This window comes from Metarhizium robertsii (assembly GCF_000187425.2).
Source record: "Metarhizium robertsii ARSEF 23 chromosome Unknown MAA_Scf_12, whole genome shotgun sequence".
Classification (NCBI taxonomy): Eukaryota; Fungi; Ascomycota; class Sordariomycetes; order Hypocreales; family Clavicipitaceae; genus Metarhizium; species Metarhizium robertsii.
The window spans coordinates 352,754-421,407 of NW_011942152.1; the positions used below are offsets into that span (position 1 = coordinate 352,754).

A 68,654-nucleotide genomic window follows, 5' to 3' on the forward strand; every position below is an offset into this window, starting at 1 on the left:
CTTCACGGGGGGTTTTTCTCGCCTTCTTGGCAATCGCCTGCCTGCCCTTGCGTGGTGAGACGGGGCACTTTGGATCGTGAGCGGACAACGAGTCGCTTATCCGGGCCCCCGTCACGACGACATCCTACTGCCCAGGTAGTTCGTTGGTCGCAAACTTTGATAAAAGGGGGAACCGGGGGCGGAAAGGACCCGGGGTTTATACCTACACAGGGAAATCGCATCGAAGACAGCCCACCAGACGTTTTACTGGAACTGCTTGGCAAGCAAGGGAGGACGGGCCGGCGCGAGAAAAGACGGCAGGAAACCATGCGCAACTGGCCTCGCGTGGTGATGCTTGCTGCGGCCGCGTGGACCGGCGCGGCCGCGGCCAGGGAGTTCCGGGCTCTGGTGTATCGCGGACCGGCCGTGTGCCAGAACTGTCCTGGGGCCCTGGCGCAGCTTTTGGAATCATCGCCGCAAAAGGTGGCCGTCACGTATGCTGGTCCCGGTGAGAAGGTCAAGGTGACGGCCGAGAGCTTGCGCAACGTGGATGTGTTTGCGTACGGAGGCGGGCCAGGTACGTTGTCTTGTTCTTTTTTTTCCCGAGTCGACGTCTTTCCAAGCACCAATTTTCTTTTTGCTTTTGTTTGTGTTCGTTTGGCCATGGTCATGCCCCTTTGAATGCCCATGACATTGCCAAAACAACAACAACAAGGGCTCCTATCCCACGAAGCACCACCACCACCCTTTGCTTTCTCACAGGACGAACCGTCCTTGTAAACGCCATGTACTTACAAGCACCTCGTCGCCCGTTCCGCATACAGACCTAGACGGCGCCTGGGCGGAAATCCAAGACGCGGCCCCCGCGATCCGCGACTTCGTCTCCCGGGGCGGCCGCTACATGGGCGTCTGCCTCGGGGCCTTCCTCGCCGGCTTCTCGCCGGGCCTCGGGATCCTCCCTGCCGGCACCGACGTCGACCGCGAGATCGACCAGCGCCGCACGCAGGTGGCCAACGACTCCGACACCCTCATCCAGGTCGACTGGACCTTCCAGTCCGACGCGGCCGGCCACGCCAGGGGCCAGACCGTCAGGGACCGCTGGGCCTACTTCCAGGACGGCGTCGCCATCAAGGGCCTCCCCGGGGCGCGACGACGCGCCAGGGACAGGGCCGGCGGCGACGCCGTGCTCGCGCGGTATTCCCAGTCCGGCGACGTCGCTGCCTCGCGGACCCCCCACGGCGACGGATGGGTCGTCCTCGTTGGCATCCATCCGGAAGCAACCTCCCTGTGGTGTAAGTCTGGGGCCTCGCGTCCTCTGTTTCCTGTCCTGTCCTGTCCTGTCCTGCCCCCGCCCTCTAGGTCCGGTTTTGGCCTTCAAATCTTGATTCCTGACAAGAGGCTGGAAATTGCTGTGTTTGGACTAGTAATTGCGGCCGTGGCGTCTGGGTTAACCCCCACCCCTCTCCGCGACTACTACGAGTAGTTTGAACGTTATTCCCTTTCAGCAAAATATGACAAACACCAAGTGCTAACCGGGGGGATGCCGGCAGACAATCGGTACAACTTGACCAACCCTGATGGTATCCAGTTCGATATCGGATACGACTTTGTCAGTGCCGCTTTGGGGTCTGCCGACGGAACGCCCGGGAACCAGACCCAGGAGAGCGGGGCGAGCAGAGGGGGACGCGGCGCGCCGCATAACCCTTTGGGTTTGGTAGCTCAGATGGTTAAGAAACTCTTTTGGGGGCGGTGAGGAGTGAGGAGTGAGGAGTGAGCGGGCGGTTGGGTTGACAATATCTTCGAAAGAAGAGGGGGGGGGGGGGGAGAGTTATGGCGAGACGGCACCATCAACTATTATGTAGGCGTAAAAAATAAGCACATAGATACCCGGGGGATAGTCTACTTGATTAAAACTATTCGTCACACCAAATGGCACCAGTCGCCCAAAAGCACGCGTCAAAGAGTACGAGCCAAGGTGCGAACCAACATCACCAGAGCAGTTTCATGGCAGCAATAGCATCACAAAAAGAGGAGCAAAAGACATGGCAATTCGTATCAATTCCTATACCCAGATAATCCCCATCAACGCAACCGCAGAGAGCAGGTCGGTCAGATACACACCCATGCCTAAAAGCTATGTACGTCCCTAAAAAGCCGCCCATTGCACCAAACCCTATCGTATGGTGCTTCCAGTCAACGAAGCCGGTTGATTGGAACATTTTTTGTGTGTATATGTGTATGTGCGTGTGTCTCATGTCGGTGATTGCATGGCATAACATCCCCTTGATAGAACCATTCATAACAAAGAAACAAGTCTTTCCAAGATCAATAAACGCCAGAATATGAACAAGCCCCACGCTACTCCAACCAGCCAAGACAAGGATGACATGACACACGCATCTCAGAGGTTCGCGAGGATGAGGTGGGGTACTTGAGATAGAAAACCTGAAGACCAACTTGGTCTCTTGCCAGATGAAGATGAAGAAAACGTCATGAGGTGCTTAAAAGCGTGTACAAGCCACCTGTATATTGTATTCCCAAAGCCCCAGTGTGATCGCCGTGATACTAGATCAACAGATAGCGCCGATATAAAAACCGAAAAAGAAAAATTGTAAGCCGCCCCGAACCTGGATATCAACAACGCCGGATCAAATGATGGCACACACGAGGTGCCCAGTACCAAAATGTACAAAATACGACTCCATCGCCGCGTTGGGTTTGGCAAGGGAGGCGAATGCTGCTCGCGAGCATTGTGCCCTCCGGTACAGAAGGTAGAAAAAATACAGTCCGTAATCGAATTTTAGTTTTCAAACGAGTGTGCAGCATCTACCGCGCAGACTCGTCGTCACACGCGGGATTAAGCATTAACAAGTATTTGAGCCCAATTGACAGGGAATGTCATGGACGTAAAGTTCCCTCAACATTGAGAGCTCAATGCCTTAATTTCTCCAAGGCACCGATATTATTGTCTCCTGCTGCCCTCCTGGCAAGCAACTGCCATGGCCAGGGCGTCGAGGCCGCTGCTCGGTGACCTGGCGATTGCAGGACGGTTCAACAGGGGAAGATTGTGGGTGCGGAGTTCCCATGAGCTAGTGCTTGGTGAGGCCATAGGCTGTGCAGAAGAGGCATAAGCATCCGACTCCCACTGCATAGCCTCACGGCTGCCCACACTGCTAGTTGTGGTCGTTGAGGTCGAGGAGCGGCTACGACCGGCGGATGAATTGCGGCGTGCTTCAGCAAGGGCGGCCTTTTGCGCACGCTGACTGGCTGATGATCGGCTCTTGTCCTTGTAGTGGGTTTCCAAGTGCTGTTTCATGTTGTCGGCGCGGGTAAACTTCTTTTGGCAGCCGGGATATGTACACTGAACGGCCTTCTCGGCAGTGTGAATCTTTGAGTGCCGCGATGCGTGGCCAGACGTAGTGAAGGTCTTCTTGCAACCATGAGAATCTCTATATCGGCAAGGATATCGCTTGCCAGGACGGTCTGCGGGCGGCGGTGCAGAAGGAGCGGGAGTGTCATCTTCATACGAGGTTGACCGGCTGCTATCGACGTAGGCGGGCCGCTTGGAAGGGAGCTCGGCGGCATACAGGGATGCTCTTGGATACGCATAGTCGGCCGAAGGCGTTAAAGGCGAAATGGGATCATTGCTCATCTGAGAGTCGTAAGAATCCGAACGAAGCAGCTCCGGGGTGTTGGGTGATGACGAGTTGCTGCGTGGGCTGGGATATGGACGGCATGGTTGGAAGCCAATATGGTGGTGGTGTTGTTGCTGTTGTTGGTGGTGGGGGTGAAGCTGAGTCTTTTCGTAGCGAATACTCTCGTCGTTGAGCAGTGACACGCGGCGACCCGCGGCGTTTCTAGCCTCCATTCTGAGCGGCGAGAGAAGATGTCTGCAAGTGTTTCGGTTGTGTTGGCTGGTGGATTGGGAAGTAGCTGTGCAACCAATGTGAAGGGTGTATTCGGAACAACTGACGAACAGATGGCCTGTCTGCGAAGGTCGAACGGCACAAGACGAGATTGGTACGAATGGATGTCAAAGAATTGCTCAATTGCAAGAGACTCGCCCAGCTCGCAAGGACCTATATCGATAGCTGTTCGGTTGTTGGTTTTGGCGCGTTGTGCACCGTGAGCGGCAAGGCGGAATATGCCTGGTTGGAGTAGTAAGAGTCGTGCAAGAAGGAAGCACAACTGACGAGGCTGTCGGAATTGGATTGTCTTGATCAACTATCACATACAAGTGCGGCAGCTGTGAAGGGGGAAAGGGGAAAGGATAACCCAGGTCTTTTTTTGCTCTTCCAAGTGTTGCCGCTGTTGGAGCTCAGGACCAGCCGTTGCAAAACGAAGAAAGCTTGGGTGGGCTCAGCAAGTGAGGTGGAGGTGAGGTGAGGTGAGGTGAGAGATGCAAAGGTTAAAAAAGAGACGAGGCGTGCTCAAGGCGTGTTCCGAAGCGTGGTCCAAAGCGTGGCCCAAGGGCGAAGAGGGTGTGCCGTGGAGACTGGAGCTGCAGGTGGCAGAGAGCAGCACTTGAGAGCCAGAGAGGTGACGGGGGTGCTAGTGACGTTTTCGTGACGACAAGGTCCTAGCGCAGAGAGGCGTGCGGCAGGTGAAGCATGTGAAGCAGGTGAAGGCAGGGCCAGAGTGGCAGGGAGGTAGGTATTGCAGGTATTGAAGAGGCCAGGGCCGGGCTGCTGGGTCATCAATGGGTTTGCAGCAGGCCGTGCCGACGATGTTGAGCGTGTTGGAGGTCGATGCGTGGTCTTGGGTGAGAATGGCAGAAGACCTGATGGCGATGGAAGGCGGGAGGCTATGGTTAAAAGAGTTAAAAGAGGAGCAACTCCGAAAAAAAAGCACAACAGGCAAGGTCAGGGCCAATCGAGGAAGCAGGCAGGACGAGCGGGATGGATCGAGTTTTCAGCAATCCGGGCGTGTTTCGCATGAAACCCCATCCTCGCAGAGCACCACTTTTGCACCTTGGATCGGGGGTGGGATCGAAGAAGGGCTTCCGAATGACGGCGAAGAAAGATTGGCCCCTCCATGTCGTGTCTCAATCAATGCCTGCCTGGTAGCCAGAGAGCGACCCGTCGATTGGCGCAAATGCAGAACTGCACAACGGCGCATGTGCACCAATGTACCACTGCACTGCCGCACCACTGCAGTAATACTTGGAGCTAGCTGCATGCGAAGAACCCTGCCCAGCTTTGCATCGAATGAGGCATGGGGCATGGGGCGGGCATGGGGCCAGCATGGGGGGCATCGGGGCTTGGGGGGCCTGGGGCCTGGGGCGCAGAGCACGCAGCGCCAGTGTGCAGCCTGCCTGCAAGAGAACCAAGACTGGCCAAGACGACCGACTGGCCTTGCCTCACGCCACGCCACGCCACGCCACAGCCACACCCCCTCTCGGCTACCTAGGTACTGTACGTATGCAGTACTACTCCGTACTACCTAGACACATCCTCCAACATCCTGCCAAAAGCCATGCCTTCGAAACTCAATCTTGAAATCAGCACCAGACCCTTCTCCCCCGTGCTTCGCCAATTGCAGGCCAAGAGACATGCCGTCAACATCATACCGCTATCCGTTTTTACCAACTAGCCTGGCGGAATAAATCAATTGGGCGCTAGCACCGGCGTTTTTCTTGTCACCTCAATATCGGCACAGACGGCCCTGGAATGTCACTTGAGAACCCAGCTCTTGCTGAGACGCAGCATAAACGTCCAACAACCCGGGAACCACGTAATACTCAAACCTAGCTTCGGCTATGACCTCTTCATCTATAATCATGGAAACACGGAGACAAGCAGCAACCGCAACGTTTGAATATTGATCGTACTCTTGTACACCACTCGACACCCTGTGTTATTTCAGCATCGACGAGTGGCCACAGGGAGCAAAAAACCCTTCAACACGAGCGTCCAACCACCCGAGCCCAAGACTACACACGCCCCTTTCCTAATGCCTGTTCGCTCAATGGAGCGGGTGGAGACCAGGCACAGCACGACAGGGACCCGTGGGGAATTAGGGGGAGTGCGCCTGTGTCCGCTCCATTGACAAGTGCATGGTAGCTTTTGCTGGATTTGGAGACCAGAGAGAGATCCCTCTGGAGTTACGGAGGACTGATGACCAAGCAGACTGGTGCGCGGCTGGAAGCGGCAGCTGCAGTTGCAGGCACACATACATGTCAACTGGTAATACGGGGTACATGCGCATCAATGTGTGCGAGCAAGAAAGACTACAAGCTTTTTTCTTCCCCAACTGTCCGTCTGCGGTGCCGCTCCAGGGGGTCGAAGGTCACCTTCTTATACCGCGCAGCTTTGCCTGTCACTCTGTGGCTTGACTCGTATCCAGAGGTCCCTGGCTTGGAATTGGCCATCAGCATCAGTCTGTTGCAGAATTCAGAGTGTTATCTTTGTGCACGCTAACATGGTCTCCAGAGCTATAACGTCCTTTATTGTCCATACTGAATTTGCTCTCTGGCAATCTAGGGGCTTTGTCGGGGCTCGGGGCTCGGGGCCGTTACTGATAGCCATCTACGCTTATCACTTCATTTCCCGTCCGCCAAGACATAATAATGAAGGACAAGTTGCTCTTAAAACGAGCCTGGGGCCAAAGCGTGCGGCGTCAAAACAATGCTACTATTTCGGTTGCGCGGGTAAGGCGTCGTCATTAGCCTCCCCATCTTGTCACTGCCACAGGGGTTCATGATAGGGTGAAAAGGCTTGTGCTGATGGCCAATTTGATATGCCAATCCCGCCTTGCCACACGGACATCTTATCAATGGTCATCATTCACCCTTATATCTCAATCATTTATCTCGAGTCAAGTCCTTGTCCGCAAGATACTCCAAGCAACATTGGGAGACCTCCTCACACACTCTGTCCAGCCGTTTTCGACCTGTTAGTCATCATCACCGCAGCTTCACTTTTAGCAAATTCTCTCCATACTTGTGTCTCGGCTCTTTGGGTTCTTTATGAGGGCAATTCCTGTGCTTTGCCGACTCGCTCTGCTGGTGCGTTTAGCTCCAGTTACTGTACATACTACTTCCAAGCTTTCTTCACCAACGTACCAAGCATTTCGCTTGACAGCAAACTGGGACGCTTAGGCTCTTTGACACAAGGACCTTGTTGCTTGAGACTTGGGGCCGTGCTGTTGCGACGGATCCTCGACGGGTCAAGCTAGGGCCAAGAGTTCTCTCTCTTCCCACCCCACCCCCAGTTACCAAAGGGGTTCTTCATTCCGAGCTTACCCAAAAACAAAAAAAAAGAAACAAGAAAAAAAACTACAAAGAAACCCTTTGATCTCACCACCGAAATCTCGATCTCAGTTCAATCTAAGGACTCGCGTGCCCGGGAATGGCCCCGACGGTGGTAGTGAAAATGGATGACTGGTGACGTCAAAACCTTCAGGCCATTCGCTGGCACGGAGGCGCCTCCTAGATACAAAGCTCCAACCACCACTGCAGAAGTCGACATCGACCTTGAGATGCAACATCCCCCTACTGATACAACTATCCGATCCTGACTGATCGCCAAAGCTTATCAGGGTGCCTGCTATGCTGTTCGCGCATATCGCCATTTATGATGGGGTTTTGTAACCAGTCGGTTGCAGAACGAATTCTCTCTGTTCCTCCCCTCATGTACATGTTTGATCTTGTCGCGGCTGTGCATCGTAGCTCATCTGCGCATGCTAGTCAGAGCATCAGACGGCTGTTAGTCGGGAAGCCCTCCCTGCTCGCAAGCTCAATACGCAGCCCAATTGGCGTTCGATTGGGGGGGAGAAAATTCCTGTCGGCCCCAGCAGAAGGAAAGCGGCACTACAGGGAAGGGCACGTTTCTTCGGGTCTTGGAAGCTCAAGGCGGAAAATCCAGGGTCGCATCAGGGTCCAGGGTCACCCCCACAGCATCGTCCAATGATCGGAGGGATCGATAAAAAGGTCCCAGGCTGAAGGGATGAGGACTGAGGGGTTCTTTGGGATACCTGGGTGCCTTGGCAGGTACTTTGGCTTCCGGTCTGTCGTATACGGAGTAGGGAGTACAGAGTACGAAGTACAAAGTCTGGTACTTCACCACGACCTCGGCGACCCGAGCATGCAATTTCGAACAAGACCATGTTGTCATGTATGCGTTTTCTTCCCCGCTTTCTGAGCAAACTGAAGAATGGGCATTTTGGGCAACACACACCAGACTGCATCGTCCAGCCAGCGTCCTTGAGCATTGGTGCGGCCACTTTACTCCGGGAGCCACTTGCGTACTGTTGACGATTGACATTTGACGTTGCACGTAACGATGGTCAAGGCGTCTTTGTTGACCTCGCCAACTCGCTTCCCTACAAGACAGATAAAGCGGATGTACTCCATACTGACTGGGTCAATAATACTGTCAGCGCGGGTCTCTGGATACCTGCCCTACCTAGTAGGTAACGGTTTTGGGTCACTGCCAGGTCGATGTGGCCAGCTTGGGTGCCAGTGTGCCCGGGGAGAGTTCTCTGACAAGCTCACACGCACTGCTCCATAGTGATGGGCACACTCCTAGTGTATTGGCAACAGGCAGGGTCCGGAACCCTCGAGTCGAGTCAGATACAACATGTCCAATGCCCGCGAGCCACTTCATCTAGGCCAGAAATGCCCACGTTGACGTCATTACTCGTCTGCTAGTCACTTACGCGAATCTAAAGCCTAGCTGCTTGCGGTAATTGGGAGGCCCTGATACGGGGGAAGTATGGGAACCAGAAAAGAAAATATGCGTCTCTTCAGATGGGTAATGCATGAGAATCTGAAGAGGGCGAGGGCTCTTACATCTAAAGGCGGAAGGGGTGCGCGAACTAAGGCTCCGGGAACAGCTCGCAGGGCAAACCTTTACGGAAGAGCCAGAGACCGAGTTGGTATAGCTATTTCCGAAAACATTGAAAGCTCAATCCGGCGACATCCCAAGAGAGAAAGCAGTAACTTACTCGGTTGGCATTTTGGTGATTGGCCTGTAAATGCAAAGAATACGTGACATCGTGGCCGCAGAACCAGGGAGCAGGAGCTACGAGCCGCATTTTTCTTCCAAACCTTTCCAGAAAGGTCAACGTGGAAAGTGACAGACAGGTTCGACCATGTTCAACGCGATGACTTGTCCCCCACATGACATATCGCTACCAGGTGAGTACCCCAGAGCTTGGTACCTCGTCCTATAGCGTCAATACCTAATGTCGAGATATTTGGCTTCAATAGTTGATGGCACGTTGGCACGCAACGGCCGGGTTGCTCCTGGCCTTTCAGGTCCGAAATGCCAGCTCACTTTACGGAGTACCATGAGGGCAAACTACCTAGGTACATACTTGGATGTATGTATGTGATGTCAAGGAGGAGATGCTCCGTCGGTGGACAATTACGGCAATCCTGGCGTCGGTTGGGTGGATAGCGTGAGCATTTGCGATGAGCCCGTCACCGCCTGTACCCGCCGGTTGCAATTGGATCCAGGGCACAAAGTCCCTGTTCTTGTCCTGCAATCCCGTCCTGGCGAGGCCAGTGATGATCACGGCGCCAACGCGTCGTATAATGGCAACCTGCTCCCTGTTCCGGGCTCTACGCCGCATTTGGGCTTGCTAGCAAACCCTCGCAAATGGACGCAAGAGGGGATGGGGAATTGAATAAGCTTGCTGATCGTGCTCTGGCTGTGCGATCGACGATCGACGACCCTGACACCCTGAAAAAAAAAGACTGGAAACGCAAAGCTCCGAAGGGTCTGCTTTGCGTCCCCACAACAACAGAGTCCCGCCTGCCATCAAATGCCATCCGCGCCGACGACTCTGCGAGGCTCTCCATGGCTTGGATGGAATAAGGTTGGAAAGTCGACGTGTGGCCGACATACTCCGTAGTAGTATGCAAGAAACTTGAACCCACCAACCGGTAACCATTAGGCGCGGCTCCATGCACACACCCTTTACTCCGCAGTTACCCTGCGTGTCATGGAAACAGCTGGGTGTTGGTTTAGGACAAAGGCATGCGCGAGAAACCGTCAACGCACCACGGACAAGCTCTCTAGCTGTATTGACGAAGAGGTGCTATAAAATGTTTGTACGAAACTGTCCAGCCAGGAATTAGTTCATGTCGAGCGGCTCGGGATGCGGCACATTTGGTTATGCTGGCAAGGTTAGTGGTATCTGCGAGCATTCGATTGACAGGAAACTAAGACCTCTGGCTTTGAGGATATGTCCCCTGATCCACGAACAATGCTGGACAGGATCGCAGACATGGCTATGCATTGTCAAAGATTCGTCCATGGCCACGCTCCCGTCAACTCAAACCTGGGGTAGATAGATTCATGATGTATCTGACACCTTCACCCTGTTGAACGGCACCTGGGGAAATATCTACTTCCTCCAACTTTTCGTGGGCTTCAACCAAAACAGCAACGGCCACATTTTTGAGGGCCCAACGTCTTATTGCCGTTTGAAGTTGCGCGGTCTGCCATGGACATTGGCCGGGATCCAAAGGACAAGGGAGTCCATGACGGCCGGCGGTAAACAAAACAGCAACGCGCTAAGGCAAAATTCTGAAGTCTTTCTGCAGAAAAACATGATTCCTGGCTTCAACTACGTCATGACTCTTTAAAGAAGTGATGCGAGGGAGAGCGCCGGTCATACAGATGCATGGGACGACGCTGACGGACCCTGCGGTTTTTGCTGTCCCCTTCCCGGTCCCTGCAAGGGCTGCAAATGCATTAGTACTACCCATCACTGCCACCTCCATGAGGGCTGAAGGGGTAGACGGGGTAGACGGGGTAGACAGGAGGGGGTGTTGAGTGCTGAGATGCTTGGACACCCCGGCACAGGAAGAGCGTCGAGTGTCAGAGAGAAGGGTCGGCAACCCCAGCGGCAGTTGTGAGTGGTTGTTGCTAGCCATGGCACTTTTCATATTGTCCTGATTACTTTCAACAACAGGAAGAAAGGCTCCGGGTATCAAATTTCGTCTCATTGTTAGACCCTTAATATCACGCAGGATATGTAAGCGGACGCAAGCGTACTGCGTGATGACGACGGCAGCTGACCATTCGGGCAGATGCTGGATCTCTCCTCAGGTCCCAAAAGCACACGGGGCTGGGGATGCAAGTTGGACGCCACGTCGTTGATACAATGGCGATCTCTGGGTTTCCCTTGCGGCGTTGCGCAGCCGCGAAATTTCACCTCGACTGCGTCCAATATCGCTCGAGTTGCTTCAGGAGTACTCCGTATGGCGGCGTGTTTGAAAGCATGCATCCTCATGACATCACACAGAGCTCAACCATGTCTCTCGCCCTGTCTGCCGAGCGGGTTCAGTTGTTCACGAGTCCTGGAAGCATTCCACTGTTCCTGAACGTCTACGGGCTTCAGGCCAACTAGGTGCTTCGAAGTAGTAATCAAGAGGACAGCGGGGCAGACTAGAGGCAGTCAAGCAGATCGTTCACCTCATGCCTCATCATGTCAGATCTCGATGCCGCGAAACAAAATGCGTCCTGTTCAAATCTGAAAAGGCAAAGCACCATGCGCTATGGTGAGCGAGGGAGGGAGTTTCCGAGCTTCAAAGGCGGTACGTGGCGGTGACGCCAAAGCCACACCCAAAACTACTCTGCCCGCATGTCGTTTCGCTGTTGAGGGATAGATTCTGTATTATCGATTCCAAACGTCTAATCAATGCCCTTCTCAGCCCTGGCGCCAGAGCCACGCACTTGGCTGCTGGCGGCGCATTCTTGGGACGGAGTGGTGCGCCTGCTGGCATGGGTCGAGATTGTTATCGCTGATCCTCCAGAGCCGAGGAATGTGATTCAGGACGGGAGATGGGCTATGGGATTTACACACCCCAAACTGACTGCTGTAAACGTTGCGACGGGGTTTCTGGTGCCTGGCAAAGAAGGGACCGCAGCTTTGGTTTTTCTTCCAAGACGCGCCATTCCGTGTAGCCCTTTCTGTGCTTGTTGATGCCAACTCGGCGATGCGCTACGACTCTATCAAACGTTGGACCAGGCCCAGATGTTGGAGTTTTGCGCCAGCTCTGGTGCACGAGACGTGACAGAATGTTCTCGACCATGGCTACTATACCAGATTGGACAGGGACGGACGGAAACTCTATTTAGAAACAAACTTTTTGTTCTGTTTGTTTCGTACATACATGTCGGATCAGGATAAAGTTATCCCGCTAACCCAGTTGCATCTAAAAGTACGCAAATGATGTCTCCCTCCAGGGGTGCCGGCCGTCCTAACCTACAATCCCCGAAAGCCTCGCAAAATACTCCGAGAGCGCTAGAAAGAAGAAGAACATGGCGTCTGGTGTCCTAGGAGGAAGAAGTGCTCTGTCAAGTCCTCAAGGTCGGGGCTGAAGCAACGGCGGCTCCCAAGCTCAACTGCTAGCCACATCATGGGCAAGGATGCTGAGGCTCAAGTATACTGACGCTGGACAGCTAAACAAGAGTTAATTCATCACAATATACTGCGCACTTGAAGGTATTCAAGTGCTATAGACAGTGATGATGGCTCAGTTGCATCTCCGTAGCTACTGTGCCAACAAGACTAGATACAAATTGAAGCATATATATGATGAATTAGGGAACGGCGCCAGAGAGACCGGCGAATGAAAAAAATGAGACTTGGTTAAGCTGAGTCTCATGCGAACCGGTGGGAGTACAGCATGCCCTGCATCTCACAACCAAACTACTACGTACTATCCCTCATCATCTGCTCGTGTCTTAGATACGAGGGTCCTCATGTTCTGTGAACTACTAGTCTCGGGTCGTCTGTTTACCTGGTCTCAGGGAGAGTCGCAATCCTAACACAAAACGACGTAATCGGCCCAAAATAGGAATCATGCTGACAGACGATTGAAATGGCAAGGGCATAGCCAAAGGCGGAAAAAAAAAGTTCAACATGAAAAAGGGAAGTTTATTAAAAAAAAAAAGGGCGGCTAAAGAGACACAAGCACGCTTGGCTGTGTTTTTACCCCCAAGCTTATTAGCCTGCTTGTTTGTAGGTGTGATGGTGATGCTCGTGGCTCGTGAGGTTTTCTCCCCTTGCTTCCGCGCTGGGCTCTACGGACCTTGAGGCTGACTACGTGCTTGATTGGGTTTCACCGTGCCAGTTGAGCCGGGTGACTATTCGTACAATGCATATAAAATCACGGCGTCAACATGATGGAGTTGTTATTTTGTGAGATTCGGTATTTGTAGCCACCGCCCCTATGCTACTTACTGGCTCTGGGTTTGGGATTCCAGCGTACGTCTGATGGCCGACTTGCACGGACGTTTATCGGCGGAACGCCAGACCCCGGGGCGCAGCTACTTGCATCGACTCTCGTCGAACGGAGGATGCTGGGAACGTACAGTCCCCAGGGAGATGTGGTGGCCTATACCGCGGTGTTGTTCGCGGCATCCTGTAGTAAATAGTACGGGATACAGTCCATGGCAGACTCTTTGGCCTATTAGCAAGCATGTATGTATTAATATACTAGAGCATTTCGTGGTATAGCTCACGGTAGCCAGGTAAATATTGTGCTGGTCGACGTCTTGCCTCCCACCGTACGTATGTATCACTGGTAAACAGTCATTGATTCCTGTCTAACCGTTCACACTTAATTCATACGAGATCATGCAGTCTCTCGCAAGATATATCAACTCAAAGACCCCAGCGTCTAATGACATGCAGCGCAATAAACTTGCATCCCTGTCAGGTCAGCCTCCTTTTTGTCTGCCATGCGCTTTCATTATTGACTATTCTTACAGCCTGCAGTACAAGCAGCCCACCGACGCGCTGTTAAACCATCGCATAGATCCAGTACCGTCCGATAAGGGGAAAAGATTAAAGTACAACGCCAATTCGCCGTCTTACATGCTGCTGCCCTATTCATCCTATTTCCGCGGCGGAGGAGGTCCCATCTTTGTAGCTCCAGTGTCAACCCTCTTAGCAGCCGGCAGGTCAGGCACCTTGAAGCCACCGTTGGTTGATGACGCTCCCCCAACCTGTGTGAATGTGCCGCCCTTGAACCACCTATCTTCCTCCGCCTTGCGCTTCTTGCTGAGCTCAGCTTGGACCTTTGGATCAACTAATTCCAATCCCTGGACCGGCGTAAATGCCAAAGATGAAGCAGTGCCTGTCGCAGAACCAATTGTGCTTCCAACACCAGATGCTCGAAGGCCCTTCGCACGCAGATCAATACTGCCTGGCGTTTGGCCAAAGCCACCGATAGATGAGGCAGCGCCGCCGACAGTGCTGGCAACGCCCCATCCCTTGTTCTTCGCACTGAGTTTCGCTCTGGTCCGCTGGTCGATTTGCACATTTCGGATCCTGCCGTCGTTCTGCTGTCCAATCATGCCCATGCCAACCGTGCCTGAGCCCGTGCCGTAGCCGACCTCCTGTTCTTCCTTTCCAAATGCCATTCTGTTCTGTGCCTTGCGCAAATCCGTCATGGCAACGGCCTCCTTGGCTTTCCTCGCTCGTCGACCTCCCCGTTTCCGAGATGGTTTGTCGCCGGGAACGGGCAGCGCTCGCTGCCCCTTTTTTGCCGGTGGCTCGGTAAGTTTCTCGAGGCGTTCTAAGCATTGCGACTTTAGCTGATCCCCAGTTGAACCATCTGGTGTCGAATGTATTCTATCAACCCGTGCAGCTAAGGCGAGCTTCGCTGCCACAATTCTCATTGCTTGCTTCCTCAGATCGTTGGGGATGCCGCGAATCATATCCGAGTTGTAGAGATATCCCTGCTGACGAACTCCAATATTGGTGGCCAGGCCTGCTTGGCGCTTCTTGGATCCCCACGAGGGTATATTACAGGCCGGGGTTTTGGAGAGGCCTGTCAAACCGCCGGCTGCATTCAGAAGCTGCGCGGCAGTAAGAGATCCGATAAGGGCTGTCAAGTTTGGCGCAAAGATATTCATGCGAGACTGAACGTACTCGGTCAAGGTTTGCTTGGCCTTGTGCAGAGACACCATCATAGCGCACGCCTGGCGTACTCGGTTCAGTTCCTCGGGATTCAGCTCGTGGCCCTTGGACGTCGTGGCTTCGACTGTGACAACCATGAGCGACGGTCCGTCAAGAACTGCCTTGAGTCCCATCTTCATTGGGTTGTCTGTAGAGGTCTGCAGTGCCTTGATACTCTCCGAGCTCATCGGCCCATTGCCAATAATTGACACAACCTTGGCATATTCTAGCGGCGTCGTTACCAGTCGCTCGAGTTCGGGAAACCGCGTCGAATAGTGATCGCGGATAAACTTGTGCACAAGAACCACTTCGCCATCAATCATGGTTGATAGGCTATTTGATTGCGTCAACAGATGATACTCTGGGTGGTCCTCGATGTTGCCAGCATTGGTAGTCTGCGTGGATGTTTGTGATCGGTATTGCTCGATTTTCTACAGCGCTCGGTCCAAAATGTCAGGGCTGTGTCTCAAGAAACTGGATGTAAACGAGCCGTCTTTCAAAAGAATGCAATCGACGTCGTCTTGGATTGGGGGGGAATACTAACTTCGAGAACTGGCTCCAGCGTTTGCATCAAGCTGGCAACGCTGCGCACATCTTTGACTGCGCCGAGCTGCATCTTCTCTACTTTCGCCTTGGTTGCCTCTGCATCCCCCATTTCCTTCATGTCGTTTCCTTCGTTATCGTCTGATCCTTCTTGGTCACCATCGACATCCATGACATCGTGGTCGCCATTTTCCTGGGGTTCGTCGTTCACCAGGCCATCATTGTCATTCTCCTCCGCTTCGTCCCCCGAACTTCCAAAATCGTTCAAAAGCTCGTCAGCAACGGTAGACATTGCAGCGATTGTGGCAGCGCGGATGTGGCGGAATGAAGGGGTTCCTCTGGCAAGAAAGGTGCAAAATAAGTCCAGATGCTTATTTTTTGTTCAGGTTTCGACTGCGAAATGATGTCGTGGAACATTGAAAGCAGCATGTGGCCCGTGCGTCGGCCAAACAAGCAAAACCTTATCGCTGATAAGCGCAACCAGGATTTAGCCTCACCTCATAGACAAGCACGTCGTAGCACGACGCTACACAACACGACACAACAACCACGCACCCAAACCCGCGGGTGACCGGCTCGCATACAACTCTCATCACTGAATTTGCACCGGGAGGCGGTCGTTTCAATTCACGATGGAGTCCTCAAGGGGTCCCCCAAGGGTCAAGAACAAGGCCGCCGCGCCAGTTCAGATCAGCGCAGAACAGCTCCTCCGCGAAGCCGTCGATCGCCAAGAAGTCGGCATTCAAGCCCCGACACAGAAGTTTTCCGACTTGGAGGAGCTGCACGAGTATCAAGGGAGAAAGCGCAAGGATTTTGAAGACTATGTGCGCCGGAACCGCATCAACCTGAAGAACTGGACGCAGTATGCGCAGTGGGAGCTGGAACAAAAGGAGTTTGCCCGCGCGAGGTCCGTCTTCGAGCGAGCCCTCGATGTCCTCCCTCACAATGTCGTACTTTGGATCAGATATATCGAGGCGGAGATGAAGTCGAGAAATATCAACCATGCACGAAACCTGCTGGACCGTGCTGTCACCATTTTGCCCCGAGTCGACAAGCTGTGGTACAAGTACGTGTACATGGAGGAGATGCTGGGCAACATTCCCGGCACCAGACAAGTATTTGACCGATGGATGCAATGGCAGCCCGACGAAGCGGCTTGGAGTGCCTACATCAAGCTGGAGAAGCGGTACGGTGAGTTTGAGCGAGCGCGCGCCATCTTTGAGAACTTTACCACGGTTCACCCAGAACCGCGCAATTGGATCAAGTGGGCCAAGTTTGAGGAAGAGTATGGGACGAGCGAGCTAGTTCGAGAGGTTTTCGGAAATGCTGTCGAGACATTGGGCGACGACTTTGTAGACGAGAGACTGTTTATCGCATACGCGCGATTCGAATCAAAGCTGAAGGAGTACGAACGTGCCCGTGCCATTTACAAATATGCCCTGGACAGGCTGCCGCGGTCAAAATCGAGGCTACTGCACAAAGCATATACCACGTTTGAGAAGCAATTCGGCGACAAGGACGGCGTCGAAGACGTGGTGCTATCAAAGCGAAGAGTCTACTACGAGGAGCAAGTCAAGGAGAACTCCAAAAATTACGACGCATGGTTCGACTATGCCGGGTTGGAAGAATCGTCCCGAGATGCTGATCGAATCCGCGACGTCTACGAAAGGGCAGTGGCCCAAGTACCCCCAACGAAGGAGAAGCGGCACTGGCGACGATACATATACCTCTGGATATTCTATGCCGTTTGGGAGGAGCTCGAAGGCCAAGACATGGAGCGAGCGCGCCAGATATACAGCACATGCCTAAGCCTGATACCTCACAAAAAGTTTACATTTGCCAAGGTGTGGCTTCTGGCAGCGCAGTTCGAGGTGCGCCAGGGCCAACTCACGGCCGCGCGAAAGTTGCTCGGCCGCGCCATCGGCATGTGCCCCAAGGACAAAATCTTCAATGGTTACATCGACATCGAGCGCAAGCTATTCGAGTTTGTCCGCTGCCGCACACTGTACGAGAAGCACATTGAGTTCAATCCGGCCAACTGCCAGACGTGGATCAAATTCGCCGAGCTGGAGCGCGGCCTAGACGACCTGGACCGCACACGGGCCATCTTCGAGCTCGCCATTGGCCAGCAGCAGCTCGACATGCCCGAGCTTCTCTGGAAGGCATACATTGATTTTGAAGAGGAGGAAGGCGAGTACGAGCGGACGCGCGAGCTCTACGAACGGCTGCTGGAAAAGACGGACCACGTCAAGGTCTGGATCAGCTACGCCCACTTCGAGATCAACATCCCCGAGGACGAGGAGGGCGCCGAGGAGCAGCCGCTCAGCGAGGAGGCCAAGGCCCGCGCGCGCAACGTCTTTGAGCGCGCGCACAAGAGCATGCGCGACAAGGACCTCAAGGAGGAGCGCGTGTCGCTGCTCAATGCGTGGCTGTCGTTTGAGCGGGAGCACGGGTCCGACGAGGACGTGGACAAGGTGCAGAGGCAGATGCCGCGGAGGACCAAGAAGAGGAGGCTGTTGGAGGACGATACCTACGAGGAGTACTTTGATTACGTGTTCCCTGCGGATGACCAGCAGGCCAAGAATCTGTCCAACATCATGGCCATGGCGCAGAAGTGGAAGCAGACGGGGGGTGACTTGTCGGGCGTCTAAGGGAATAAATAGCCTGTGTATCATCATATTCTTGAAACGGTTGCCGGTCGCGTGCTCGTAAATTTGGCGTGAAGGTTGTGTTGTCAAGTATAAGTAGAAATAAAATGCCACTGGTCCTGGCGGCGCGCCATCGTGTACGGACACGGACAGATTAAACAGCTAATAACCATGTCGTATCTCATACTGGGAAAGTTCCTTGAAGTTTTATTCCCAGCCTACCAAGAACCACCCACCTATCTGTCGTATTGAGGCCCATACTCACAAGAGGTTCTCATGGGAAGCAATAAAATTTACCTAACCCCTGCCGTTTCAACATGATCCACTCGTATCAACGGCCGTGTAGCTCAATGGCAGAGCGTCTGACTACGATTAACAACAGTTAATTCTCTGTAATCAGAAGGTCGCAGGTTCGACCCCTGTCTCGGTCAATTTTTTGGTTCTCTTTTGCCTCCCCCCCCCCTGCTGGGCAACCCCCAAGTTTATTTATCACTTTTTTTTTTAAAAAGCTGCACCTCGATACGCGCGCGCACCGCTTCCTGGGCTGTTCGGGCCAGCACCCGTGTCGGGATGGTATAGCGGGCACATGCGATGGAGCTGAATCGTCTTGATGGAGGTTGGTAATTTCATGGACAGGTTCGTCTGATAGGTGAGTGCACACAACCAACTTACGAGCCACCTGATAGCCGGTAAGAATCCTACACGAGAAACACGGCACAGGAAAGGAAAACCCCCAGTCAAGTATTAAAAAATACTAAAAAGTAGTTAAACTTTTTCTCATCTCCTCGGTTTTTTTTTTTTTTTTTTAAAAGCCGACACAATTATAGGTTTCAGCTAGCCATTATTCGCTTCATCCTAGGAAAGTGAGGGTATAGGGTGTTTCGGCGGTGCGCGACCGACCAAGCACCTACTTTAGTTAGTGGGACACGACACAAGCTCCAAAGACACAATACCTCACTAGACAAGTACACTCTTATGCGACGTGAAAGGTTGCATCATTTCATCATTCATTCATACGTGTTATCCGCCCATCTACCAGTTCAATCAGAGTACACAAAAGCAAAACATTGAAATCGACCTGAAAAGCAGGCAGGCAGGCAGGCAGCAATGCAAGCAAGCCAGTCAGCCCACCCGCAAAGAAAGTCAATACGCAAAACACGAGACAGCCTCCAAATGCCCAGCTATTTCCCACCCCGTTCTACCTCTCTTGCTCACACATAGTCATTTTTTTTTTCGTCTTCTCCTTGTACCTTGCTTCAAATCAACCCCTACCTAGTCGCAAAAAAAGCCGACTTTCCCGAGCGTCATGCAGCGACATGCGGCGCGACCCTCGGGCTCCCACCGCTAAAATCAAGGAACAACCCCTTCAACCTTTGCGATCGATGACGTCTGCCTCCACCCCTCACGCAATCACTTTGCACCTCCATTCGTGCGTCCATTTGCTGACACGGGCTGTGGAATCCCGGCACCAAAACTCTCTCGCCCGACATGCATTATTGCCTGCCGCGCAAGATGCGTGCCTCGGCTCCTTGCCTCTCTTCGTCCTCGTAGCAACCAGTATCTCTCGTCCGTGTTGGGTTAAAAAGTTGAGGCACTAGTAACGGCGATCTGTCACAAGAAATTGGTCATTAGCTATTCGTTAAATGCAGGACAAAAAGAAAAACAGCGTGCTAGTGGACAAATGGTAAGAAAATGAGAATTCGAGCGAGTGTAACCATCGCAGGCAAAAAAAAGAGGGCTGCATGCCGAGCGATCCGTGATGTCGACAGCTCTGTTCAAGGAACCACCGCAGAACCGTCGCTCAAAATGCAGTTACCCGCGCCACGCAGCACATGAGAAAAGTAGTTGGGCCATCATTTTTCTTGTTATTGCATCCATTCATTATCATGCGCTGCCGTTTTCTGGAGTGTCGCAATGAGGAGAAAAGGAAGGAAACGCCAAGCTCAAGTCATAAAATAATTCAGCACGACAAGAAATCCGTGTACATGTCGCTGAGATTGCTGAAGCCCTCGATAAGAGCACGGACGTCTTCTCATAAAATGTCATTCAGTCATGTTGAAGAGCACACCACTTGGCCATAACCCCCCACTTTGTTGACCAGCCATGTTTAGTATACTCTGCAGTAAGAAAAAGCGTAGAGCGGATGAGCACATGTCTCTCATCGACCAGAACCCATGGGGGGCGCAGGGAGTCTGCTTGAGCCATACGGATTATCGTCGTAATACCGTGGTCCATAGTCATCTCTGTAAAGGTCGTCCTCGTCACGATAACGAGACGGTGCCCAGCTCTCGGCTCGCCGGGGTCTGTCCCCCGGCTGCGTGGCTCTTTTGCGCCGCTCTTCTCTTCTCTGGTGACGGAGGGCCTTTTCCTGCTTGAAGACTTTGCACTCATGCGTCATCTCCTTGGCCTCCTTCATCTCTTCGATGGCGCCTTTGATTCCCATGGCGGCAATGCCAACAGACGCTGCGTCCTTCATGATGGCTTTGGTCTTGAGCTTTTTGGCTTCGGCAGTGCTGAGACGGCCTTCCTTGACAGCCCTTTGACGTGCATTCCTCTTCTCCATGCTTTGATAAACCTCATGTGCTGCGTGGATCGTTGCAACAGTCGCAAGACCAGTAGTAATGACCTGCTTACCTCTCATCTTTCTGGCCCTCCTCTCGTCCTCATCCGAGTCACCCAGGTCAGACTCGGATCCGTACCGGCTCCCGCCTCGCCTACGGGACGAATCTCGCCGGCCGCCGCCGCGGTGCGATCGTTCATAGTCGTAGTCGTCCCCTCCACGGCCGCGGCCGCCTCCATATCGGCCGTCGTCGCTATATTCATCGGAGTATCTTCGAGACCGTCGTGAAGATGCTCGGTCATCAAAGTCGTCTTGGTCGCGGCGTCGATGGTCATCAGCGGTAGCCACGGTTCCACCACCAATTCCCAGCTTGGCCAAGCTGTTGCGAGCTTTGTCGACTACGCTGCGACTACGACTGCGACTGCGGTGCCTCCTGTCGGGTGACCCATCCCTAGAATCGTAGCTTCGGTCCCGGCTACCAGCACGGCTTCGCGATCGGGATCGGTGATCCAGTGCTGCCTTTGCACCCAGGGCACCCAAGCCGGCGGTAGCCAAGGCGGCAAGACCGGTACCGCCGCCTCCGCCTCCGCCTCCGCTCTGTGAGCGAGCCCGAGATCGGGATCGGCTTCGCCCCGTTGCTTTGTCTTCCTCAATGTCCTTCTTGGAACCATTTATGAGACGGTTGCCGACCAGGCCGCCGATGACCGACTCGGCGAGACCCAATTTGCCATGCTTTTCTCCCTGGGCAGCGTCGACAGTAGCGGCGCCAGCAGCAGCGGTGAGAATACGCTTCGTCTTCTCGCCTTTCCAGCCGCCGGGCTCCTTTGCCACACGGAAAGCTTCGGTGGCGCCGGCCAGTAGGGACGCCATGGCAGCCTTTTGCATCTTGTTGGCTCCAGCGCCGCTGGAACGGGAGCGGGGCGAGCCGGCGCGGGACCGCGACGGGCTACCACCACGGCTTCGATTGTCAGAGTGTTTATCATCGTCCTTGCCTCCACCGGTTAGGGTCTTGACAGCAGCCCCGAGGCCCGTGGCGGCGAGAGCACTCTCGAGAAAGTTCTTGTGGCCCTTTTTGTGCCTGTCGTCGTCATCTTCAGAGTAGTACTCGCTGATTTGCCCGTCACGGCCGCGGTGGAGGATGTAGTTGGTCTTTTGGTCCTTCTTGGCCTGCTGCTTGCTGTAGAACTCGGCACCCTGATAACCAGCCAGGGCCCCAAACCCGGCGAGGGCGACGGATGAGAGGGGGTTGCGGTGCACTTCAAGTCCCTCCTGCTTCGCTTCGTAGCGGTCGTAGATTTCCTTGCCGCCGGCAAGCAGGGCAGCACCGGCGACGGCAGCAATGATCTTGTCCTGCTTGGACATGCTCTTGTGCTTGGACCTGCGTTCCTCCTCCTCGTAGTAGAAGCCCCCGTGGCGCGAGTGGCGGTCATGCTCGCGAGATCTGTCATGACGAGGGTCGTGGCGATAGTCGTAGTCATCTTCGTAGTAATAGTGACGGTCATGGTCTGCAGAGCGGGCTCTGCGAATGTCTCGTCCAGTGGGCGGGGGAAAGTCTCGGCGGATTTCCTCCACCGACAATTCACTGTCCTCTCTGGCCCGAGGAACTAGCTCTCTCGACGGCACGGGCCTTGCATAATCGCGAGAGTCGACGAAGCGTGCATCTCTGTCGTCGCGTCGGTCCTCTCGTACGTATCCGCGGCGGGGATTATCCCGCTCGTAGGCGTCGTAGCTGGCCATCTCCAGCGGCGGGGTGAATTTTTGGCAAAGGCGGCGGGCTGAGGGGTCATGTAGTGCCGCCTGCTTGGCTGTTCAGTGCGACTTTGCGACTCGACACGAGCTTAAGGGAAACGAATGCGCTTGCCCAGAAACAAAAACGAATCGGCCTCGTAAACAAGACGCAGTTGTAGTTGTGGGAGTGCCGGTCCGGTGTCAACGGAGTTTGGACCAGTTCCCTAGTTGAAGAAGGTGGTGGGAGGCGACATCTGTGACCACCAGAGAAGAGGGGCACACAGCCTACACATGGGTGCCTGGGGGCCGCCCGCCGCCGTCACAGCATGGTCTACTCCGTAGTAGCTTCGCCTTTCCTGATGGCAAGGCGGGAGAAGCTTGGAACAAAGGAAAAGGTGGAGGCCATTTCAATGGGGCTCCAAAGTGTCTGCGTCAAGTCAAGCAAGGGTCGGGTGGCTGGGCAAATGAGAGGATGAACTGGACATGAGAAAAGCGCGCCAACACCAAGAAGTGGACTTTCGAGAGCTGCCTGATCCTTGCCATGAGCGGCGGGCCTGAGCCCAATGGTCTCGTTGTGAATGCATTCACATCGATCAAAGCCCAAGTATGGAGTACATGAATAAAGTACGGAGTTGAGAATCAATCTCTGCATGGGGCGTGCAAGGCATGGCAGCCATTGCTTGTGGGACATCTGGACATATGGACAATTCAGACAGCAGTTGGCAGGTCATGCATCCGGTAATTCATTCTTTGCGGCCCTTCGCAGCCCCAGCCACAAGCACTGCCTCCAAAAATGCAAGTTGATGCATGGCATCGTGACTCCAACTGCCGCCCCGCCCACCACCGCCTTCTGGCCACACAAGTTGACGAGGTCGCAAATGTGATGTCACCGTCTGACGAGCCCTGGTGTCAGCACGAAAATCGCTGAATAATCACTCCCCAGGATGCGAAGCACGTCTGGTGGACTGGACGCATGTTTCCTGAACTCACAGCTACAACCCGTTGCCGCCAAGCCACTCCGTCCCAAGTAGAGGCAGCAACCGCTCCTCGCACCCCAACGAACCAACCTCGTAAACCCATCCAACATGATATACAAAAAGACTAGTCCATGGCACCCCATCAACTCGGTGAACTGCTGCCCCCCAAAACGCCAAGAGCACACAACCGCTGTCTCTCCTCAATGCAAAAAGCCCCAAGCCCACGCTCATCATAGCCCATCCGGGCAGGTCGCAGATGAAGCCTCCCCTCCAAAACACGAGCACCCAGCAACCTCTATCCGATTTCATTTGCTTGCCCCCCCCGCAAATCCCTGAAATAGCCAGCTTCTTTTCTCGGCGACTCACGACATGCGGCGTGCGTAATCCGGCCCTCTGCCCCGGGCAGCCATCCATGCGCGAGGGCAGCTCGTATCAAGCAGTGCCAATCGGTACCTTTTCTGTCCATCTCTTCTTTGTCCCCGTCGCAAGGCCCTCGATCATCCCGTGTGTTTTGTTTGTTTCGGGTCTGACAACCCGGCTGCCTAAATGGTACACGACTCCCGTGTCACCTCGATGTTCGCCGCCCACACCGAGCAGGCGGTTGGTTATATAAGACTGCTGCGACGCTGGAACCCGGCTTCCTCGACTGACCTTTCCTGGCAAATTTTCCCTTCTCCCCAAAGACAGCCGATATTCAACGTACAACACCTATTTGAAAAGAAAGAATCCAAGTCGACATGAAGTACTCCGTCGCAGCAGTCACTTTGCTCGCTGGCCTAGGCTGCACACACGGCGTCCGTCGGCAAGAGTATGTTTCCCTCATAACCCCCCCCAACACACAAAACATACCGAGGCGTCGAAAACACCATCACTGTCTGTGATGGATTCAAACGTCCGTCCAGGGTCATTGGGCTTCTTCCGCCCATCGCCCGCCATAGAGTCGAGCTACTGACAGGCCACACAGCACCCGCCTCTTTTCCGTCCCGTCCCAGCCAACGCCCAATGAGTCCACTCCCACCGCCGTCTTCACCATCCTCCCCATCTCTATGAGCTCGGCCTCGGGGCCAGACTCCTCGGGAGCCTCCCAGTCCTCCGGAACGGTTGCCCCTACTACCATCGGCCATATCACGCCCGATCCAACGACTAGGTATGTTTCCTCCCTGGCACGCCAGCATCGTCTTTGTACTGATTGAATAGCGGTGTCACCCCAACCATCACTTCCTCAGTACAGGTCACCACTCCAGGATCCCCCGCCCCGGGATCCTCTTCTTCCCCGGGATCTTCTGCCCCGGGATCTTCTGCTCCAGGATCCTCTGCCCCAGGATCCTCTGCTCCTGGAAGTGCCTCGCAGTCCGGTACGAGAACCGGTTCCAGCACCGGCACACCTAGCACCACATCAAATCCGGCTGCCGCTCCTACCGCCTTTGGAAGCAATCTCGTCGCCGGTGTCATTGCTCTCGCTGGGTTGGCTGTAGCTATTTAATTCTTCGTCGTACCTGAAAGTGGTCGCAACCATGACCACATAATAATATGGGAAACATGCGCACATCGATAGCAGATATATATACCAATGAAATTGTACACGCCTTTAATCTCGCCATACTACTGCTGTGTACAAAACTCAATGCTCGGTTTTCCATTATCTTGATCCTATCATACAATACAACTAGTGCCGCAGCAACATCATACCCACGCTGTCCAGCATCAAATGTGTTTTGTGCAAGAAAAAAAAAAAGATGCCGATTTGAAAAACTTGAAAAGAAGAGCAGAAAAAGTTGCTCTCAGGGGAAAAGGGCTGTATAGAGGTCAACCTCTCTTTCTCTCTCGTCTCCAAGAAACTCAAGAGATGCAACCAAGGAGGCCCTTCTCCCCAAAACAACACTGGTTTCCAATCCACTCTTCGTGACAAACACAACAAGAGCGGAATGTAGGCCAGTAAAAAATAAATATGCATCGAATAAGCAAGCAATGGATTTGATTTTGTTGTGAAAGAATTCGTCCACTTTCGTGCGCGCAAACATGAGAAGAAAATGAATTCCATGTGCCTTTTTGTATGCCCCCTTATGGTGTTTTGTGCTATTCCACTTGCTCTTTTCTGTATACACTTTTGTAATGCGTTTTTTCTTGTCCGCGGAAACGCCCACTGGCCCTGTGAAAATCTGGTCTGACTGAGACAAAAAAGCCTCTCTTCTCACGCCCCAGACCCCATCCTAGATGGACCCTGTGAATCCTGCCCTCTAGCCCAGGTGCTGGACGGTAGCTTGAATCAAGGAACGATGTGCGGGCGCGATACTTTGGAGATAGAACTGTAATGCATCTCTACTGAAACCAACCGACGTAAAGTATTATCAGACATCTGTGGTCCCCAGCCAAAAATGAAATCCCAAACCAAAATCTTCATCGGCGTAAGAAGTCGACTTGATTTCATTTGATAAAGGAGGATCTCTCGATCAACCCCCATAACCCAAGGTGCTCGTAGTTCCGGACCAAGTCCTCGTAAATAAAATTGAAAACTGAAAGAGCCTCATGCGACTCTCGATCAATATGGGCCACCGAAAGCAAAAAAGTGGCCACGTAGTCTTCCTATCGCCTATGTTCCCATGCAAAAAGCCGTAAAGAAGAAGAGAAAGGAACGGAGATTTAAAAGCTCGACACTTGCGCCGAATCGACGCCATACCCTCCCAGAAACCACCGAAATGACAGAGTCGCCAGACTCATGTCGGCTCTTTGTTCATGCTGGGCTCTAGCTTCCATTATACCAAGGCGCGCCGAGACGCCTAGTACTGCCAACCCTAGCTGGGGATGCCGTGAGTCAGATAAACCCTCCATGTATCAACAAACCAAAAACAAACAAATAAGGAAAAGAAAAGTCTCAGATCCGATGGATGCTCAAGGCCGGAAGACAAAAACCAACACTGGTACCGAAATATATACTAGAAGTGTGTTGATGAATCCGGTCTGCTATCGGTCACTCAGCTTGTGCTGGGGAGACTCTCAATGAGATCCCGTTAAGCCTCTCGCACGGACTTGTCAAAAACAACAATTTGGGCCTGTTTTCGGGGTGCAACTCCGCTGCACACCCGCTTCATATAGCCCTTGGCCCGTTTCCCAGAACCCCGCCTCTTCAACTCGTCTTTCGACTTGATTGCATTACTCGGCGTGGATTCCATTGGTCAGCCCGTTGGTTGCTTCAGAGGCATGGTTCAGAGCATCAGAGGCTCGCCCTGCCAAACCGGAAGGAGAAAAGTCCGGGACATCAGCGGATAGCTGGGTGCTGCTGGCATGGGCGTGGCAGTTTCCATTTACCAGTCCATTTACGGCCTGGCCGGAAGGTACGCTTTCTGCTAATTGCTGGAATGTAGCATCACCTTGCAGGGCGAAACCCATCGTGGGAGCTATTCCATAAGGCACAGGCATAGCACTGTTATATTGGGGGACATAGTTGTAAGGACGGTTCTTGAAGGTTACCTGTACCGGGCCGGGGTTGCGAGCGAACTCATCTCGGTCTTCCATCGGCAAGATAAAGCTCTGCCAGCCGTTACGGCGGCGTAAGCGCTCGATATCATCATCACCAACAATAAAGTCGAGCTCCGAAGATATTTCGCACGCGGCTCGAACCACAGCCACATCCGGGGTAAGTTCCCGAATACGCTTGAAGGCGGCAATGAAATGAAGATTGACAAAGCCTTGTGAGTCCATTCGCTGTCGCAGATACATGTCTTTGCACAGGTTTTCAATGGAAAAGTAGTACTCGATCTGACTCCTAAGTACAGCCATGAAGGCGGCGTCCCACACGGCAGCTTGTTGAAATGACATGGCCGACAAAGGAGCCATGGGGTACTCGTAAGAGCCAAACTGGGTCTGAATGGGGGGAATGCGGGTAGTACCGTTGGGAAGAGACATGCGGTGGAAGTTGTTACCAGCGCCATTGCGGCCTCTTCCACCTCGCTGGGGAGGGGCCATGTAACCCTGGCCATGAGGGCCCTGTCGTGGTGGAGGGCTGTAAGGACCCTGGGGTCTTCCGGGCACTGATCCGTTGTTGGAAAAGTTACCGGCGGCGCTGTGCTGGTGTTGCGAGTGAGTATTGACAGCGTGATGAGCGCCTCGGCCGCGATAGCCGCCACGTCCTCGTTCAGCTCTGCCCTCGGAGCGAGCATTAGTGTTCTGCTGGTCAAAGGTCAGTGTGATTATTCTTCTGGCGTGGCGGTCTCGGACGTGGTGTGAGACTATGTCCGGGATTAAACAAAGCAAGTCTTACCGATTGTGCAGTTGCGACATCTTTCGCCTTGTCGTTACCCGACTGGGCAGTCGTTTTCTTTTGCTCCTTCGCAGTAGTGTTGACGTCCACCGAAACCCGTTTAGAGGCCGGAGGAAGCGATGCATTTTTGTTGGCACCAGCAGTATTATCCTTAGCCCGGTCCTTAGACTCGACAGGCTTGCTAGGAGCAGCATAGGCGGAAGTCTTGTCGCCAGACTGAGCACCGTTAGGAGCAGTTCGGCCACTGTTGGCGCTGCGGGCACCACCGCGAGGCTTGGAGTTGCGCATCTGCGGCAGCTGGGTCTCAAAGTTGACTGACGGTACATAGTCATAGGTAACCCACTTCTCCTTGGTTCGCTTGTTGTGAGATGCATCATCTTGGGGCTCTTTTTCTTGAGCCGGGGCAGACTTGGTAGCAGCAGGCTTCTTCTGCTCCTCCTTGATGGCGATTTCAGGTGTAGGCCAGGAAGCAGCATCTTCCACTGGCGGAGGTAGCTCAGTCTTGGTATCCTTTTCGGCTAGCCGGGAGCCCCGGCTACCGTTTCGGTCGGAACGAGCAGAGTCGCCATTCTTACGATTTGACTTGACGCCGTTGGTGGGCGCGTTTTCTTTTGTTGAATTTGCAGAGACAGAGTCCTTGGCGGGCTTCTTTGCCTCGCCATCATGGCTGGTAGTACCATTGGGTATGCCCTCGGAAGGAGACGCTTTGGCCTTGGATTGTTGCTCCTTGCGCTGGTGCCAAATGTTGATTGAGGGAATGGGTGCCTCGGACAACTCGACCTTGCCAGCTTGCTGTGCAGTCTCTTTGTCCTTATCGGCTGCTGGTGCCTGATCATTGGACTGTTTGTCTGATGATGCCTTGGACTTCTTGCCCTTGCGAGGTTTCCTTGACTCCTGCTCGTCAACAGACCCTGTAGCTGTGCTTGAGGATCTCGTGCCCTTGTCTGTCCTCCTCCAAGGCCGGTCTAGTCTTCCGGAATCGTCATCTCGTCTCAATTCGGAGCGTCTGTCGTTAGTCGTCTCGGAGCGCAGATCGCTCTCGGAACCAATATTGCTGTCAACATCCTGCTTCTCAACTGCCACAACGGTGCGGGATTCGGTGGGGCGTGAAGCGTCCAAGGATTCGGCGGGAGTATCGGGCGTCACGGGAGACGCGGCACCTTGAGGCTGCGATACAACATTCGGTAAAGCGGTAGATGGAGACGCGCTCTGTCCCTTAGCCGCTTGCGCGTAAGAAAATGTCGAAGAAGCCGCCATATCGTTAGACTTAAATTCGGCTGCAGAAATCATGCCAATACCGACTTAAGAAAGCCTGGTCACAACACGAAGAAAGAAATCTCGTATTGTCTCTGGCGAAGTGCCGTGCCCACACTCCCCAGCCGGGGTGAAGCAAAAATGTCTGCTGCAAAAGTGTGAAGAGAAGTCGTCAGCACGACTCCAGGGGACTCTGTACAGTGATGGAAGCGGCAGCCGTCCCGCAGACTGTGCAATCTATTTCCTTGTTTTCTCAAAGGGCTATGCGGTCGCAAATGGCAGGTTGCCGATTGTCCGTCTCCTGAACAACGAATTCGAAGGTTTTGGTCCAAAGTGACCTCTTTTTATCGGCTTTTTTTCTTAATTTTATTTCTGAGAGAAATGACTCCTTTGACCTGAGGTCGGACGACGGCACAACCGTGCAATACGATCAAGCGAAAGGCAATAAAATTCGATCGGAGCGTCGGGATGTCGGCCGCGAAGGGTAGACAATTCTGCTTCGACGGGAGTCGACTGATGGAGGAAGGTGGCAGAGGAGGCACAAAAAAAAGATGACCCAGTAAACCAAACCGGAAAATCGCTGTGATCCGATCGGGGGTGATGGCAGTGCTCGCGGTACAAGGCCGTCAGCGCCGCAGTAGGGGAACGACAGGAAAAGAGTCAAGTGGTAACCCAAAGGGAGGACGCGGAGACTGCAGCACCGGAGGCTCGGCTTCGGGAAAGCAGGTCGAGTTGGGGGCGAGAGGCCAAGGGGAAAATCAAACAGCGACTGAGAAAAAGGGCTCCTTTGTCAGTAACACTATTTAACCAGGTGTTAGGGCGTAGCGTGTGCGAGCAGAAACAAACAGCTTAAACCCGTGCGGTTGCTCGACGCAGTCGAAGCGCCAGCCGTCGTAGCCCGTGAGCAGTAATGGGAGAAGGAAAAAAAAATGACGACGAAACAACGACCAGGCTAGGCAGGAGCAGTGCGAGAGGAAAAGTGGCAGGAAGAGGTCATGCTCTCACGTTCAAGGGCGGCCAACTTGAGAAGGGGAAAAGACAAAAAAAAAACCAAACGAACCTTCTCGACTGAGATCCAGACTCAGGACTCAGGAAGCAACCACAGTCAGCCAGCTACAACGTCAATCCGGATGGAATTGGCCCTGCGAGGTGAATGTTGTGGTATGGAATGGGATGGGAAACACACACTCAAGTTTCTGGCTCGCACACACGCACACTAGATGAACGAGAAAGAGACTGGACCGGGGCAGCGGGCAGGGCAAATGGGAGCCGGAGGTTATTTTTTGCGTGTGCCCAAGGCCAAGTGCTCAAGTGTGCGCAAACAAATCGACCCGTCGACAATAAATTTTTTTTGGCCGTCGGCCTAGGCCAGTTGAAGAGGTCCACCAAGCCCAAGTCCCAAGTGGTTCCAAGCCGAACGACCGACGACTTGCTGTCCAGGGCCGCCGACCATGGCAAAAGTGGCACGAAGCAACCACGGAGCAGGAGTACTCCGTACACACATAGAGTGCACACATGCAAATTACGGGACGTCTGGCGTCTGGTACTTTCAATGCTGTCTGGGGCCTGGCCAGTGCCCGGAGGGGGGGGGCATTTGGGCACAAAGGACTTGAGCGTCCGGGCAGTCAAACGTCTAGTGGGATGAACATTGGACGCCCTTGTCCGGCAGAAAAAACCAACGTTGAACTCAGCCACTTGCATATGGCCGCCGCCCTGGCTCTTGCAATGTTGCCTGTTTGCTTGCTCTCCACGGGAGTGAGTACTAGCACCGCAAACGAAGCCCTTGAAGTAAAAGCCCCTCCTCTCGCAACTTGCCGTGCCACCTTTTGTGCAACCGATGGGCTGCAGTTGCCGAGGGATCAGATACGTACCTGGCTGGGTGCCTCCAAAACATGGAGGGGCGGCTGCCGGGGCCAATGGGATGGCTCCGAGGTGGCTGCACATTAAATTGTTCTGGCAGAAACCGACCAGTTGACGACTTTGGAATATTGAGACCTGAAGATTCTACATTTGGCCATTTGCAGACCTGTCAGCGACAGGATGCACCAGGATGCACCACACCCACTTGCTGGCCTCGCAGGGTGAAGCAAGTACGCCGAGTAATGCTCAAGGACGGAGCATCGTACTCGGTAATATGTATTGTACATACGGAGTACATACATGCACATGAGTGATGCGGTTCTCTACAGTCAAGACCGACGTCGCGCCGTCTTCCAGTACAGTCATGTTTTGAAGCAATTGTGCACATGTCTCTTTCTACCGTCATTCTCAACAGCGCCTCTGTGCGGTCCTGCTTGGAACTCTTCGAAGGCACAGCCAAACAGTCTCAGGTGAGCCAGCGGCTAGTCGAGGCCAGGTGACCCTGATTTCTAAAGTTTGATATCGGTCCTTGCTGCCACCTGGAACCACTGGGAACAGGGTTTGATTGACGCTTTACTACGAATAATCAAGAGCCCGAGAGTTGGGCACGGCCGGTTGACGGGTTGAAGGTGATAGTAATGCTGTGCACAACTGGACGAAGCGGATCGACATGCAACAGTTTAATCGGGGCAGGGCAGCTCGGCTCTGAGAAGAATTTGAATTTTTCAATTCTTCACAATGGCTCGCGGCCGAACAAGCCATGTCAAGAGACTTCACAACTTCCAAGGTTAGAACGTAGTAGTAGTAGTACGTATTATTTTGCGCGTGGGGTGGAGACAGCCGTCCATGTCCACAAGGAGCAAATCCCAAGGGCCATGGATGTAATACCTGAGTACTCCCTAGGAGCTTGGACATAGGCTCTAGACCATGATGCATCATCCCAGGCTCCATTTGCGTCTGCCTGCCCGTTTGCCTCTGTCGTACGGGCTCGAGATGCCATAACGGCCAAGGGCAAGTGTTTATGCTCGGCTGCCACCGAGTAGGCATCCAACATGGCATGATGTACGGAGTACAGAGCACATAATTGTACACATGATTGTGGATGATGGCCTGCTGGCACAAACATGCTTTTTCGGCGTGTACGCCGTGGCTGGCCTCGAGAATAACTGACATAATCATTATTATAAATGGAATTACCTCTACCTTCCATTTGCATGCTCGTCTCCGCACATGCCGCCGCTGCAGCTCTGGAACCCGCGTGGTGAAAATATCTCTCGCCCATCCAGATGTCTCACGCTGCTGCGGCTGATGCTGCATGCCTGCGTCAACTAAGTAGACTGTCAAGCAAGCTCAATGTCATCCAGAAGACGGGCCTTTGTACCTCCTTGCATGCATGCATGCACGCATTATTTTCCTGCGCACGCCAGCACAACGTATAAGTTATACGTAGTATTATTTTTAAAGTTCCATAGCCCATGTGCGGGGGGGAACGGACGAGGACCAGCCGGAGACGACTTGAATAGAGAGGTCTGGCTCTTTTTGGTGTCTGCGGGCCCCACTTGGCAACTCCAAGGGGGCATAGGAGTCAACTGGTCCATGTCTGGTGCACACATGTGGGGGGAACCACTCAGTGCGTCTCTGACTCAACTTTTTTTTATCCCCTACCGCGGCTGCATAGACTGATGAATGAATTGAATTATTTTGCCTTTCTTCTCATACGTAGTTATTGCATGTTCGAGGTGGGGAACTCCTCTCTATCGCTACATCGTCATGTATTCCTAGCTGCTCAATACTCGGTAGTGTCAGGAGGAACGCCAATATGTATTTGTCATGGTTCCTTTCGCAGGTGAGCCTCTTTCGCAGCGCCTCACCTAAGAAAAATAAAATAAAAAATAAATACAATCAGGTCTGGCCAAAACCAACTGGGCTCAAGTGGTGCATGGCCGGGCCCCCTATCTCCGCGAGCATCCGTGAGCGTGAGGCAGGACAGCCAAGCAGCCCATGTGTCAAATTTGATATTTGATGCCTGCCAAGCTCCTCCCAGGCAACGCAGGCATTGACGAACAGACTCGTGCCGACAGCGTTCCGTGAATAGGATCGTGCGGGACCTGTTTGATTTCAGGGTCCGGTGATCACGCCTCCGCTGCTGGCAGTATGAATATATGCCTCAACAAGAGTGCATTTGACAGTGGCAGACGAGTCAACATGGTGGCTGCACAGATTGTAGGGGCCTGGCCGACCAAGAAGCGTCTTGGTCGAGCTCAATGCCACGGGCAGCGCGACTCCCTCTCCCATGGCCGCATTAAGCGCCTGGATACTCTGAACGACAACACTCGGCGCAGCCAAGCACGGGTCGTCTGTGACAGCAGCTCGTCCAAGACAGCACTGCACGCGCACCCGAGACTGCATCACTGAATCGCTGCAGATGCGATGCGGCAGAGAGCGCGCGGAGCAGTGCTCCCTGCTCGTGAAATAATATCGAGGACCTAGATCCCGGTCCTGTCATGGCCATCGCCAGTCGGCAAGAGCTGCCTCGCTGTCCTCTTTCCCCCTCCCCAGTCGGTGACTCACTGCAACCAACCGTCTGGTGAGTTTGATCTCTGCAGCAATGCCTCGACACGTGTTTGCCATGGCTCCCGAGTTCCGACCCAATATCCGTTCGCTGACCTGTCAACGGTGTCCTTTATTACGGCTGACAGGCCTGCCGATGTATCGTGTGTAGCAAGTACGGCGGGCTGTTACCATCCTGTCAAACCATTCATCTGTGACGTTAACGTCTTGGTCTTGGCCCCGAGGAGAGACGGCCATCACGTTTCACGTTTACAATTACAAGGCACAATACGTACTCCGTACTCTGAGGCGCAGTGCTGCGTTTTGACCTTGACCTAGTCGTGAATGATGCAGAAATGGCTGTTTCGTACTCCGTACATGTACTCTCACAGCACCGTCTGCTCATCTGAGCCTCCGAGGCTATGTGCATGTATTTTTGGCTCCGCGGCTAGCATCTGATCTTATCCCATCGGTGCATGCTGCTTCCCACTTCCGGTTCCCGATTATGCGGCATGGGGTAGTTTCGTTTTGTACTGAGGCCTTGCTGAGCTTCCCGCCGTTCTAGCTGCCGCGTTTGATTGGCGTCCTCTCATCTCCTCGTCGCCGTCGCCGTCGCCGTCGTCGCTTCCGCGTCCCCGGATCGTGTGTTTGACGTCGGATACCAAGCCGTGTTCTCTAGGCAACTGTCCCGGACAGCCCGGGGATTGGTGGGCGACGGCTGGGGAAACAAGGGCATTTGGATATCGAGATGTCTGGTGGTCCACGTTTCTACGGAGTACAGACAGGACCAAATCGCCGCAGCCAGTCCCGGCACCACGTCCACGTCCACGTCCCTTTCTCGCATGCCCATTTCCATCTCGGGGTGTCGTACTCTGTACAGTCCGCCCAGCCCGCCCAAATCAACAGGTTCAACTATGACGCCCTTCTCCGAGCGTCTTCCCCATCGACCCGACATGGCGGGAATGTACATAGCCCTTCGAGACTACCAAGAGCAAATGGGTCTCGGCGCCGCCACCGTCAAACATCCTCCAAGGCAGGCAAATCCACCAAAGGCGACAAAAAAATACAAAAATAAAAAAAAAGATAGTAATCATCCCCCTTGGCCCAGCTGTGCAAAAAAATTAACCACCCAACGAACGAACAAGCAATCAAACATCTACGGGGGATGGGGGCGGGAGCCAGCAAACCAATCCCCTCTTCGTCCGGTCTATCGGGACATTCATTGAAGCAAAGCCATGTCTGGACGTCTCGAGGCCCGTCTCGGCACCCGGCCGAACTGCGCATCAGCTCGGCTGATCCCTCGCGCTGATACCGCATGTACTGCCCGTAACGTACTGTACATCCTCCAGGAAAACACACGCACATGCGTCAAAATGTATGTATTGTCTGCACTCGGCCGAAACTCCAGTGCGGAGAGTCCCGGCACACAAACGTCTCAACCCCCATCCTCATTTTGTAAAAGGTGAACCACGGACGGGGTCTTCTCGCGGGAGAAGCAGCAGCCAAAGAGACATGGGAGAGATAAGCGCAAAGCCAGCCGCCCTTCGAGACGCCCGTCCCTCAGGACTTTTCCAGGACAACACAGTAGTGCGCTCCAGTCCGGCAGTCTAGTCGCTGATAATACGACGCTGGGGGCTTCCTCGTACCGACCCCCCCCCCCCCCCCCCCCCCCCGCCCCCCCTCCCCACCCTAAAACAAAATCCTTTTTTTTTTTACCTTGGGTCCGTAACATGTACATTCCTTGCTCGGCTGGGGAGGGCAGCCCGTATTAGTCGTGGTGTCTGGTTTCTGCCGGTGTGAACGGCGTAGCGCCAACCACGCCAACCACATTCTGCCACCTCGGGACCCCGTCGTCTGTCACGCCGTCTTTCCAAAATAGGTCAGATGACAGCGTGCTAGTTCTGCCCGAGACTAGGTGACGGCCTTGTTTACCTCCGGGTGTGAGAAATGATGCCTGCGTCACACGGGTGTGGCTTGGAAGCCCTACTGCTCGTACACATTTTGCGTCAAGATAGGTACAATTCGCTTTATACATACAGTCGCTTCGCAGATTGTCGTCACAACCAAAAAAAAAATGACGTCGTCCCATACACCCTTTTCTTCCTCTCTGTCTGCGGCCTCCATGTCCTCGCTCTAATACCCATACACACACGCTCTCTCTCACTCTCTCGCCCTTGCTCTGTCTCTATCCTGACATCCATGATGTTGCTTGCCTTGTGCCAAACGATGCCGCCAGACGGAGACCAGTTGAGCCCATGGGAAAGTAGCTTACGAGATACCACACCAGACACGCCAGTTGAACAAGTGCTGAGAAGAGAGTCAAGATCGTGCTATGCAGCTTGAAGCATGTCAGTCATATTGGGTTGTTTGTGTTTGCAAACCGTGATAGATAAGACCGTCGGATTCTTACCTTGAGTGAAAACACAAGTGTCATAGCAATGGAACCAAAATAGGCTGCAGTAAATGGTAGTCTGGGCGCAGAGAGGAGGTGATAGACATAATTCATTGGGCCCATGACCGCTGCGAACGAGGCCAAGAATAGCACAGACCCAACCGTCCATCTGTCACAAACATGTTAGCCACTTAAACTAGAGCCGGTGAATCACTGCCGTTCAGGTTTCAAACAAGGGCCAAGGCAGCCACCACCCTAGGTCAACGGGAGTGAGGCGAACTGCGACACGGCAGATCTGCCTCCCGGTGACAGAGACCTTGGGGACATCTTGATTCACTTGTCGGCCCGTAGGCCATGAGACGGTGTGAATAATTTTGCAAATCAAGAAGACGCAAAGGAGGGGTTTGGCGTCTGCGAGAGCCAGGAGAGACCGTGATGACGGCAAAGGGCCCAAAATCGCACGCAACATTTGCCACTTACAGAGTCACAAACTTTCGTGGCCGGGTTGCCATTATTGGGAACAGAGTGAAGCATATGACAAAGCAGGCTAGAGCGGCTACGTTGCAAGCCGCAAAGACAAGCAATCTGTCCCATCTACTCACTGCAACCCATGTTAGCCTTGTCGCCCACGAGGCGCGATGTCTGCATCACATGCAGACATCTAAAGCGTGCCTAAAAATGCAATGCACATGTCCCGCTGCAGGGGTGCCGCGTCTTCATGCTACTCAATGTCGTCAAGTTGACGAAGACTATGGGGATGACTTGGGTTGACTCACGAACAAACCAGCCCTCTTCTTCCTCTCGCCGAGTTGGTGCCGGTAGAGGAGCCCCTGGGCCCTCTGAGGTAGGGAGCTGTACATAGTCACGGTCTCGGAATGGGTTGAAGTTTCTGACGGAGGCTAGCAAGCCTGTCTCTGGAGCCGTGCTAACTGGCTCATCCTGTCGTCGGCTCCAGCCTAATGAGTTTAAAGAATCGCGAAACGAGGCCGATGCCATGTCGACTTGGATATTCTGTGGAGTGCAGATAAATGGAGAGAAGGGTGGGAAGAGACAAGTAAGGCTCTAGTCGATAGAACCGTGAGTGGCGGGCCGCAAGGGCAGGTTCGGTGGAATAGTTTCGAAGGCTTGGAGCTATGTCCGGATCGACAACGGGTTTCGTGACGAGCGGTGGCCGGAGATAGTCGGTATGTGTGGAGATGTCGACCAGCAGTCAGTGATGAATGTAGAGTAATGGACCAAGAGGGCTGCCAAGCTGCTCCACGGGGGGGAGGGAGATGGTCAGTCGCAGTGCTGATATAGAAGAAGTCGTATAGGTTGCCTTGCGATGGCAAAAACACGTCCCAGGAAAGGGTGTCCTACCAAACTAGTCTGATATGGCACGCCGCGAATCAAATGCCCCCCGAAGATGACAAGCAACGGACTAAGACGCGAAGCGTACGAACCAAACCGCGCGTTCCGTTCGTAAGTTAGGAGTCGAGGGGAGGGGGAGCGGCAGAAGGTGGGCAGGGTGGTGGGAGGGTGCAAGGCTTGCAGCTGGCCCGATCAAGAGTGCCCAGGATGGGAATCTAGTAGGGCAAACAGAAAAACCAAAAAGTCGATCGCAGAGCTCAGCAATGGCGGCGGATAGAGATCAACTGGTTGCAAATATCGAGGTCGATTTCGGGATCGGGAGTTTGGTGTCGTCGTTGGGTCTCCTCTGGCTAGGCAGGGGGGTGTAGGATGGTAGTCTATGAGTGCGGGCCAAGGCCACATGATTGGCACGCAGGGGGGTCGGGTGCCACTCCGTGGGCACTGGGGGGGCTGTGAGTGGCCGTGTGTCCAGAGGCTTGCCTGGCCGCAGCTGTTGAGAGGCCAAGTTTCACTAGGTGACAGCCGTGCTGCACGGCTACGAACGTTGAGTGAAGTGACTAACTACATGTCAGTTGAGCGCTGGCTCGGCAAGCTGTGGCTGGCTCTTCCCTGGTCGACTGGTCTGGCATTCGCAGTGCCGGCCGCCGCTTGGGTTCGGGCTTTTGCACTCTCCGGTGGGGACGAACTGTTGCAGCTGCTTCGTCCGACCTGTCCATGGCCTCGCTGGTCTTTCCTTCCATGTTCTTTAACTGGTCACTCCGATTACCTGTGGTTACATGATGCGCATGGCATGCATGGTGTGCATGGCTCTCGCGGCCGCATGTATCACCGGCATGGACTACCGCTGGATGCAAGATGGCCCATTCTGTCGACGTCCAATCCCCCCAGGCCTTTTCTCTGGATGATCGTCCATGGATGTGTTCTTTTTTCGGGCTTTGCGGGAACGCGAACATGGGTAGCGGCAGATGTGAAGCAAGGAAGATGTGCTCCAAGTACCTACATATGGCACTCGCGCTTGCATACGGAGCATTCGATCCTAAAAAGTCGTGCATACACGGCAGTCAACCGACACACGTTCTACCTTGCATGGACATGGTCATGGCTTGTTTAGTAGTATGTACAGTACGATTAATGGGACCGGGAGTTGACTCTGCTGCCGCTGCCGCTGCCGCTCACAGGGGAATCGTCCGGATATCGTAGCCTCATGGCTTCCAGAGCTCATGCATGTATGTATGACTTACGCATATACGCACGGGAAGTCTCCGCGGTCGACCCATGTACTATGAAGGAGAAACACTAAGGGTGACCTAGATATTTAGTAATATGGCCGCGGCTGAAGGGGGCTGGAAGGATATGATGACAGTTTGTGCCAAGATGACAGTGTTTAGAGGAGTGTCCGGGCAGGCATCTATCGAATATCAGGCCCAAATATGACAAGCCTCGGATGTCCTTGTGGAATTATGGCATCAAACAGCTCTCGATAACAATGACGCAGGAACCCAGGATTTTGGTCACGACAACCCAACATCCATTATAAATGGCATCGTCGCAAGTGGTAGACTGACCTTGGGCGGCGGTGCCTTACATGACCGCGTGGCCTGCGCTCCCAAGAGGTCTCAGGACTATAGAGGCAACGCATGACCGGGAGAAAAGCACCGATGTCATGATGCAACTCGATGATAAGGCCGGCATCGAGCGTCGAGGTTGTGGCTTGGTGTCTTAAAAGTAAAGTCACGCTCCGCTGCGATGCACCCCCCCCCCCCCCCCCCCTTTCTCCACCAGCCACGGGTCTGAGCCGGCGTGTGTGTGGTGTGCGTGGGCGTACGTGTGCCCCAGAGCATACTGGATTCATTCTCGTAGTGCGCTCAAGAACGTTCCAGATAGCTAATCCAAAAAGGAAAAGGCGTCCTGCCCGTTGGAAATGGCTGGATGGAGATGCTCGAACCTGTGTGGATGCCGCCGGTGCTGGTGTGTGGGCTGGGAGCAGTCAGAAGACAAATCGGCGGGACGAACCTCGTACCGTACCGTGCCCGCTCTGCCCGCAAGTCTATCGCCAGCGTACTCGCTACCGTAGGCCAACGGTGCTAATAAAGGTGTGTGTTGAGATGGATGGCAAAGGGTGTGCTGGGCATCATGGCCGCGTGTGGATGGGCTGGGCGCGGCGGGCAAGGTGAGAAGAGAGGGAGCTGGGCCATGAAGGCATTCTTCGCTCGGTGCGAGCATTATAAGATGACGCTTCCCCCGAGGATCAACCCCCTTCTTTCTTCTTTTTGTTTTCGAAAGAGAAAAGCTGAAAAAGAGGAAACGAGCCGGCTACCCAAACCGTCATCATCTTTCAGGTCAACTATCAAACATCCGCCACATCTTGGCACTTCGATAACGCAAGCCTGCCTATTATTAGCAAATCACCCATCTTACTTTACCAAGTGCTCGCGGACGCAACAGGTTCCCTCGCCACAATCCGGCTGCAACAGACAAGGTCTCGGCCAGCGTTGGAGATCGATTTGACGCTTGTGTCGTTGGAAAGACCCAAGGCACAAAGCATAAAGCCGTCGAGCCTCGAGCTTTGCGCTTCACACTGGGCTGCATATGTGCATAATATCTGGTTGGTCCATCTCTCCCGCACCACCTACCCACTTGAGCTTCCAAAACGACGAGCCGACCAGTCGATGTCCAGGCATCGCAAGGCCCAAGGGGCGCACATGTGCACGGCTTGTTCGTGCTGCATCCTTGTGTAACGAACTGCACGGCAAGGTGCGCACTCATGGCGCCAAGTCGCACCTTATTTGTCGCTGCTTTGTCTGACATGGAGCTTACAAGTTGAAGGCTTATTACTGACGCCGAGGCAGCAGACTTGCAGTCAACCTTTATTCCTAGACCTACCGAACTCGTCGCCCTGCCTTGACGTCTCGTTATACGCGCGTGCAGCAGTTCGCTCAAGGCTGCATATTTTATTCGATATATTCCCATCGCTTGGCACAGCCCCAAGCCGCACCAACAACGCCATCGCCGTTGGATAGCGCCTCTCTCAGCAGCCAAATACCCCCGTCACCGTCTGGTACAATATACCAGACCCCAAGGTGAGACGTCATTTGCGCCCCAGCAACGCTCCAAGCTCACTGGCACATGCTAAACATTGAACGCTGCTGCCCCCCACCCGTGCAGCATTTGAAAGCTGACCTTGGCTCCCCTCAGCTGCCCCTCCCACTATCTTCAGTGCTTTACACTTTAGCGTCAAGTCCCGTCTTCACACTGAAGCTGAACAAGCTCAGAACACCGGTTGACCCATTCATTACATACCGAGCAACGAGTCTGCCTCTTTGCGACCCAGCCTTGTTCGCATATTCTTGGCCTGGCCAGCATTGGTATATCTCGACCCTGTTCCGCTCTGCACATCTGCAGCTCGACTCTTTCTTGCTTCTGTCTCACGAAACGTGTCTCGGTCGCCGCGATACATTCCTGGTATGTGCACACTCTATTGTGATTATTTTTATTCTTCGTGCCATCATGGCTGCCATGTCGTCAGTGGTCCCGGACTGTAGCTAGTCGCGGGGATCTGCCCCTTCCGATTCCTATCAATCATTGATCCCCCGCACCTCGTTGATCGCCCTGCATTTCTGGCTGCTAAGTGGCCGCGAGAACCGCCGCCGCCGCCGTGCGCCTCCCCAATGTCCACGGCCAAAACATTGGAAGTGTTGCATCAGCGACCATCGTCGGTTCCAGATTCCATGTTATGTTACCAACCCAAGCCGTGCATCATCGTCATCCTCCCCGTCGTCGTCTGTCCCCTCCTCGACTCCTCCGCTTCTTTCCTTCATCTTCTCAAGCCCCCCGGTGCCTCTGCTGCCGTCTCCTCTCACTAGTCTCTCCAACTACCACCCTCCCTACGCTTGGTAGTGCAACCCTGCACATCCTATTCCTCGCCCGTTTCTTGGCTTGGCCGCAAGCTGAAGCATCCCGAAGCAAACGACTTGGCTAACGGTGTCCCGCAGCTTTAAACAAACGTCGAGGTTTCCCTCTCACACCATCCCAGGTCTGGTCCCAGGACGCCTCCCCAGTCTAGGACTCGGTAGCCCAACCAACCTTGAGCCAACCGCCAGCCAGTCACTCGTCACCGCCCGCCCGGCCCTAGTTCGCAGACGCTCGCCGACGCACAGAAAAGGACAGGCCCAGCGCCATCTAGAAGCCTGGACGTGGCTGCAACAAGGAACAGAAATTCACAGAGTCCACCAAGTGGAATTCGCAGTGCCCGCCTCGTCCCGTCTTTTTCATTGCCTACCGCCCTGCCAAACCATCCACCATTCGCAGCAGCTCCGTGCGTCCCTCTCTGGCAAGCCACTGGCTAGTTGAAAAAGCAAACACTTGGCGGCGATAATCCTCCGACGTCGCATTTCCATCTCCCTTTTGCAACGACGACTCCCTCCACTCACGGCCGAAAAGGCTCCCTTGCCATCGCCAACGCCAACGCCCACCTCCTTCGCTGCTATTGCCATACACTTGGTGTAGATGGAAAGGCAGTAGCATTTCGCTAGCACTTCTGCCGTCTACCATTTCCAGGGTGAGTGAGTAAAGAGCCTTTGACAACTGCCGGCAAATTCCACTATTGTGTACTCCGTGCTCAGCACGCAGTACATGGCCCCTCTTCCATTTCAGAACCCTATCCGCCGCCTCCGACGACACGTATGGTCGCCGCCCTTCCGGCTACATTTATGCTCTTTTTCTATTTCTCATCAGCCCCGGCCTTTCGACTGATTGTATCGGATAAGCTAACGTGTTCCGCTTCCGCGCAGCCCGCCGTCTATACTTGAGCGCTTCATTAAATCCACGCAGTGTCGCATCGGGCACATAACGAAAACCACAAGCCTTCGGCGACCGCACATCTCAGTCGCAACGGCGTACACCACCTCTTGACGGTGCCGTCAACTCCTCCTTCGCAAACCACAAAGCTGGCAACCCTAACATCTCTAGAGCTCCAGAAGCTCAATCTATATACAATGGCCCAACACGGGTTTAGCCACTTTGCTACCACCCCTAACGGTGGCAATATCGACCCCAATGACCTCGCCATGAATGGCGGATACTCTCCCTCCTTCGCCAATGCCAACAACTTCAACTCTGCCTCCAGTAACGCCCCGAACGGTTACTCCAGCGGCAACGCAGTCTTTGGCGACGATGAACTGTTAGATGGCCTTGCCAGTCCTTCCGACGGCCAGGCAGGCATGCATGGTCAAAGCCAAGATTACAGCAATATGAACATGGCCTTCAGCCAAAACGCTTTCCAGTCGCACAGAGGCTCCGGCTTACAGATCGACCCTGCTCAAATGAACGGCTACTCGCAGACACCGGACGGTGACCCCATCCAGAGCCCATATGCCACGGGCTTCACAGCTCAATTCCGTCAGATGCAGAACAACCACTCCCTTGGTGGCTCATTACATTCTCCCATGTCCTACTCGGGCTCGCCGCTGGCTGCAGGCGAGATGGGTGCTGACGGAAATGACCCCAATTTTCTCAAGGCCAGAGCCAGAATGTCCCAGCAGATGCAACGCAAAGCCTCGAGCAACCGCAGCCCAATGACGCCCAAGACCAATAGCATTCACGGTATTCCCATCGGCTCCCAGGATTCGCCCGGATTTGGCCCACAAGCCATGCGGCCATCGGGCAGCCATGAGAAGTCGCCATCAGGACAATGGGTCAACACTCCCGCTGGCAGCATCCCTGCCTCCTATAATTCCGGCTTCTCTTCACCTATGCAGCAGGGGATGGTGCCCATAAATGAGGTCATGCTCAAGGGAGGCACGTCGATGCCAACCAAGCTAGGCGTGAACCCTAATGCTGTCTCCTCCCAAGAGATGAAGCGAAAGCGCCGTCGAGAGTCTCATAATCTCGTTGAGCGTCGCCGCCGAGACAACATCAACGAAAGAATTCAGGATCTTAGCAAGCTTGTTCCCGCTCACCGCCTCGAAGATGAGAAGATCCGCAAGTTAATCCAAAATGGTACACCCTTGTCTCCCACTTTGACTGGCATGTCCAACCCTTCCCAGGCCACTTCGGGCTTGGCTGGTCCTGGTGCACGACGTGCTGCTGGTAGCAATGCCGGCAACATCACCACTGGTCTGCCTATTGAGGAGAAGGACAAGGGTCCCAACAAGGGCGACATTCTCAACGGCGCCGTCAGCTGGACACGCGACCTGATGTGGATGTTGCACCTCAAACTGCAACAGCAAGAGGAACTCATGAACCAGATCGCGGAGCTGGGCGGTCATTTTCCCTTCGAGCTGACGGATGATGAGAGACGTATGCAGACTGAGCTGATGGAGGCCATCTCCAGGAGCGATGCAGCCAGCTTTTCTTATTCACGAACTGCTGGCTCTGGCCTCCGGGTGCCTAGCCACACTGACTATCGTGGTGACCCTGTAAACAGCCTGGTCGCCAACCTCGATGCCATTGGCATAACACCCAACGAAAATGGCACCACGACTATGGCTTCAGACATCAATGACACTGCGCAGTTCTGGAATGATCCTGATGATGACGGCAGCGGCCACGCCTCCCTGGATTTTAAGGAGGATGATGAATACGACATGGACCTTAACTAAGTATTTCATGTCACCCTGGCAGCTTGCATTCATCGGCGTTTACTTTGATTTTTTTTTTTTTTGTCTCGAATGATAACCGAAGTACGACTTGCCATAGCTTTGGCATCTATGGCATCTTGAGGTTTTCTTCCATACAGTTCGGGAAAGCTCGCGTGGTGGGATACTTCCCATGTTTTTTTGGGTGTCTTTTTAATGCTTGGCTCGCTCCCAGACCAGCGGCGTTGAGGGGTCATACACATATACATACTACACGGAGGTTGGCATGACCCATGGATATTTTGGGCCGGCGGTGTCCGACCCCAACAGGGTTCTATATACAGGGCGCAAAGTTTTACATTATACAGTAAGGAAGGGATGATTGTTTTGGTGGCTCCTTTTTTTTCGTCCTTGTCCGTTTTCTTTCTCTTCATATCGCGCCGCGTTGGCCGTTTCTCAAGATTTGAAATTCCCCCCCTTTTTTTTCTTACTGAATTTTTCCTCCGAGCTTTTGCTACTTTCGGCGTCGTGTCTCAGATATATAGTTGTTGATTTTGCGATACCTCGGTTGGCTCTTTTGATCAAGGCCCTCCTCGCCCGTTGTATGGGCCTTTGAAGAAGGCCCCTGTTTTATTTCTAGTTACATTGGAATTTAGTTTTGCGATTTGGTTTCACGAGTGGCATATGATGCAATTATTATTTATTAGCTTTGTGCTGTTTGTTGTATTACAGTGGCTTACTTGGTGTGCGTGACGTCTTGTCCGCTCCCCCTCTTTCTGTCGGATAGATACCTAGGTAGTTCATGGGAATATGCAAATGCTCTTTTTATTCTGATCCATCTCTCCCAACTAGTGATGTTGAGCGCGTGCATTTCAAGAGAGTGGTGGTTTTCAGTTGTTGCGAATAACTCGGTTACATCACCAATGTCTGGTACAAAGTAGATACTCGCTCATGGCTGTTAGTAACGTCCACGTCTCCTTGCGCTTCATGTCTTCCTGCAGAGCGATCCTCTCCAGCGCACACCGGCCGTCGAAGTACTTGCACATGACGGACCATGCGGCTTTGACTTTGTCGTCCTTGAAGCGGCGCGCAATGGCGGACAGGTAGCGCGACTCTTTGCCCGTGGCCTTCTTCGCATCGAGGATGATGTGCGGCGTCAGCCCGGCGAGATGGGGGCTGTCGTTGACGGAGGGCCGGCTTGTCGGGATGGGGGGTGTTTTGCGTGCGTGCGCCGTTGCCTTGTCGGCTGCTTCGCGGTGGGCTTTCATGGCGATGCGTTCGAGGCGTGCCATTTCCGCGGCGTGTTGGGCCGTGGAGGTTGGTGCTGGGACGCGGGTCTTGGGACTGGGTTCATCGCCGGCTCCGGGTAGGGGTTCGGCGGGATCAGGGTCGTCTTGGGTTGTTGGTTCTTGGTTGGTGGTTGGGGGAGCAGCATAGGTTGGCGATGGGGAGGGCTGCTCATCGTTGCGGTTGTTGTCTTGTGCTGTCGCTGTCGCCGCCGCCGCCGCCGCGAGCTCCTCGGCTTCCATGACATATTCTACTTCGTACAGGATCTCGGGCCACACGACAACGTAGGCGAATGTGCAGAGCTGTGTCACCCATCCCCCTCGCAAGAGCCACGCCAACATGCGGAGGTACAGAGGGCGGTGCGGCTTGCTGGGGCAGAAGGTCTTGTAGGGCCGCGGTGTGTAAGATAGTTCCGAGAGAAAGTTGGGCAGCGGCGGTGCCAGCGGGAACGCGCGTTGCCATTCGGCTGCGTCTTTGGGGAGGCGGCTAAGATCGCAATTAGGCGACACTATGTAAACATCTCTGGCGTGTAGAGGTGGTATGGCAATGGCCCGGCGCCAGAATATGAAGTGCTGAGCATACTTGCGGACTTGGCTGGCTGTGAGGACGTTGCTTTGCCCGACCTGGTAGAATCTGAGGAGGTATCAGAATGGTTTTTTTTTTTTTGTTTATTATATACTCACGGTTAGGAAAGGGGGACATACGACATGGTGGGTTTGGCTAGACGGGCAAATTCAATCATGGACACTGTTGTTGGGTCTCTATCGGCTTGGAGCTCAGCTACGACTTTTTTCTCATCTTCCAGCAGGAGCAGGGCAAAGTTTTTGTCCAGAAACTCCGGGTCATCTAGTTGTTCGTGGCTGAGGAAAGAGTTGGCCGTCGTTAGCCAGAGACCATGCTGGCTGTGGTCATGGTCTGCTGGGAGGTCGGAAACGAAGAAAGGTGCTGGAATCTGTACCGATGGAGTCAATACTCCCGCCGGTGTGTCTAGGTGAAGCGTTGCAATCTTATTGCGAGACACGGCTTCGTATATATCGTGTACAGATGCTGCTAGCGAGGACATCTCAAGCAACTCCTTCCATAGGACGTTCATGCTCTTTTCTGTAGATGAGGGTTAGAAAAAACACATTCTCGATGAATGGCGCGGATGTGGTTAAACGTGACGACTTACCGTCTTCTCGGGCTCTATCCTTGGCTAGCAATATCCGTTTTGACTCCTTCCATACGAATTCGCAGTGCTGCTGGCTGTATTTGTACGCCTTGTTAACCTTCTTTACCACGTTGTGATACAACGCATCAACAAGCTCCTTGTCTTCGCTTTTCTTCGGATTTAAAATAAATACCAGGTTAAACATTGTCATAGAACTGCGCTTCTCTTCGTCCACATCGTCTTTCTTGCCGTCTTTGTCTCTGGCAGGCTCTGACGAGATGACGACAGATGGCGTTGGCGGTTCTGTCTCATGGGGAGCCAGGTTTTCCTCCGACAGTCTCGGGGCCTTGGCTTTGTTCGATTTCTTATGGCGCTTCCATTTTCCATTCTCTGGCACGTGGATGGGATATGAGATGCAGTGCACGGGGTCGAGTGACAGCTGAAACAGCTTCTTGTGGTAAGACCGCGCGGGAGTGAGGATGCTGGCTAGATCCCGTGTCGGGAATCCAGCCACACGCTCCCAAGGAACGACTTGAGAGCCAGTCTCCGTCATTAGATGACCATCGTGGTGTCGATGTTTGCTGCCGCCTCCGTCTGTGGCGGTGATATCCCGGCTCATGGGCTGAGCGAGTCGTTGAAGGAGGATATCCCCATCCTCATCAGTGGACTCAACAGGCTGTTTTGGGTGGTTCGTGACGGGTTGGACATCTGGTGGGTAGTGGAAGACAAATGCCGGCCCGTCACGCGAACGGTTGATTATCAGCGCGACAGCAAGGAAGTTTTCGCTGGTAATAGACGACATTGTGGCTGTGGGTGTTTGTGATGGCCGTGATATGTCACATAACCTTCGGGGCTTCCATTCAGGAGCGAAACGCAAAATCGGCGCGTCGCATGACGAGGCCGCCTGAATAGACCAAATTCGTCCACAGCCAAGGTATCCTCCAAATGGGCGTCTGAATTCGCTCGCCTTGAAAGTGAATATTATATGTAGGCAAGAGTCCTTTGGGAGCTATCGTCGAAAGAGAACTGGTGCGACCAATCACATGACCGCTCGCTGCATGTTGTCGGCCACGGCTGTGGTGGCGTCGAGTACTAAGAGTACAAGACCCGTTCGACTACAGACCACCCGTCATGCTTGACATAACAACTATATATGTACCAGACCATCCAGTAACCTTTCGTTCTCTTGCCGAAGCTCCCCGATCTTGCTAAAACATCTCGATAATCTGTCTCGGGTACGCCAAGCTATGCTCTCATTCTAGAATTTTACTGAGAGTCCGATCCAGGAGATTGTACAAAGTCCCTCCCCGATTTCGAATCATCAACCGGATCAGGAGAATTCCCCATTGTGCTATCTTTCTCGGGATACATGGGTGACTTCTCATCTATTCCTCGGATGCAACCGGCCACTGGTCACCTACTCGGAACCCTTCTGGGAATGGATCGGTGGCATCCAGAACAATCTCTTTGTAGCTTGTGATCCAGCCCCTCCCCGATATATTCGGAACAATGGCATCGAACTTCCCGACCTTGGTTGCATGCCGAATGTGCCCCGTGAACTCAGTGCCTATGATACTTTGATGTTTAGAGGGTTCCCCTACTTGCAACTGGCCGCGAGCGTACAAGATGGCCATCCTGGCAGACGTCGCTGTTCCGCAAGGGCTCCTGTCCAGCCTACTTGGTGGGACGATGACTGTGTTTTTCGCCCTCAAACAACCCGACTCTCTTGCGACTGGTTCCGTTATACACACGGTACAAACACCTGCCATTTCTGGTTTCTCCGGGTGCACTGGGGTAAACTGGCTTTGGATGGCCTTGGTCACCCTGTCACCCAACGCAACCAGTCTGCGGCAATGCTCGTTCGACACCGCAAGGCCCAGAGTGCCAGCTTCCACAAATCCGTACCACATGCCGCCCCAGGCAACATCGACGGAAACGATGCCTATTCCAGGCACATCAACCGGAAAACCCAGCTTAGCAACAAATGAAGGGACGTTATCAAAAGCCACCGACTTGCACTTTCCTGCTTGGCATTGCGCTGTGGCAGTAACCAGACCAGCTGCGGTATCCAAAGTAAGAACTGTCTCGGGCTCTATCATTGAAACTATGCCGGTTTCAAGTAGGACTGTTATCGCGCATATGATGTTGGAGCCGGACATGAAAGCGTACGAGTCGTTGCACATGATGATCAGCCCCATGTCGGCTTTAGGATCACACGGCGGTACAAGGACATTAAGGTTCAATGAAGCGCGGCCCCGTGGTTCATTTAAGAGAAGATGCCGCAGATAGTCGGTGGACTCTTGGAAGTTCTGCATCTTTTCAAGCATGGACCTGCCTGGTACATCTGGTACACCGCTGACTATAACGTCTCCTACTTCACCTTCGGCATGGCATCCGACAACGCGGATGGGTCGGCTTAGCAGACGTGAGTGCATGGTGGTTAGATCCTTGGCTGGATTTGTTATTCAGACTTTTGGCACAGTTGTGTCAGTGGCGTTGTCGTTCTTTGCCAACTTGGACAAGAAAATCGCCTCAACCGCAGATAGGCCCTGATGTGTAAGGCTGAGAGGATACCTTCTCTTGTTATTACAGACTGTGAATGAAGTAGACGAGAAGAGTCTATTTCTTGTGCCCTCCGTGCCGTGAAGATGCGGCCGGTCCAACAGACTCCATTCGGAAACGGCCCACGCCTTGCAGTTCGGTCAGCACTTCCATTAGATGCTTTACATGTCAGCATTAGAGGCATCATTGGTAGCAGCTACCTGCTTATAGGTGCCTATATATCCAGGTGGTTCCCAGGGCAGGCCAAGATTGTCCAGATTTGTGCACTCAATGTTCGTGGTGATGTTCATTTTTGAATGCTACCAAATTCTGGAGACTCTACAGTACCTGCTACAATCTGTCCTTGGCCACTAAATAGACCACCCTCCCCCCGACGGGGAGTTTCTGAAATATTTAGGACAGAACGGGCGACTAGGGTTTAGCATGTGAAAGGTCCTTGTGTACTTTATACAACAACCCTGCTGTGAGCGATGATTCGATGTGGCTGATTGATATCTCTGTGGCAAGACCACGTGTCAAATAACAGAGCCATCGATTGATAGTTGAAGAAAGTACCTTGGAGCTAAAGGTAGGTAAATAGTCCATCGACAGGTCGTCCGTTCTCGGCCCAGCGTCCTCAAACTACTCCTTGAGCCGTCAGCGTGATTAGAGCTGTACGGCCTCATCCGATACATCAGGCTCCATGACTCCCCTGGGTTTTTGCGAGCCATGACCGTTAAGAGCAATGTAAAAGCATTTACGGATCGTCCAAAAGCACGGGCTGGGTGTCGCGATAATTTGGTGTTGAAGGATTGTTGGTGCTCCACGGACCGGGCCATCGGACGAACAACATTAGCCTTGCGTGCGCGCTTCGAAACATTAGGCTGCCAACGAGTCCTGACGACACGTCATGTTTCCTACCATGTTGGGGGATCGGTAAAGTTGTGTCATCACTCCGCTGTGGACTATAATCGACGGATATTTAAAGGATAGGGTCTTTGAAGGACCTCGAGCCTGTCTGCTTGCACCTCTCAGCTAACTCGCCGATAGATTTTGTGCCTTGTGCAAGAGGCAAAGTGTATCACAAGAATTCAACTTGCAAACAAAAGCGACAACATGACTATAAAACCAAATGCGAAGGACTCGATGAAGTCCACCTGGCGACTGGCCGATAGGAGCACATGGGCCAGGGAGCACTGGATGATCGAGCTGTTCAACGCGCATCCTGTCGACCTGGACAAGCCCATACCAGTGCATCCCAAGACGGACAAGATGCCACATGTCTCTCAGTGGTCGCAGCATCTATGGATCCTCACTTACGCGCTGCTTCCACTCGGGATCCAAGAGGTCTGGACATCGTTGACTGGGCGGCAGAGCCCAGGCTATCTTGGCCTCTTCGCTCTCTACCTCTCTGCCTCGACCGCCATCGCCATCCGCGAAGTCCATATCCTTCGCCGCCTGGGGCACAAGTATGGGTTCCTGGACGGGGACGTAAGTCAGCGTGACGGGGTTCCAGACGTGGGCGTGGCAAAGATTGTCGCCTCTCTCCTCAAAACAACCGGCTCCCGAATCGCCATGGCTCTTTATATGACCCGTAACCACCGCCAATCCCCCGCGGCCTCATTGGGTGACTGGCAATGGTGGGCTTGGCTTGCCGTTGAGAATGGCCTCTATAGTGTCACCCTTGACTTTTGGTTTTACTGGTACCATCGCGCCATGCATGACATCCCATTCCTATGGAAGTACCATCGCACGCATCACCTAACTAAACACCCTAACCCGCTTATGACAGCCTATGCTGATCACGAGCAGGAATTCCTTGACATGGTTGGCATGCCTTTCCTGGCCTACATGACGCTCTGGGCTATAGGCTTACCGCTTGGATTCCATGAATGGTGGATATGCCACCAGTACGTGGTGTATTCGGAGATTTGGGGGCATAGTGGTGTCCGGGCTAATTTTGCGCCGCCCTCGACCGTCGTTTGGCTCCTTGAAGCGTTCCGTATGGACCTTGTGGGCGAGGATCATGACTTGCACCATCGCAAGGGCTGGAGGAAGAGTTTCAATTATGGCAAGCAAACACGGGTGTGGGATCGCATCTTTGGCACTTGCGCTGACCGCATTGAGTCGGCGGCTGGTAATCTTGACTACTCGGACCAAGTAACAATGCCAATATTTTAGTATATATAGGGTTAGTTGAACTATATAAATGCCTTGCTCTGAGTAATAATATGTTGTGGCTGGGTCGAGACGGGCGTACTTGAGCATTCGGGTACGATAGTAAAAAGGGGTCTCGCAAACCAATCAAACTCTGACATGGACATGAAGTCCGCCCAGCTTGGTACGACGGCGCTTTTGCCGTACGTATAATTGACAAGTCATTCTTCCCCATGTCGCAGAATTTTGGTCACGGCCAAAGCACTGGTATCCAAAGCCAAGAAATTTATACATACCGTAGTGACCTGCCATGTACTCTTCGTGGAGGACAACATTCCTATCTGGGTTACACAGATGATTTCGTGGTCCATCTAAGCCACAGTTGGTGTTGGTCTCTACTCCGTACTTGCAAATATTATCATGTCTAGATTACTTGTATTGCTCCAGCGGTAATAGAAAAGACCAAGGGTGACGGTACAAGACCCCGCGAAGTAGTCATGGGCCATCTAATACCATCAAACTAGGTAAAGGTGGCAAGCAAGTCAGCGCAACACACGGTCAGAAATGGGAGCTCATGGGTGAACTTGGGCCGAGGAAGCAGTGGTCCTATAAACACAATCGGTTTGCTTACTACATCTCAACTTGGCGGTCCAAATGAAAAATAATAGTAACTCACGTCGCTACAACTCATGTTTAAACTGGAAAGATCCCTTATCAACTCAGTGACCAACTAGCGGTCAGATGAGACAGAGTTGAACAAGTCGCGGCAAGGCACAGCTGCAATATGAAGGCACACCACGTAATCAGCTCTGGCACTTTTCCGGCATCGAAGGTGCCTCTCGCACATGTCTCTCCTGTCGCCTGTCCTTGTCTATCAACTAGTGCAACGAGGCCAGCCATAAATGATGTGCGGGATCGAGGGGGGGCGTTTCGCAACACGCTTCGGGGATGAACGGCTTGAGGGCATTGTGAATAGAACCAGATAGGAAATGGGTGTGTCACACACTCACAAGGCTCACGCATCTCTTGCGCAAAGCATGTCATATGGAACAAGCACAGAAGGTGGCTCGGCAGCCGAGCAAAGCAGGCCTGAGCACGAGCTTGAGCTTGAGCATCGATCTGGTCGAGCATGGATGGCATCGACATGCCGCCACCCCCTCTCTCTGTCTGCACCAGAGGTTCCTTTGCAGCGAGGCAACGCAGTTATCCATGTACACGCTTCTGATGCATGCGCATGCTTGCATGGCCGCAACGTCGAGGGAGGTATATGAGGGTAAGGCGTGAGCTAACCCCGGGAAGGCTTTAGCTCAAGCTGCCTGCGCAAAAGACGTTTTCGCCTCAGATGTTGTTTCGGGCGATGAAAACCACCAACAAACCAAACACAGCGGGCGGGAAGTGCAATGCGTTTCTCCCCAGAGGAACACATGCTCCGTGCTCGGGACAAGTTTAGAAATCATGGACCAAAGGAGCCCCCTCAGCTGCGTAGTGTTTGATAGCTCTGCCGTGATGGAGGGGATGAACGGGCGGCAGCTCATGCGGGCTTTCGAGCAACCCTGCGGAGTAAAGGAGAGGAAGCTCTGTGACGTCGCTGGCCGTTTCCAAATGTTCCAGATATTCTTGTATCCGGACGTGCAATTGCGGGTCCGATGAGTTGCCCCAACCCTTTTCTGTGTACCGAGCCAACGAGCGTGGCATTCCGTCTCGTCTGTTTGCAATGGCTTCCAGGGCGTGGCCCCACCGCAGACGGCACCTGGACTTGATGGCATCTGCGCCATCGATGTCCATTCTAAAGTCTGGTGCGTAGCTCGGGGCGGCCTAGGGGGCAACTGATGATGTGCGCATAGTACTTTGTACCAGTGGACCCGGCATGTTCCAATGCCTCGGTGCTGAGTGGAATCAACTCTGATCAATGCTTCCAGATTGTCCCTTGGTGCGTGCCCCGTGCCTCGGGGTGCCTGTGATGCAAGGAAGGGTCGACGGTGGCTCCCCGGCCGCTTCTGCCTCCCCCTTGCCCCCTGTTCTCCTTTCCTGCTGATTGGACGCCTGTGCCCAACAAATTTCATCCACTGAAGTCGGGACTTGGAGGCTGGAGCCTGCCACGCGCCCCTCGTTCTCCTGATTCGTCTCTCGTCCGCCATCTTGGACAAGATGGCGACGGTCTCTTGTGTACACTGCAGCCTGCATCTGGTCAGTAAAACACAATCCAGATCATCAGTCTTTGCTTTCAACGAGTCTGCGGCAGCCGCATGCGAGTCGAGTTGGCCTCGGGGCCCGCATCTTCAGCCAAGCACCGTGGCACCAAACCTCGCCTGATCAAGCCACTCGATCAACGGCCAGATTGACTTGGCTCATTGACTGATTGACGCCTTGAGAGTACTCCGCTACCACTGCCGCTTTCACATGGGCGCGACGCTTCCTTTAACTGGCCCACCCACGCTCAACCGCATCCTCCAAACCTCCCATTTTGCTTTAAACTACTCCTTGGAAGGGCAATAGGTCGTGTGCGCTGTTCCAACGTCACCTCGACTGCAGGCCTCGGTATCACTTCTCAAGAGTTCCTGTGTCCTTCTTTGAGTCGTCTATGAGTCTTCTGCTTCACGCTTCTGACAGCAACCGCCGCCGTGAAACCTGGTGCGCGTAGCCTTGTCTGCGCGAATCCGCCCTGAAATTGACGGCATCCACCATCTCTAGGTTAATGAAACACCAGATAGCCGCCCGTTTTTTACTTTAATTCTTGCCTCCTTCTTCCTTTTTATTTTCTCCTCCCCTGCTTGGTTGGACGGACAGCCCTGTCGCTTCATCCATCATGTCGCCTGCCGCTGCAGTCTCTGCTGCCGAACATGGTCACGTTCGCTTCATCCCCCTGAAATACGACAACAGTGACTCTCAACGCTCGGCAATGAAACTCATCCTCACGCTGTTTCCTCACTGGGCCGAGGACGAACCTCACATCGATTTTGTCCGTTTCACCGACGGCATCACCAACACCTTGCTCAAGGCAGTCAACCGCCGTCCGGGGCTCACCAAGGCTGACATCGACAAGGATGCTGTCCTGCTCCGAGCCTACGGAAACGGTACCGATGTCCTTATCGATCGTGAGCGTGAGGCAGCAAACCATGAACTCCTCATGAGATACCACCTGGCTCCTCAGCTGCTGGCTCGATTTGGCAACGGCATGCTCTACCGCTTCATCCCAGGCGCGGTCGCTCAGCCCAAAGATCTGGCCGATCCTCTCATCCTCAAGGCTATTGCTCGACGACTAGCCCAGTGGCATGCCACTGTGCCATGTATCCCAGACTCGTCCCTTCGGCGAAACAGCTCCACTAACGGCGACGCCAATAATCATGCCCTCCTGCTGAACGCCGCCGCCGGAAAGCCTATCCCCAATGTCTGGACGACGATGCAGAAGTGGATCTTGGCCTTGCCTACAGACACAGAGTCGCGTCGTGAGAGACGAGCTCTGCTGCAGGAAGAGCTTGAAAACATGGTCAAGCGTCTTGCCCACCGCCCTGGATTGGGTAACAATGGGGTATGTTGCCTGAGACACTCTACCCTCCCCCTCGGTCCCTTCCTCAATCCTACATCCGACCTTCACAAATTGACGTTTGCTAACCGACACGTGAATGTATAGCTGGTATTTGCTCACTGCGATCTCCTCTGCGCCAATGTAATTATTCATCGAGATGGCAGCACGGAGCCGTCCGTTAGCTTCATTGACTACGAGTATGGAACTCCATCGCCGGTTGCCTTTGACATTTCAAACCACTTTGCCGAATGGGTGGGCTACAATTGCGACTATGCCGCCATTCCCACCAAATTTCAGCGTCTTGCATTCATCCGAGAGTACATTGCCTCATACGCTAAATTGTCTGGCGAGGCAATGGACGAGGAAGAAGAGACTCGGAAGCTGATGGAGGAAGTGGATGTGTTCCGGGGTGTTCCCGGCTTCTTCTGGGGCATCTGGTCCTTGATCCAAGCCATGATCTCCCACATCGACTTCGACTACGCCTCATACGCCGAGGAGAGGCTCGGCGAGTATTGGGCCTTCAAGGCTGAAGATGACGGCACCCGTGCAGCCTCCGGCAAGCAAATACCCCTACGAGAAGAGAAATGGGCGAGCAGCGAATGATGAGTGTGCCAAGTGCACACACCCCACAGAAGAGATGGGTGAGCTAGGCCGTGAGAACAGGATAAGACTGAGACCGGAAAAAACCCCGGGGGGGTGTAATTGCTAATGCGCTCGCCTTCATCCGGAATTATCAGTTTGTGGTCATAAGTATTCGACCACTAGGTGGCGTTGAGCGACTCCAAAGGGGTCGAACTTCCTGAACCCCCGCTGTAGTACCTGATCTAGCCTCTGTCACCCCAAAAAAGAATCGTAACGATTGATTCTGGACAGAGACAGGACATAGCACGAAAACATTGCGGTTCCACCTACGCGGGTGCGGGTATTTTCTTGGTAGGGTCAGGCGCGGCGTTGGTATTTCAAACAAGCTGCCTAGTGGTCCATTTGAGACAGAGGAGAGACAGCTCAACCGTGGCATTATACATATAGATGGAGGAATGGCCATTCAAGTTAAAAGGCAGCCATTCAACATGACATACAGTAGCTTCGCAGGCGCCCGGATACGTACTGATTATTTTCAGCATACTATACACTATACAGGAGTAAATACATGGCGGCAATTGTGGAATTCATGAATAATAAAAGGGCACAGCGCGGCCTAGATCAGCAAACCAATGCTTATCAGCGTGACCCTTTGACGTTTCGGAATATATTCATCATGACCTGCCTTCGGTTTGCCTTGAGAAAGAATAAATGTTGGGTTGAAAGCAACATGGCCAACACAGGAGACTTTATCTGATCCGCAGGTTATCAAGTGTTGCTGCTGGAAGCATCAAAACGCCGATTGTTATTTTAATCTCATCCCTAATACTACCTACCGCAGGTGGGCTTATGCACGGCATTACCCACGGTCCTTGCTCCGGCTGTCGCATCCCTATACAGAAGACTCCCTGCTTCTCTGGCCACTGCATTCGTCCCAATCTACCAAGGTAGGTAGGTACTTGTTTGTTCTTAAACACGGAGTGTACGACCCCAGCCACCGACCCAATCTGTTCACCTGCAGGCAATGGGACACACACGTACAGACACATGGAGTACGGGGTAACTGTCAAGCCATAAGCCGTTAGCCAGCCAAAGTCGCGGAGCCTAGTCTGCCAAAAGATCCCATTAACGCCAACGAATCACAGCATGCTGAGGAGCACAGCCTTGGGGCATGGGTGCGTATACTGGAGTGATTTGGAGGTACTACTACTACTCCGTACGGAGTATTATTCTGATAATTGGGGCTGGAATGCAGTTAGAAAGTCCAAAGACCAATGGAATGCACCCTTCGAGGCGGTCAGAAACATTCCCACCTGGTCCGGCTCTGCTGTGACTCTTGTTTTATTCTTTTCGTTCTTGGGGAGAGATTTTGTGAGAGAGGACAAACAAGAGGTGAATGTAATAGACTGACAAAGGGTAAGCAGGATTAGATGAGCGATATTTCAGCTCATGTATGTGGTATGGAGCCCGAGGGATTTCGAGCGGAAGACGGGAAATGCAAGGACTGTCAGCTTGGGTACGTATGATGAACCTGCATCAGAGTACGTAGGCCATAGAGGTTGACAGCGACAGGGTCATGGGCGAGAGAAAGAGCCGGACTGGCTTGCGTTCCGGCGACACGGGCAGTCAAGTTGTGGGCTTCCGAGGCGTGGGCTTCCGAGGCGGATGGGCAATGGACGGCGGATGCAGGGCTGGGATGCAGACACAGCTCGTGACAGGGCTCTGGCTTCGGCCAGGCTCGTCGTTGCAGATTGAATGAGTTCGCAGAGCGGCCGACTGGGTGAGAGGTGAGTGTTGGAGGCGCCAGGGGAACTGGGCTGGCAAGCTCGCAAGCTGTCGAGACGGCTAGCATTGAACCCACTCGAGCACCTGGCACCTGGCACTTGGCATCTAGCACCTTCCTGGCCGGGTCCTCCCGCTGGGTGCGCAAGGGTTTGGGAGGAAAGGCCCTTGGGCTTCGAGGCTGGAGGTACGGACACGTACGTACCTGACATCATGTGCCAATGCGCAACAAACACTGTATGGGGACTCTGAGGCATAACGTCTAAAGTGTACTAATCCGTACAGTGTGAAATAGCGACTCCAGGACACCCGCCAAGTCCCTCCGGCGCCGTTGTCCCACTCACCCATCAAGCACCCACTTTCCCTAACCATAACGGCGTGGGTGCCCCTCCCCCACCGTGCTACTCCTGCGGCCTGCCATGTACATATCGCCCAAGCAGCCAAGTGCCAAGTTCATCCATGGAATAATACCACGGCGTCCAACGTCCGTCCCATGGCATCCATGGCATCCATGTCACTAAGTCCAAGGTAATGCTTCCCAGTCGCTGCCAGCTCCCTTGCTGGCATTGTTGATAACTACCATGTCGCTGCACGTTGCTGTTGCACGCCCCCCCTTCCTTCCCGCCAGAACGGACGCGAGACAGAAGAAAGGACGAGAAACGTCAAACGGCCCTGGTTGATGGCTGATGGCTGACGATAGCTGACCTGTTTGGCACCAGCAAGACATGGACTGTTCTGCATACAAACACACGCCGCCGCCACACACCCAGTCAGCAATCTGAACACAAACACGCAGACGGACAGCGCAGACGGACAAGAAACAGACGCACACCCACAAGCCAGAGAGACACACCAGTTGGCTCTTTTGAGCACTCACACACACCACCACTCCTCTGTCAGCTCTGGCTCTGCTCTGTTCGTCTCTGCTCCATAATACTCGCTCACACAATCCACATATTCCGTACTCCGTACTCCGTGCTCCGTACACAGGCACAGACACAGGACAGGACACACACACTGCCCCCCGTCGCGACGAGTGACGAGTCCCAGTCCCAGACTATGTTGTATGGGAAAGAAAACAAGCACCTTGTGTTGTTGAATGTCTCCCCTGGAAGCCAGAGCCCGATCCTGATCTTGAGCCTGAGCCTGAGCCATGGAACAAGGCCGATGTTGCTGGCACTCTCTTCTTGTTCCTGAACTCTCACCTCGGTTTTTTGCCTGAATTGTCGAAACGAGCTCCCTCGTTGGTTGACATCCCCCAACCAACCTCCATCACCAACCTAACATCCGCTGTACATTTTGGTACCTGCGATAGCAACAAGCGATATCGGGCTTCTCGCCTTGGGAGCGGCATCAAAAAGGGAAGACAAGGAGCCTTGACGCCAAGCTTATTCGCTCTTCGTCCCCTCCGAGGTAACTATGTCTATATGGTAGGCTTTGGGGGATGAAGTCGTGACTATGTCTGGCACTGGCGCAGATCATGCTGCGCCGGACCTCGGTGTCGCCATCCGCCAGTTACTCAACCAGCAAGCCGATATCCAGTCGAGGCTTTCTGTTTTGATCGCTGCCCGACATGGTCTGGAAATCCCAGTTGAGCTAGACATGTTACGCCATAAGCTGCGCGTTCTTGAGGATCTGGCAGACCACTACGGTATGTTGATAATTTTGTAATTTAAATATCAAGGTTTTTCTCTTCTTTTTTTGCGTCACTCCCGCCGCCTGGCATCTCGCGATATGCTAGGTGTACATGGGAAGAGGACCTTTGATTTCTTTGCTATACCTGCTGTATGACTTGTCGGGCTGTGAAGCAGACAATGTGGTTGAGTTCGTTGCTGACGGAAACCTCTCTGTCTTTGTGTAAGCAGATCTGGCATCCAAGATTCCTATTCTCTCTGGTCCAGAAGAAGCGCGAGCGCTTCAGTATCGGTGTGAATGTGTCGAGGCAGTATGCTTGCAAAACGGTATGTCGTTACAAATGAGTGCCTCTCCCTTACTAGTACAGAGGAAGCACGAGCTGAATGATGGCTAATGCGCCAAATAGAAGTGGATGTTATAGAGCCGTTGAGGAAGTCGCTGCCCTCGGCGCCGCCAGACTTTGGTATCTGGTTGGAAAGGCATCTCGAACTGCACGATTCGATTCCACAGCATCGCTCTGAAGCGCACGCAGAGGCGGTTGGGTGGAAACTTCGATCGATGCTATCTTTCAAATGTTGGCATGACCAATGCGCCCACTATGTTTACGGCTTCGCCAGCCAAGGAGAAAGAGACAGTCACAGTCTTATTCACCAATCCCCCGCAAAGAGGGATTCTGGATTCTCTGTGGAAACCTCTCCCCCAGTGCCATCCATCGGCGAGCAATCTCTTCGGCTTCTAAACAGTTCCCAATCGAATCGACATCCCCCACCAGTGCAAACTGCAAACCTGCCTCCGTCTTCTAGTTTATCAGTCATCAGCCCCCAACTTCCACCCGAAGAAAAGGACGACTTATCCGCAAATTATACCTTTCATGCACCAACCGGGCCCAGGGGTGTGCGCAGGAGCTCGAGTGACGCCGATATCGAAGCCATGCTACCGCCTTTAAAAAGATCAAAGACAAACCAACCGCGGTTAGAATCCATTGGAGAGCTCCAGCTATTTCCCGAGACAGGACCGTGCCTTCGGTGCAGAATAGCCAAGAAAAAGGTACACATACACTTTCCTTATACCTTGTCTTTGAATTATGAAATGATGGCTTGAGTTGCTGATAATGATGTTTTCCCATGTCTAGTGTGATACTAATAAGCCTTGTTCGAATTGTTCCGATAATCCCCCTTCTGGAAAGGAGGAGCATTGGGGCGTAATAGGCTGTTTTCGTAACCCGCTTGCTTCCTTTGCAGATATTTTGCTACCCGGTATGCTCTGTGCGCAAAGAACCTTTTTTTGCTTTTCTGACCACATTCACAGGGCCCATATCTCCAAGACAAGCCCGCACTCCAATAACATCCCCTCTTTCGCAACGCCGGGGCATAAACGAGTACCTTGAATCCGCTTGTTCTTTCCCCGACAACTTCAAAGAGATCGTCAAAGAAAACGCTGACTTTCCGGACGGTTTCTGGTGGTCAGCACATCTCGACTCCAGACACAGCTCCACCGACGGGACATCAGGATATAACCGCGATGCACCCAGGCGGGCCCCTCCCGTGCTCGCTGCCATCGCTAGTAGTTGGCACGCGCAGGATACCGCCTACGATCTTTTCCAGCTGCTTCGAATCACCGGTTCATTATCGACGTCGCGAGAAAATGAGGAGGCATCATTTCCAACATTGTATTCCGCCAAGTTATTACTTCGCGAGGCTATATTTTACGGAATCATTCACCCGGATCCTCTTTTTCGTGTTGGATCAACATTCAACCTAAAGAATCCACCCGAGGGAGTTGATTTAGACGAGCATATGCGGCAACTCGAGGACTGTCTGCTACGGTTTCTCCAATCATTTGAGATAATGTGCTCTTCTAGATCAGATAAACGACCAAGGGATCTTCTAGCGGAGTTTCTCTCGGTTTGTATTTTCAGCGCAACGAGGACGCTTTTGCTGGACATGGCCCCAGCTTTGAATGCTACGCCAGTGTTCCAGCACCAACTACGATCCCCGACAGGCAACACCAGCCACGTTATCCATAGCATGTACCGGGCTTTGGTCCAGCTATTCTGTTCATCCGGCCCGCTCTTTACAGATAGTTGGGAAGGAGGCATGTCCCATGAAGACTCGTCTCTCTATTACAGTATCAATCACCTAATTCGGAGAGATATGTGGGTAAATGAAGGGATCGAGTCAAGTGCCGATTTTCTTTTAAAACTTGGCGACAGCTATTTTGATAGTTGGGGTTTCAATGGCTTCCTTCGGCAGCGAAAACCAAACAGTTCAGCTTGGCAGTCGTCTTCCGCGCCTCTCCTTCGTTCTGTGCAAGAACAGCATCGGCCCCAGCTGCCTATGGTGGCACCGCCGCTTGGTCCCCAAATGTGGCATTCAAGTTTCCAAGATGACGTAGGGCTGCCGCAGCGTCGCACATCGGACCTTGGGAGTGTACCGTATGGTCCAGAGGTGGAAAGAGCACGACGGCATACAGTAGGTGAAGCATCTGTAACCCCAAGTCAGCTTGAAACTCCGTGGAAAGCTCCTGGCTCTCCGTCGCGATTTAGGTCTCCCTATCATCGACCTTTGCGACGCGTGTACTGCGTCAAGTGCAATGAGTACCCTGAAGGATTTCGAGGGGAACACGAGCTAAGGAGACATACTGATGCAAAACACTCGGCAATGGTTCGTCGTTGGGTTTGCTGCGAACCCGAAAATGCAAGAGATGCTTCCCTCAAACCAGTCGTGTCGCTATCCAGTTGCAAGGCATGTATGGCTCAAAAGCAGTATGGCGCCTACTATAATGCTGCCGCACACTTACGACGGGCACACTTTAGTCCTCATCGTGGTGGCAAAGCCAGTGGTGACTGGCCGCCTATGTCCGTCTTGAAAGATTGGATGCGAGAAGTACGGCAACCACTTGATCCTATGCAAGCAGAATATCTCAGCGGAGGGGAAGAAGACGGTGGTGATCCGGCATTAGAATCATCAACATCTACATCCAGGGCCATACCGGAAGCATCAGCGTCTAGGGCTTATATGGTGTCCCCTATAGACGATCCGTGGCGACGTGGGAGCTCAAGTCAGTCTACTCAATCCGGACCACGGCCGACGGATAACCGAAGCCAATGCCCTCACCCAGACTGTGGGAGGATAGTTAAAGATCTGGCGGCGCACATGCTGACACATCAAGAAGAGCGTCCAGAAAAATGCCCTATTGTCAGTTGTGAATATCATACAAAGGGATTTGCTCGGAAGTACGACAAGAATCGCCACGCTCTCACGCATTATCGAGGTACAATGGTTTGTCCCTTCTGTCCCGGAGTGGGTTCCCCATATGAGAAGGCCTTTTGTCGAGCAGACGTCTTCAAGCGGCATCTTGCCACAGCCCACAATGTTGATCAAACGCCAACAAATAACCGCAGCGGCAGTCTGGCGCATCTTCTGGACGGCCATGGCCCAACTTCTACACACAACTTTGGGGCCCGTTGCTCAATTTGCGGGGGCCGGTTTGCCACAGCGCAGGACTTCTACGAGCACTTGGATGAATGTGTACTTCGGGTTATTGTGCCTGTGCCCATACCTACCGCAAACCACACCCGTCCACAGCATTCAGAAGCGGCAGATTCTATCAGTCCGTTGCAAACTGAAGCCCCCAATAGAATGTCTTGACCCTCCCCCATTATGCCCCCTCAGTTTCGGCTATTAAGTTTGGCGACATTTTGATTTTTTTCAGAGGGTCTATGGCTAGACCGTTGTGCTTCACTTCGCCAGGGGATAAGGAGCTGCATAAAGCGGGCAGTTGGAAGGGAAATCTTTCCAGAACAGCTACTTCACAGCCGCTATTATATGTGGGAAGGAACATTTGGAGGAAAATACCCAAAGGAGACGCATCCTGTATCTGAGCATTGCAGTAAAACTCCAGCGGGTTTTTGATTTAGCACATCATACGATGGACTGGCGTTGTTTTTAGTTTAGAAAAGTGGAACGGAAACTACGGGAGGGGATAGGATATACCTACTACTGTCGACATGGCATGGTGTTGGGAGTTCAAAGACGTGGCGGGTACATTATTGTCAAAGAAGGCAGGTATTCTCCATATTCTCCATGCGAGATGATTTCTCTCAAACTTCTTCTTTTTTTCATGTTTTACGCTATTCTTCGTTTCGTGTAGGAATATTTGAAATCTTGGGGCTCATGAGTAAAAGACATGGTCGTGTGCTGAAGAAACTTGCTGCGCTCATTCTTGCCCGTAGTCAGAATTCAAAGTTCACAATTTAGATGGCATTGACGAATCTACAATCGCGCTAGGCCAAATCACACAATAATAAGCCAGATATGTTTTTATAGAAGAATTATTTTCACCACGTAGTGATCGTCTAACTGCACCTATAGTCTAGTTAATAGACCTGATAGACATGACATCTCAAGATGCCTGTGACAGCGATATAAATTCGCCATAGCAAATGATGCAAATACTAGTATAAACATCAAAACTGAGACCCTATAAAGACCTCCATGCCTTTTAGCCTGAAAACGCCGAAACAAAACCGCACATTGCCCAAAAGAAGCACCTCGAACCTGTGATGCTATGCAATATTCGTGATACGCCAGAAAGATGTATATATTCGTTTTGAGGTATATTGGGTGGTTATTTTGTATCACCACTAACCTTTTCACTGAGGACGCCGGGAGAGCTGTTCATATTTCCAGGGCTCGAGCGTTTGAAGTAGGCGTGAATCTCAGCAGAGAACTCACCATCGTCAGGCATGCCATGGTCATGGTCACCTTCAGTTTCCTTGGGCCCACGGGTAGCCTGGACGGCCTCCCACTCTGTTCGCATATCAGCAATCTTAGCCTTCCAGTCCGCCTCAGGATCATAGGTCTTGTGGAGACCACAGATGCGCTCCCACAGACTCAGATGTTGGGGGTGGACAGCGATCCCGTGATACTCATTGGCCTTGCCGTCACGAATATATCTCCACCGGCGCTCCTGTTCCTTGAGATCCAGACCGGTTGTGTCTGGGAGGTAGAGGAAGGTAAGGAACATGCCAGCAAGACCAAACCAAGGAACAACGTAGAACTTGGTCTGGTCGTCGATGTAGTTGTAGAGGACAGAGGCAAGCAGAGCACCAGCCTTGCCCATGCAGGCAGAGAATCCGTGAGCAGTGGCACGGATGGGAGTTGGGAAAACCTCGCCGGCAATCAGGAAAGTGACAGAGTTGGGGCCGAACTGGTTGAAGAAGGAAGACAAAAAGTACATGGCTTGGAAGGAGTGAATGCCTTCAGGACTAGTATAGTACTTGTAGCGGAAGGCAGGGATGACAAACATGAGGAAGCACATGAAGAAGCCAACCTGCTGCATCATCTTGCGGCCGTAAAGCTTGTTGTCGATGAGAAGAGATGCAAGATAGTAACCAGCCAGCGAGACGGTGATGTTGACCAGGTTCCAAGTCCAGTTCGTCATGAGAGAGTTGGGGTTGTTCGAGATAACCTTGATGAACTGACCCTGGAATAGTTTGTTGCCGTAGAAAAAGACATCGTTGCAGAACCAAGTGCCGGCAGTGGCTAACAAACGGCCACCGAAGTGGGTGAAGCAGAAGCGTAGGGCAGTGACGTCGTAGCCAGTGACATTGGTACGGTTCTTTGCTTGAGCGAGTTGCTTAGAAGCGTTGGGCATCTTCCAAGTTCTGTAGTAGACGAGCCAGAGAGTACCAATCGCAGGGAAAGCGAAAGACAGACGGAAAGCATACTGAGCAGCCGAGGTGGTGTAAGGTGGCGCGCCAGATCCCTTGTTGAAGATGACAAGCAGGACAATGAGGAGAACCTGGTTGACAAACTGACCCCAGCCCTGCATCAGGAAGGCCATGGTGACACGGCGGCCACGGTGGAGACGATCCTCCTTGGTGGACATCTTGCCAGCGGTGACAGCATTTTCGAGAGAAGAGGTGGCGGTAATAGGGTACTCGCCACCGACACCCAGCGAGTAGAAGAACAAGGACCAGGCGTAGCAAATGACCCAGCCCTCGAGAGTAAGGCCCCAAGAGGCAGTGAGCATGAGAAGACCAACAAACATGATGATGGCATCCTGGATCAAGCCCCAGCGACGACCAACCCAGTCACCAATAACCTAGAAAGAACAAGGCATTATTAGTTAGCAATTGGACTTGGTAAGGCGACGCAACGGTAGGATTGGAAGAAGACTTACGCCAACAAAGACCTGGCCAACCATGATACCAATAATCTCAAGGTATGTGACACTAGCAATCCAGTTCTTGCTGCAAACCTGGTGCTTTCCCCAGCATTCAGGCCAGACTTTGGCGAAGAGTGGCTCCAAGTTGCCAATGGAGAAGAGAACATAGCCTTCGAGACCGAGACCAGCACCGGGAATAACGGCATGTCGGAAGTACCAGGAAAGGGGAGAAAGGGGATCTTTCTTCATCATCGAGCCAATAGTGGTCAATTCCTTGGCAGCAGCCTCACGATCAACTTGGCTAACAAATTTGACACGCTGCATCCATGGCAAATCAGCCCAGTACACACCATCAGGTGTATATGAGTCGTCGGGACGAGTTACATGGCTGAAAATGCGCTGCTCGTCGGGGGTACCGTGTTGAATGATGAAGTCATCGCTGTCGTGGTCGCCAGGAGGCCCGTGGGGAATGGGAATTTCGCCAGGAATAGACTGGTGGTGATGATGGTGATGATGGTGGTGATGAACTCCCGAATCAGAGTCGGACGAATCAGGACCGGCCATCGGATGTTACTGACCCCGCGGGAGATGGTGCCAAGCAGATTTGGGCGGCAGATTGGATCTGTTTGAGGCGCACCGAGAGACAGATGCAGGCAGAGAAGGGGTGTGTCGGGAGCGGAGGGCGGATGGCTGAACGGGCCAACACACAGCCAGAGACGTGCAGGGCAAGAAAATGTAGGTCCGTTTCAATCTGATTTGATGTTTTTCGCAGATTGATGGGAGCAAGACCTGGGAGAGGAGCCTGGTTTTGTAGCAATGTAGGAACGGCAGGCGAAAAAGTTATTTCGTCGATGGCCGCCAAAGTCGAAGGGTCGAAGGGATTGGCCCCAAAAGTCAAATTTTCAAGAAGAAGACAAAGGCAGAGGCAAAAGACCGGACACAAGAAGCGGCTGCCACCGTCGCAGAAGCCGAGGCGTGTTTGGCAGGAACTACTAGCGGAAGGAACAACGGAGTGAGTGCAAGCACGACAACACGGCTGACGATACAAGAAGAGCAAAGAAGCAGCGCAGCTTTCTCTTTAAGTCAAGTACCTCGTTGCCTCCAAAGAATGGTGAGGAGAAGCAGAGCAAAGCAATAATGCCCTGACCAAAACAACCGAGCGACGTGCAAAATCTCGAGGTCGCTTGGTCTCTTTAAACCAGATACCATGACGCACATATCCGTTTTCGACGACCGAGACCACGGACGATGGCGAGAGTGAATTGGACCAGTTAAAGGCGTCCATCGGCCACCGTGCTCGATCGTCTGGCTACGAAGGGTCCAAAAAGCTTTTTTCCTACAGGATCCAAGCTGTTTTCGCACCTCGCTGGGACTTGGGCTGGCTAGTCCACTGTTGAGCCACCCGGCGCCTTCGAAGTATCTGGGCCGCACACGCATGGAAGCTCTTACTGGAAGAAGGAGCCAGCAGACACGGCGGCCAAAAAAAAAACCCTTGTGCAATGGAGTAATAATTGTACTTGCTACACGAATTTTGATGCAAAATGGGACATCTGGTTGGCTGGGCAGGGGGGGCATGCCACAAGCTTGACATGGGTGAGGGGCCATCTCCAGCCACGCCGACCGGGGGGGACCCAGAAATCTGGGGACAATCTGGAAGACACGCACCAGAGGCCGAAAAGGAAGCAACAGTCAGCATAATCAATATCGCCGCCTCCGGCCACCTCCACGTCTGCGTTCGGGTCAGGCGGCACTCGCATCACGCGCGGCTGGTCAATCAATGGATGCCACCGCCAACGGGAAGCCACTGCTCAACCCGAAATGCGACGCTTATTCTTATCCGTCACCGAACTCGTGCAGTCCTCGTGCATATGTCAATCGCTCGACCCCGACCCTCATGCCTCGTCGCATCTGGTGCTACAGCACTCCCAAATACCTCACCGAAAGGGCAGTTGGTCGCGTGAGGACCCGCCAGCCCTTTGCTGCAGACTCTGCAGACACCGCAGCCAAGCCAAGCCACCTCGGCTACCATGGTTCATGATCCCTGCCAAGCATCCAGCATTTGTTTTGGCATTTCTTCAAGCACCGGCGCTCGTCCACTGCACTGCCGGACAATTTGTCGTCGGCCAAGCGCCATCTTGCCACGGAGCTCACGCAAACCTGCTGCATTTGCCAAGGTTTTTATTTTAGGTGGCATACCGAGTAGTATGTCGTGATAGGACTAGTACTCCAAGCTGGGCGGCATCTGCAAATAATATCAAGAATGCCTTGATGAATTGGCCCTGGACCCTTGGACCCTGGACTTCAGAATGCCCATCTGCTACATACCACTACAACGTGCCGTAAACAAGGCTTCATCATGCCAGCAGGGCCTTTCCCTTCTCCGCATTCAGACCATGATGCGTCTTGACAGAGTACCAAGTACTACTACAAGTACCACCTGTGCCCCCTCGAGACCGCCTCGGGCTCCCCTCGCATTATCCACTCTTGCGATCCCATGTGAATAACAATTGGCTCGTTTATCCTTTTGGACGCATTAATGATCCAATCTTGCCACGACGAGCAGCGGTTTTGCCTCTTGACCCCCGCAAAACCATTGACGTCTTGTTGAATTCCCACATGTACACCATTTTACCCAGTACGGAGCATTAGTTACCGAGAAGATGACACGACGTCTTAGTCCAAGCTTTAAAATTCCCACGTGCCTCTTTATTAAGTCTCACAGTCGACGCTTGACTTGGATTCCACAGCAACCAGGGTCAAAACACATGAATGCCAGACTCTCTCAACAGAGTGCGCACACCTCGTGGTGGGATCGAGACATGTCTCGCCCTCACCCGCAACCCGTAGATGCCGTTTGCCGTTGCTGCACATCTGCACTGCGACTGCGACGACGGCATCAAACGTCCTCAGCCAGCTGCAGCTGGCCAGTTCAAACGACTTCTTGCATCTTGCAGCTCAGTCAACACCAGACAAGACGCGGCAAAGCAAAGCCCACGCGCGAACAACCCCCCCCGTTGGCTACGGCATTAAGCAAAATATAGATATTTTCCTAGAACCCCAAGATAGATACATACACATCAGAAGCTGACTTGCATCATGTTGCTCCCCCACGCTTCGGGCACACATGCTGTAGTCCCAAGTCCTCAACTCAACTCATAATGGCTTCATCATCATCATCAGTGCGGGCAGTACACTGGCAGCCCATGTTCCCAGGAATAGGCAATGCGACGGTGCGTTTTTAACACACAATATAGAAACAAAATAGCCTCCCTCCTGTCCGTCCTCTTTATGCCTTCATCAAACCCCTGTCTTTCAAGCATGTTGCACACCAAAACGGCCCGTCATTCTAGTGTGGCCTCGCCCAGCCGTGCTGTCACATCTTGTGTTTTTTTTTTGTTTTGTGTTTTTTGTTAAAAAAAAGGCGAAAGAAATGATAAATAAACAAATAAACTTGCCCAATTGACGCCTCGCTGCAACCTTGCGTACATACAAAGGGGGGGAAAAAATTGTCAAATGTGAAAAATTGAAAATGACATCAATATGAAGAGGGAAAAAAAATGTCCACCCTATAATTCACGACTGAACCAAACTTGAATACTTTCCCTATATATGACAATCTTTTCATCTTCTCGTTTCTCGTATTCGAAATGTGTAATTGGGCTGTGCCTTCGGGCGTGATTCGCTTCATGGCCCGCCAGGTCGTGGTGTAGCCTCCGTGGAAGTGTCCACCGAGTCCGACTCAGTGGCAGGACGCGCACATGTCTGTGGTCGTGGCGTGACATCAGCACATTCTGGGACTGACATATCGGTCGTATCCTTACTGCTTTGCTTGCCTGCTGGGGTAGTATTGGCCTGATTATTTGGTGGAGTGAGCGTCTCTGTCCCCTCGGTTGCAGCCAGGATAGGAGTGCCTATTTCCTGAGATGGTGTTGTTGCTACTTGCGTTACCGCCTCAGGGGTGCTTTCAGACCCGACTGTGACGCTATCGTGACTGTCTGCACGCATCATCTCGATGGCCAATTTGGAACTGGGCAGCGTTGATTTGCCCTGTAGTGGTTTGCTGCTTCGCCGTCGGTGTTTTCCCTTGGAGATGCCGGTTTCTTCGTCCTCGTCGTCTGCCGAGTCGGTTGCCTCAACTCCTTTTCTGTCGCCGCTTTCCCTCCTCGGCCTGGTCCTATCTCCTCGGCGAAGATGTTCCATTTGTCCTGGCGCTGATTGCTGGGTCAA

At 53.2% G+C, this 68,654-nt stretch overlaps 16 protein-coding genes across 16 annotated transcripts in view; 7 read left to right on the plus strand and 9 right to left on the minus strand.

The window, feature by feature from the left end:
- Nucleotides 1–306: 306 nt before the first annotated feature.
- On the plus strand, nt 307–1,462 carry MAA_00179 (biotin protein ligase; the record flags this gene model as incomplete). Its single annotated transcript, XM_007818177.1, has 2 exons — nt 307–539; nt 778–1,462. The coding sequence occupies 2 exons, from the start codon at nt 307–309 to the stop codon at nt 1,460–1,462; spliced, it is 918 nt and encodes a 305-aa protein (XP_007816368.1).
- Nucleotides 1,463–2,941: 1,479 nt separating this feature from the next.
- On the minus strand, nt 2,942–3,847 carry MAA_00180 (zinc finger domain-containing protein; the record flags this gene model as incomplete). The annotated part of the gene is made up of 1 exon (XM_007818178.1): nt 2,942–3,847. The coding sequence occupies one exon, from the start codon at nt 3,845–3,847 to the stop codon at nt 2,942–2,944; it is 906 nt and encodes a 301-aa protein (XP_007816369.1).
- A 9,988-nt stretch (nt 3,848–13,835) lies between these two features.
- On the minus strand, nt 13,836–15,736 carry MAA_00181 (pre-mRNA splicing factor; the record flags this gene model as incomplete). The annotated part of the gene is made up of 2 exons (XM_007818179.1): nt 13,836–15,332; nt 15,446–15,736. 2 exons carry the CDS (start codon nt 15,734–15,736, stop codon nt 13,836–13,838), a joined length of 1,788 nt encoding a protein of 595 aa, XP_007816370.1.
- A 340-nt stretch (nt 15,737–16,076) lies between these two features.
- Nucleotides 16,077–18,095, plus strand: MAA_00182 (pre-mRNA-splicing factor CLF1; the record flags this gene model as incomplete). The annotated part of the gene is made up of 1 exon (XM_007818180.1): nt 16,077–18,095. The coding sequence occupies one exon, from the start codon at nt 16,077–16,079 to the stop codon at nt 18,093–18,095; it is 2,019 nt and encodes a 672-aa protein (XP_007816371.1).
- Nucleotides 18,096–20,250: 2,155 nt separating this feature from the next.
- Nucleotides 20,251–22,389, minus strand: MAA_00183 (uncharacterized protein; the record flags this gene model as incomplete). The annotated part of the gene is made up of 1 exon (XM_007818181.1): nt 20,251–22,389. The coding sequence occupies one exon, from the start codon at nt 22,387–22,389 to the stop codon at nt 20,251–20,253; it is 2,139 nt and encodes a 712-aa protein (XP_007816372.1).
- A 1,705-nt stretch (nt 22,390–24,094) lies between these two features.
- MAA_00184 (uncharacterized protein) lies at nt 24,095–24,840 on the plus strand (the record flags this gene model as incomplete). The annotated part of the gene is made up of 3 exons (XM_007818182.1): nt 24,095–24,165; nt 24,322–24,504; nt 24,555–24,840. The coding sequence occupies 3 exons, from the start codon at nt 24,095–24,097 to the stop codon at nt 24,838–24,840; spliced, it is 540 nt and encodes a 179-aa protein (XP_007816373.1).
- A 1,667-nt stretch (nt 24,841–26,507) lies between these two features.
- On the minus strand, nt 26,508–28,872 carry MAA_00185 (La domain family; the record flags this gene model as incomplete). The annotated part of the gene is made up of 2 exons (XM_007818183.1): nt 26,508–27,524; nt 27,616–28,872. The coding sequence occupies 2 exons, from the start codon at nt 28,870–28,872 to the stop codon at nt 26,508–26,510; spliced, it is 2,274 nt and encodes a 757-aa protein (XP_007816374.1).
- Nucleotides 28,873–33,868: 4,996 nt separating this feature from the next.
- On the minus strand, nt 33,869–34,234 carry MAA_11659 (FAD dependent oxidoreductase; the record flags this gene model as incomplete). Its single annotated transcript, XM_011412574.1, has 1 exon — nt 33,869–34,234. One exon carries the CDS (start codon nt 34,232–34,234, stop codon nt 33,869–33,871), a length of 366 nt encoding a protein of 121 aa, XP_011410876.1.
- Nucleotides 34,235–42,015: 7,781 nt separating this feature from the next.
- MAA_00187 (HLH transcription factor (GlcD gamma)) lies at nt 42,016–43,620 on the plus strand (the record flags this gene model as incomplete). Its single annotated transcript, XM_007818185.1, has 1 exon — nt 42,016–43,620. The coding sequence occupies one exon, from the start codon at nt 42,016–42,018 to the stop codon at nt 43,618–43,620; it is 1,605 nt and encodes a 534-aa protein (XP_007816376.1).
- Nucleotides 43,621–44,513: 893 nt separating this feature from the next.
- Nucleotides 44,514–46,835, minus strand: MAA_00188 (protein family UPF0171; the record flags this gene model as incomplete). The annotated part of the gene is made up of 3 exons (XM_007818186.1): nt 44,514–45,516; nt 45,588–45,984; nt 46,055–46,835. The coding sequence occupies 3 exons, from the start codon at nt 46,833–46,835 to the stop codon at nt 44,514–44,516; spliced, it is 2,181 nt and encodes a 726-aa protein (XP_007816377.1).
- Nucleotides 46,836–47,418: 583 nt separating this feature from the next.
- Nucleotides 47,419–48,468, minus strand: MAA_00189 (Proline racemase; the record flags this gene model as incomplete). The annotated part of the gene is made up of 1 exon (XM_007818187.1): nt 47,419–48,468. The coding sequence occupies one exon, from the start codon at nt 48,466–48,468 to the stop codon at nt 47,419–47,421; it is 1,050 nt and encodes a 349-aa protein (XP_007816378.1).
- A 1,222-nt stretch (nt 48,469–49,690) lies between these two features.
- On the plus strand, nt 49,691–50,755 carry MAA_00190 (fatty acid hydroxylase superfamily protein; the record flags this gene model as incomplete). Its single annotated transcript, XM_007818188.1, has 1 exon — nt 49,691–50,755. The coding sequence occupies one exon, from the start codon at nt 49,691–49,693 to the stop codon at nt 50,753–50,755; it is 1,065 nt and encodes a 354-aa protein (XP_007816379.1).
- A 2,782-nt stretch (nt 50,756–53,537) lies between these two features.
- MAA_00191 (Protein kinase-like protein) lies at nt 53,538–54,860 on the plus strand (the record flags this gene model as incomplete). Its single annotated transcript, XM_007818189.1, has 2 exons — nt 53,538–54,260; nt 54,363–54,860. 2 exons carry the CDS (start codon nt 53,538–53,540, stop codon nt 54,858–54,860), a joined length of 1,221 nt encoding a protein of 406 aa, XP_007816380.1.
- A 3,219-nt stretch (nt 54,861–58,079) lies between these two features.
- MAA_00192 (zinc finger protein) lies at nt 58,080–61,906 on the plus strand (the record flags this gene model as incomplete). The annotated part of the gene is made up of 5 exons (XM_007818190.1): nt 58,080–58,272; nt 58,487–58,582; nt 58,663–59,303; nt 59,389–59,512; nt 59,565–61,906. The coding sequence occupies 5 exons, from the start codon at nt 58,080–58,082 to the stop codon at nt 61,904–61,906; spliced, it is 3,396 nt and encodes a 1,131-aa protein (XP_007816381.1).
- A 979-nt stretch (nt 61,907–62,885) lies between these two features.
- Nucleotides 62,886–64,991, minus strand: MAA_00193 (MFS phosphate transporter; the record flags this gene model as incomplete). The annotated part of the gene is made up of 2 exons (XM_007818191.1): nt 62,886–64,364; nt 64,443–64,991. 2 exons carry the CDS (start codon nt 64,989–64,991, stop codon nt 62,886–62,888), a joined length of 2,028 nt encoding a protein of 675 aa, XP_007816382.1.
- A 3,120-nt stretch (nt 64,992–68,111) lies between these two features.
- MAA_00194 (Serine/threonine-protein kinase, active site protein) overlaps nt 68,112–68,654 on the minus strand; it is a gene marked incomplete at both ends in the record, with an annotated part of 5,820 nt that continues 5,277 nt past the window's right edge. Inside the window, one exon of the mRNA XM_007818192.1 lies at nt 68,112–68,654. This exon is cut by the window's right edge and continues 4,719 nt beyond it. Within this exon, the coding sequence (XP_007816383.1) occupies nt 68,112–68,654 (543 nt within the window).